Below are 72,089 nucleotides of genomic sequence, written 5' to 3' on the forward strand. Positions count from 1 at the left end.
GATGGTGTACAACATTTGTTCCACCCTCTCCCCTTCCGGGTGCCCCAGAAAATGACTTCTTAGAACTGGAAGAGCTTGAAGAGCCAGGATCTCGGATCTTTCCTGCTTTGATAAGACTCTCCGTTCTTTCTCCACAGATTATAACATCTGAAAAGCTACCAAACGGGCAACTTCCCATACGGTCCATGAACACACCCTGCAGGGTTCCAATGAACATATTGGTCAGCTCTCTCTCCAACATCGGAGGTTGCACTCTTGCAGCTAATTCACGCCACCTCTGGGCGTACTCTTTGAAGCTTTCACCAGATTTCTGACACAAACTCTACAGCTGAGTTCGGCTCGGAGCCATATCCATGTTGTGCTTATACTGCCTCAGAAAGGCTTCACCCAAATCCCTCCAGCTTCTAATGGATTCCCTCTTCAGGTCCATGTACCAATCCAAGGACGCTCCAGACAAGCTATCTTGGAAAAAGTATATCCACATCTTCTCGTCGTCAGTGTATGCGGAGATTTTTCTGTAGTAAGCCTGCACATGGGTGCGAGGACAAGAAGTGCCATTATGATTGTCAAAGGATGGCGCCTTGAATTTGTAAGGAATCCTCAGCCCATCAACCAATCCCATATTCGTAACATCAAACCCCAAAGAGTTCTGACATTCCATAGCACGGATTTTCTCAGCTAGGGCATCAACCTTCCTATCCCTCTCTTCAGTCCTTCCAACCTCATCATCATCACTGAGGAGAGTAAACATATCTTCCTGTTTGGCAACCAACGGAGCAGGCTGGCGAGCTGGAGCACGGGTCACTCTGGCATTAGCAGTCTCTGGAACAATAGGTTGTTCGTTGATCCTGATACCCCTCAATTCATCACCCACAACATAGTTATGGACGGGGATGGTGGCAGCAACATTGTCATTAACAGGGACTCCCTCTGGCGAAGCACGGTTAACAGGTGGAATCACAGCTTCCTGTCTCTAGGATAAGGCTCGCAACTCCTCTTGCCCTTGCACAACCCCTTGCATCATGCTCATGAATTGGGCCATGTTAGCTCTCATCTCTGCCAACTCAGCTTGAACTTGATCCATACTTCTCTGTTGATTCAGTCTTGTCGCATAGCGGTGCGGACGACGATCAGCAATCCTGCCTAAGTCAGGAACCAGAATGAGAAGTCTCCTCAAGAACACATGTAATGCAAGAATGATATGGGTATGATGCGTATGATGCGGATGCTGTTTTATCATGAATGATCCTGGAAAAGGATATGCGTATGCGGGTTAACTTTTTTCTTTTTTGCATTTTTCATCATTCATTTTTTCATTTTTTTTTGCGTTACTTTCTTTTGAAAATAAACATGCTATGATGCAAATGATGCAACTATGACTGGCTGGCTGTGCATCACAAGGCACAGGATCAAAACTTCGGCATGAATTCGGCACCAGAAACCACATATCAAAATCATCTGGAACCCATACTTCAGAACCAAGTCACCATCTGAGCAAGTACCCTCAAATTCAGCCCAGGGATCCGAAATAAACGGAACCCTCTGATAAATACCAAGGTCAAACCTCCGGCGTCCAGAAATAGAGACCCATAAATCCAACTGAACCATAGTCACCATCACAGAATCACTGACGGAACTTGTACTTGCAAGAATCAAACCCTCCCCTCACAGGTGAATTCTAATAAGGTCATCCTAAGGCGGATAATGGTCTCGACAATCGGACAAGATACTCAACGGGTTTGCCCTTTTGGGTGTGCCGTTGCAGCTCTCATAAGATTGTCTAACCCAAAGATCCGGGAAAGAACGGTCACCGAAGTCAACAGCTCAAAAGAGGTAATCCAACCTAAGCGGAATAACTCCACCCGGAAGGACTCTCTCAAATGAACCTCGTCCGACTGTGGTATGTCACGTCGCAACAACATGCTGATACAACAAGTGAGGAGACGTGAGACCACGCTAATCCTAGGTGTATACTCGGGCCTGGGTTTTAGCCCTACTCAGAACACCCACCCCAAATCAGAGGAACCAACCTGTACAGAATCCAGCACAATGATAATATGATGCATGCAAACACATATGCATATATATACAATCACAGCATAATAATGAATGCAATAAATAAGCAGTAAAAGCAACCACAACTAATCTAAAGAGCGCTAGGAACGACTCGCTTAGGGAAGATGGACCAACAAGAGGTCAACTTCTGCTATTTCCCCAGCAGAGTCGCCAGCTGTCGCATTACGCGAAAAACCGGCGGGAAAAGACACAGAGTTGCCACCGTGTGTTATTTATCCCAAAGGAGGGAAAGGAAACGCTCGAAGTAAACCTGGAAAGGAATGGTCTCACGACTAGAGATTGATAGGATCGGGAGTCGGTTATGCGAAGGGAAGGTATTAGCACCCCTACGCATCCGTCGTACTCGACGGGATCCATGCTCAGAAAGAATAGAAGAAAGGTTGCTAAATAACTGCTCAAGGACTACACAAAACTGGGATAGAAACACAGGAAAGATGGAAGAAGGTGACTCGGCAGGATGTCGCATCCTGGTCCTACGTAGTTTGTCTGAAACAAACATCAAAGTCAACGTAGTTCGGGGACAACGGGAAACGTGCTCGCTAGGATATCGCATCCTATGCATACGTATCTTCTCTAACCAGAGAAAAGAATCAGAGCACCCGTAGCTCGGCTAACGCACGCCAAACAGAACACAAACAGGAAATCGACTGCCAATCGCTGGACTTACGTCAGACTCCAGGCACACACATAACACGGGAAACCGACTGCCAATCGCTGGACTTATGTCAGACTCCGAACAAACAAACACACACAGGAAACCGACTGCCAATCGCTGGACTTACGTCAGACTCCAAACACACACAAGAGGGTTGACAAAGAAAAAGGGCGCCCGGAGAGATCTGCTCATCTCCTGCCTACGTACCTCATCTGGTATGAGGATCAGGGCGACGTAGTTCCCCTTAACAGGGAAAAAACTTCTATCCTAACCAGAGACTAGGGAGAAAATAAGCTACTAGGGAGACTACGACTCGAGCCTAGAAGTTGTCATGCATACGATCCCTATGTTGAGGTCTCTAGTCCTAACTCGCACAGGAAGCAAGCTAGCCTAAACATCAAATAAGCAAACACAAGCACAAGAGAGCAAGCACACACACTATATGCAAACAAGTGGCTCATACAAGGCTAGGCTTTAGTCAAGGGGTCAAATCAACCTCGACAAACAAGCCAACTGGAAAGGGGTGTTTTTAACTCTTAACCCTAACATTGAGAGTTAGGGTGAAGCAGATGAAATGGGAAATGAGGATCAGACCTCATAGCTCTTATCCCTGGCCTGGGAGAGCTTGAAACAATGAAAGTGTGGGAGTTCAGAATGAGGAACTCTACTCCACATGACTGACTCAATATACAATGATCTTGGGTGTTTATTCAAAATGCATCAGCACGTAGTGCGAGCAAGATGAATGACTCAACTGAATAGCAGGGGATGGATTGCACATCCCTTCTATCTGCCAATGCCTCTTCACTTAAGAGGTCTTTGAATGTACAAGGCACAAGGATAAACAAGCACAAACATTGCCTCTTAAGGAGGACTTCAGACAGGGGCCTGCCAAAGTAACATGACAGGTCTTCCAGACTACATGAAGTCAGAAGTCATTACCTGGGTGGTATGCCAACCACAAGCAAAGCAAAGTTCAAATAATGAACTTAAAGAAGCTAAGGTACCAGTGTGAACAACCAATCAATCAGTATGGTATTCAGACAAAACAATCAGAAAATCCAACAGTGAGACAACCAATCGTCAGACAACATCAATGCAAGGCATAAGATGCAAGCAAACTAAATTGATTTATCATCCATAAGACCTACAAAACAGCAAGGTTAGTCAACCAAAATGACTTGTATCTCAAGTGATGAGATCATATCAACCAATGTGGCTAATTGCTTGAAACCTGAAACACAAAGTCCAAAGGATGAGAACAAACCACTAGCTCAAAGGCTAGGGTCAAAGGTGGGGCAAAAAGTCAAAACAGAAGCTAAAACTCAACATGAATCACATTTACTCTATCATGAACATGTCCTAAAAAGGACCAAATCAAAAGCATTAAGCAAAATCATTTCATGAGCATGAGAAGGCAAAGGCAATTTCAAAGCACGCAATTGACCATTGAGAATCAAAATTCCATATTAAAACAGAAAAGACTCAAACAATTCTGGAAATTTTTATGAGCATTCAACACATCAAACACAATCATCATATCAAAAATCAGAATCATCAGAGTTCAATTGACATGGATACAAAAATTCACGAGCTAGACATCCAATTGTGTGACACAAATTGTCACACCTAAAGTACATGTGTCCCAAACAGTGAAGACAATAGCAAAAAATGCCAAATAAAATCACACAAATCCATCAACATGTTAAGAATCATCATGCAAAATTTCATGGCAATTGGATCATGTATGAGCATTTTATGATAGGGTGAATGAAGCAAGGTCACAAAAGCATACATGTTCAATCAATCTAACACAATTCAAATTCCAAAAATGATAAAATCCTCAAAACCACACCATAAAATTCTAGACATCTCAAGGATCATGTGGAAAAAAACCTGGCATTATTTGGATCATTATTCTATTTTTTATGGTTTTTTGAAGTAGCATGGAGAAAATGAAATAAAAATTGAAATATCATGAAAATAATGAAAATGAATGAAAATGGAATTGTCATCATCCAGATTCGAAGCGAGGTAGCGCCAAAACGACATCGTTTTGGGCGATAGTGATAAAAATGAAAAAAAAAAATGAAGCGCGCAGTGGTATCGAACACATGACTTCACCATTACCAGTGCATGCACAGTGCCAACGAAGCACTGAACCAGCCAAGCCCTAGTACTGTAGCAGCAAGGTGGAGGTACTGTTCCCAGCGGAGGAAAACACCGTCTTCCTCATGAAGACGGTGGTGAACAGTGATCATCACCATTTTTTTTCTTCAGATTTTGCGAAACCATATACCAAATGAAAGGTCTCGACGCGAGGAGTTCAAATCTAACATTATTTTGTCCTAATTCCCAAAGAATCATGCAAATCGAAGAGAATAAGATCTAACATCCAAACTTTAATCTCATGTAACTCACTCAATTCTTATCCGTTTTTCAAGAATTTTATATCAGTATAATCCGGAGAACAAGCACTACAAGACTAGGGCAATAGAAACAAGAATTATGAGGCGCGAAATTCTGACCTTCTTGAAGCTTCAACAATGGCAGTGGTAGATTCAAGGCTTGGCAAGCATCCAAATCCCTTCTATCAACCTTGTAATGACTTCTGAAGTTGAAATTGAAGCTTGAGATGGCTTGGATCTAGCTTAGATTTGAATCTCCATTATCATGTTCTTGATCTTCATGTGCTCAATTCTTCACCAAATTCTGCAATCAATGGCTTGATCTATACTGAATAATGATCCAAGAACACAAAAATGCAATAAAAATCAAGTGTCCTTTGAAGAATTTTTGAATTTGGAAGAAGAGAAATTTTGGAGGGAAATTTTGGATCTAGATCTAGAATTATGAATTGTGAAAATTCTGTTATGATTAGCTATTTATATGACATGTTAATCCATTTCCTAATCACAATTAATCATGGTTAATGAGATTTTAGTGAGAAAAGAGGTGTTATGCAAAATTTGGTTTTTTCACCCCATGCATGCAATCCCACGTGAACAGTAACAATGGCCATGCATTTTCACTTAAAATTATTCTCTTATGAACATGTTAGAATGGTTAAAAAGTCCATATGATGCACCAATTTTGAATTCATGATTTTCCCTCCAAAAATCACATGTATGCACAAATGACCATATGATAAAATTTCATGCAATGTGATGAATGATTTGGAAAGTTCATGTCATGAGAAGAATTTTGCAAAAAGGAGCACTCAATTTGGAGTTATGAATCAAAAGTTATGGCCTTTTGAAGTTCCATGCACACTTGGCAATGATTTGATCATATCTTCTCAACCATTCATTAGATGCTCATGATCTTGGACTTTTTGGAAATGGGAGAGAAAGATATTCAACTTTCATGTTGGACAAAATTTCATTTGAAGCTTCTTTGATGTTGGAAAGTCAAGTTGAAGTTGGTCCAAAAACTTGCCATTTTTGGAAACTTTAAATTACAGGTCACTTTCCATTTTGGGAAACTTTTGATCTGGCTTCACAACCTTCAAGGTAGATGTTGGACATGTTGAATAAACCTCTCTTGAACATGAATGAAGTGTCTCAAACCATTTCTCCACCTCCTAGCCCTCAGTTGACTTGCAGTTGACTTTTATGGGGCCTAGATGACCTGAAACTGCACTGATGACTTTTGAGTCTCTAGCACTTGGTACAATGGCTTCAAAATGAACCTTGGTTCACATAAGCTCTCTAAAACAACCATAGGGCCTTGATCTTATGGAAATGCTTTACTCCTTGGCACTGATGGATCCTCATGATACCAGTCTTGACTGATGAGATGCAATGTGCTATGCAATGCTAATGTAATGTCAATGACCTAAAAAATGAAATGAATGCATGAATGGGGGGTGCAAATTTGAGGTGCTACAGTCCTCCCTGGTTCATCTGGCCAACTCCATACTGATCAATCTCTTCTTGAATCTTTTTCAAATTATTCTCAGTCACACTACATTGTCTTTGCACCCCCACACAAGCAGGGAACGCTCTTTCTATGTTGGGTGTCCCCCATAAGCCTCCACAGGATTTAATCCACCATGAAACTCAGGAGGATTCATGCGAAAGAAACACCAGAAATCACCACCCGCAGCTTCTTGTGGAGTCACTTGAGGTTGTTGACCACCATACAACTGTTGCATCCTCTGCGACATGAATTGGTTCTGTGATTGCTGCATCGGTTGCACAAACTGAGGCCATTGAAAACCCTCACTACCACTTAGTGGTTCCGAATTTGAATTTTGAGTTCTGGGTCTACCGCGACCTCCGCGTCTTCCGGCCATGATCCATAATGTCATACAAATAGGATTAAGTTTATCAGGCTCAATACTATGAGTATAACATCAAGGACAATGATGACAACTCACATATGAGGCAGAAAGAAATGCTTATAATATTTCATGGCTAGGTCGAGGATACGACATGCTCTGATACCAACTGTAACACCCACATATAATATATGTCTAGAATACATATTATACATAGTGTAAAACTGGTACTAAAATACATAAGCGTCTAGCGGCACGGTGTACATATACATACATGTCCAAAAGAAATATAACATGGCACAAAATGTACACAAAAGTGCCCAAAATAAAACTACTAGGAGCTAGATCATTAATCAATGATCCCAAAAATATCTACATATAAGAAAAGCCATCAGGTAAGCAAGGCATCACTCTATCTTGCCATTACCTTTCACCTGCTCAGAACCACCTGAAAAATAATCAACAACATGGGGTGAGATAATAATCTTTGTGGGTTCCCTATCTTATGGGTTCACTCGGCTCTACAAGGTTTTCTAATCAATATTCAACTCAAGTCAACAAGGGAACGAAGACTTAAGCAATGGGGAACTAACTCGTAATGTACGGCAACATGCACCTGAGTTCTCACAACTCAACCATGATCATTATTCAGATCACGAAACATCAATTCCCGAATGGACTTACGTCTAAGCCAGGTCCGATTCATGCATGCTTGTATGATTCGACTTTCGCGGAGGATATCGGGTCCTCTATGAGGCTTAATCCCCAGTTCAAGTGACCGTTGTAGTGGTAAATTCATGACCATCACGTTATGGATAAGCTAGACATCAATTAAACCAGAGTCACCACCGCGCTTTTATTGTTTCCAAGGGAAAAGGGAAAAGTACGAACAAAACCCAAAGATAAGAAGTTTTCAAATCAAAACTAATAAAATGCCAGAGAATACAGGTAAGGGGGTTGGTTACACAAAGGGAAGGTGTTAGTACCCAAAGTGTCTTAGGTACTCCTAGGGAGCCCTTTCTTGTGTCCATGTGTTTTTGTACAAAATGATGTTTGCAATAAATAGAGTGGAGGGATGAGAAAATAATTCATTAATTATATTATTGTGTTTGACAAGACCTTCGGACTTGTGCCTACGTACCAACATAAAATGAGGGATCAAAACCTTGTAGTTCGTGGTAACAATTTCAAAGTGAATGTATTGCTTTTAACAAAAATTTAAGTTTAACAAAGGCACAAAAGGTCTAAAAAGGTTTGAATGAGTATTAGTTCTTTTTGTCTTTTTAAATTTTAAGTCAAGTATAGTTAGGTTCATTTACAAGTTTGATTAAGAAAAGAGTTTAAAAATGCAATGCCATAAGACCAAAGTTTCTAATTGGCAATATGGTATAAGTTTAGAAAACTCAAGCAAAGAAGGTTTTAAAAGGAGGGAAAGATTTGAAATTAAAGAAGTGGGGAAGAGATGAAGAGACTAATCCTAAGAAAAAATTAAAAGTTAAGAGTTGAAAAGATATGATCAATGGGCTGCAATCCAATAGACAAGAATGTCATATAGAAACCCAAATTTCCTTTGGACTTTAGAATCAAGCAATATCAATACACAAATAACAAGGTGAATAGCAAGGCATCAAATAAAGATAGCCACATCCCAAGCTTAGCAACTCCATGATCTTCTTCATAATTCCATGTATCAGATGAACTCAAAGATAGGCACTAGGCACAGGTTCAAAGTAATAACTTCAATAAGACCATGTAGCAATGAACTCAAATGGATCTTCAACACTTGCTTTAGGTGAAGTTTCAAATCACAAGTACTTGGTTTCATGAAATTTGGCATTGACCAAGTTCTTTTGCATAGGGAGTGTTGCCTAATTCTAAGTCCAATGTCTCATAGCAAATCCAACAGTCCACACAAAATGTCTTTTAGAGTTTTTATTGTTATTCTGTACATTTAATGTCAAAACACCACAAACACAATCAAGTATAGACAGACAATCACAAAATAATCACAAGATAAGGCTCAAATGAGCAAAGTGAAAATGACATTAAAGTAAACAAGTTAAATGGTATGAATAATTGAAAATGAATAAAGACTTCAAAATTAAAGTGCATAAAAGTAAATGACTTGGAATTAAATGTTAGTTGTTAGTTGGTTAGAAGTTAGTATTGTTTTTGCTTTTGTTTAAGTCATTCTTTGGAGAACACCCAACCCACTATTCACAAGCATAGATCCTTGAACCAAGACATCTTCCAAAGGAAGGAAAAAAAGGCCAAGTTTCCACACAATACCATGAAAGAGGGGAGACTTACAATCTCACTTACTAGAATGTTATGCGTTTGTGTCAACAATTTAGCGCTATGTTAAGCAATCGTAATTGGACTTATGTAGAAGTCATAACTATTTGAGGTCGAGCAATAGAAATTTTAGTGTTAATGCATGTTAGAGATAAGGTATTATGAACCATACTCCTAAAACATACCACACTTAAAAAGAATATGCAAAAGGGGTGGACCTAATATCATCCATACTTATGTTGATTTTGCAATCAACTAGCCTTAGGATATAGAGACATTATAGGTCCGTGAAATGAATGAGAAAAGAGTGGGATTGAGATGAAGAGGAAGGGGAAATGGAATCAACACAAATTGGTCAAAGGAGGACTTTTATCAAATTAAAATCATTCATTCCTTTTGGGAGATGAAATGTACATTTCATCAATCCCCTAAATCCAATGATTTTAACTCAACAAAGTCAAATCAACCTTGACCAAGGCCCAACAACATAAGTCAAACTCAACAAGTCAATATCAAAAGCTCAACACAATTTATTTTACATTTAAACAATTAAAATCAATTAAATAATGCATTAAATTAAATCATGGTTGGTCAAAATCCTAAAACCTCATCAAAACACCAAATAAATGACCATGAGATTTATCATAGGTCAAACAAGGTCAAAGGACCTTGGAGAAAAACTTTCATTAATTTTGGAAACTTAAAACTATTTTTAAACAATTAAAAATATTCACAAAAACAATTAAATCATAAAAAATATTAATAATGATCTAAAAAATAATTTTAATTCATAAAATGAAAGAGGAATTTATTTAAAATTTTGTGGTGAAACTCTCATATTTTTTGGATCAATATTAAAATTAATATGAATTAATGAAGATAAACCAAATAAAATGAAAAATCAGAAAATAGAAAAAACGTGGACCACTTGATCTCCCTCATTAATTGGGGTGGCAGATCAAGTGGCTGCTAGCGCGTGTTTCATGGTGGACACAAGTCAAAGTGCTGCAGGGATGGTATGCAAAACCAAGGCATGAGATTAAAACATTTGAAATGGATCATGTGGTTCAGATGAATGTCATCACACCACCGGAGCCAAAGCTCTGGTCTCCTTCTCCGGTGAGCTTCAACGGACTGGTTCACTCACAGCCATCACCAAAATTAAAAAGAAGGACATGAATTTAAAGTAAAAATGCTCAGGAGCTCGAATTTGGCCTCAATTTCTCCTAACTCCAAGTATATTGAAAGATACAGGGAGTTGAATTTTGACGTGTATGAAAAGTGGGTTGAGTGTTCTCCAAAGAATGTCTTGAAAAGCAAAAGCAAAGCAAAACTAATCTCTAACTTACTAACTATTAACTTTTAATTTCAAGCTTTTACTTTAATGCAATTTACTTTTAGCACTTTATTTCATTTGCCATTGTTCATATCATTCTAATTGTTTATGTTAATGCAATTTTCACTTTGTCCATTTTGACCATATTGTGTGATATATTTTGTTTGTGTACTTTGTTTGTTTGTGTGGTCTTTGACCATTAATGTACATAATAATAACAAGAACCCTAAAAAACTTTTGAGTGGACTGTTGGCTTGATCTTGGGCAAATGGACTTAGATTCTAGGCAACCTCCCTATACTAATGGACTTGGCCAACGCCAACTTGTTGAGAAACCAAGTGCTTGCAATTTGAAACTTAATTTGATACATCATTCAAGATCCTTCTGAGTTCATCTGCAACATGATCATTATGAAGCTGTTATTTTGAACCTGTGACTTGTGGAATTCATCTGTAATATGGGCTACTTTGAGGAAGATCATGGAAGAGATAAGCTTGGATGTGGCCATCTTTATTTGATGCCTTACTCTTCAAGATAATATAATTGTGCATTTGTATGTTGCTTGATTCTAAAAGTCCAAGGGAATTCTGGGTTTCTATTGACATACTTGTCTATTGGATTGCTACCCATTTAATCAGATCTTTTCAACTATAAACTTTTAATTTTGTACATAGGTTAGTCTCTTCATCTTCTCCCCATTTCTTTAATTTTAAAATCTCTCCCTCCCTTTTTCAAAACCTTCTTTGATTGAACTTATTTTGTTCTAAACTTTGACCACTTTATAAAAAAAAGATAGAAACTTTGGCCTTATGCCATTGTATTTTCAAACTTCTTTTCTTAAATCAAACTTGTAAATAAACTTAACTATACTGGACTTAAACTTTCAAAAAGCCAAAAAGAACTAACTCATTCAAACCATTTTTAGGCCTTTGTGCCTCTCAAACTTAATTTTTGTTAAAAGCAATGCATCTGTCGTACCTCAAGGAAACAATGGGGATACGACCTAAGCGAAGCGCAATCGCACGCTCGCAATGATGGACTGAACAGAGTCGCCACCGAACTTTATTTATTCCTAAAAAGGAAAGAGGAAATATCGATAAAACCCAAAAAAAGAAACGACAATGATATTGGTCGTCGCAACCAAATCGGGGTTCGGGAGTCGATTACGCGAGGGGAAGGTAATAGCACCCCTCACGTCCGTTGTACTCAACGGGAACCATTAGGTCAGTTGTGCGCGTTAATGTTAGTTTGAAATGTTAGGATTTTCAAGTTACTAGGTGGGAAAGAAAGAATAAAAGAGAGGAAAATGTTGTTTTGATTTTTGACGAAGGACTAAATCTAAGTTTTTTATTAGTGGGCTTGACAAGATTTACAAATCCTGCTCCTACGTATCTCAACAGAGAAATCAAGGCTTACGTAGTTCTGGGTAGAAAAATGTTTGTTTGTTGGTCGATTTTAGCGAAAGCTACTTTGTGTCAAATCGACAAAAACATTGTTGGACTACCCAAAACAGGTGGAAAAACATTGCCTTGCATTGTTTTGAAACAAAGTACCTTTCATTTGAGAAAAGGTTTAAGAGTCAATCGCACGACGACGATAAAAAGAAATTGATCGATTTGATGTGTTTTGAATGATGGCGAGAACTTGGATGAGCGAGATATCCATCTTGAATCCTAGTCTCAGGAGTTCGTGGTATCCACCATGTTCCATTTTCATCTTATTTGAAGAAATCGCATTGACAATTTTGGATGATGGCGAGAGTTAAGATAGGCGAGGCATCCACCTCGAATCTTAATCCCAGGAGTGCATGGTATCCACCATTATCCATTTCCATCTTTATTGAAAAAATGTTAAATAGGAGTTAAATGTTTTGGGTTTTATTATGAAAATGGCTCGATATTAGATCAAGCATTTGATGAGCGATTGAGAAAGATTTGAATGAAGGTTTGAGAGAAACAGAATGGATAAATTTGGATGATGGCGAGAGCTAAGATAGGCGAGGCATCCACCTCGAATCCTAGTCTCAGGAGTGCGCGGTATCCACCACGTTCCATTTCCATCTTTATTGAAAAGGTCTTAAATATGAATTAATATTTTGAGTTTTTGATTATGAAAAATGGCTTGACGTTGGATCAAGCATTTGATGAAGTTTTGAAAGAAACGGAATGGAATGGGAGGGAGAAATTGATTGATTTGTTTTATTGAGAAAATACTCGACGTTGGATTGAGTCTTATTTTTTGATATTTTTGGAAATAGTTGATTTTATTCTACAGTCAAACAAATAAAGAAATGAAAAGCAGTAAAATTATTACACATCGGGGGAGTGGGGTACATTTTATCAAATGGGGGATTCAAAGTACTGGAATAATTAAATCGGGCCCAAACAACAAACAATGCGATGTATGAGTGTAAGTGCAAGAGAATTGTCTCATTGTAAGAAGGCCCAAGAGTAAGCCATGTGAAGAAAATAACAAACATAAATTACATTTACAACACATTCAAAAATTAAATTGAAATAAATAAAATCGGGACGTGCACGGATTAAAATCGGAATGCGAGGATGCGAATCACAGTCACATAACACGAAATCGTGCAAGGGAAATGAAAATTGAGAAATAAACAAAATCCTACAAAATGTGCTCAAAGCCGGTTTGCACATGTTGACACAATCGAAATGTCATATGCGATTAATCAAAACGCGGCGAAATACTATCAATCTATCGATAAAAATAATCATGGATAAACAACATGAGAATTGTTGAATCCATAAATTAAAATCGATGTTCAACCATAAAGTAAATCAGGGACAAACGTTAAAGTTAGCGAGCGTCGGAGAAATGAGAACAAAATATAGAAAAGGAGATTTAAAAGCAATAAAATAAAAAGAAAATGAGTTGCAAAAACATCAATGGTAGGGATTGAACCCAGGGCCTTACGGTAGGTAAGGAGTGCCCCTACCACTCGACCATGGACAGTCATTCACATAAATGGCACGCCCAGTAATACATAATCCATAAAAAACACAATTTGTATCACATTCCAACAACATCAAGAATGGCAACGCATGAATGACAGCAAGGCATCCGAGGCGGCTCACTCACGGTATTTCTCCAAGAGTAAAAGATGTTTGTAGCCATTCAAGTGCTTAAGTGTACTCTATCAATAATAATGATAATGAAAAAAAGAAAAATGACAACAACAAGTGAACAGAGTAAAACACTTTTTTCTAAAAAAAATGACAAACATAAACGGAAATGACCACCCGAGATTCTTCATGAACTGCTGCCATGGTTCATCATCTCATGCGATGCGTACAGACAAACGAAACACAACCATATATAACAGACAAAAAAAAACTGAGCAACAACAAAATATGCGTGGCAAATTGAAGCTGATGTCGAACGTAAGAAACAAAACTTCCAACATCAATCAAAAATAAAAGCGATGGCCTGAAGTCTTACCTTCGTGAATCTTCGAAGGTGGAGGTGAGGATGCAACAATGATTGTTGGTTCGGCTTGTTTGTACAGCTGAAGCGTGGAGTATGGAGGGTTGTTTTTTGTCGTTTCGCCGTCAAAGGATTCTTAGGGGTTTTTCTTCTTGAACAGTAGCCGCCCCTTTTATAATCCCACTGCTAGGGTTTGGAATTGGTCACTGGGATCAAAAGAGTATTGGAATTGGAAGTGTTTTCTTGTGCTGCTATGTTGTCTACCCCATTTTGGTGCTTGCTCTGAAAAAGGTAACTTGTACCTTGTACCTTCTCCTTGGAAATATTTTGATTCCCTTTTGTTGCTTGTGAATTTTTACCGCCGGTAAAAAGCTATTTACCGCTGTGAATTTTGTGAATTTACCGGAATACTGGTTTGATGTATGCAGGGAGGAGGTGTGAATTGAGGTGCTGATGACGATAAGTCGTGCTGACCAGATGGAAATGAAAGGTATTGAGCGCTCCTAGGACAATCTTCAGATGAATTTTGCTGGAACTGATTTTAGTCTTCTCAGGTGACTTAGAGTCCAGACCAACTGGTAATGTTTCCATGATGGAAAAAGAATTTGAGAATATGTAGGTCTGAGAGTCAACACTCAGAAAGTCCCATAATTCAATTGACTTTAAAACTTTAGGTAACTGCATAAGTTTCTTCAAATATTTATCAAGCAATTCACACCAGTCTTGAATTACTGCTACATCTAAACCAGTTGACAGAAAATGTTTCGGTGGCAAATGGAGATTATACTCAGGGAACTCTTTCAGGTGCCGATGCAGCTCTTCAAAATGACGAAACCTTCTTTTAATTGACCAACTGTTATTATTTACATCTGTAACAAATATGGAGTAAACGGCAAATGTTCTTGAACCACTCTTCACAGTGTTTGCACCCAAGACCTGCAGTAGTGGATTAATTTACACTCACATCTCAACTTGTAAAAGGAATCTACGGAAGAAGAACTTAGCAGAGGATTAGCAGCCAAACTACAAGATTCTGGTTTAGATATAGAGGATGAAGAAGAGGCAGCTGCTCCACTATAAATTCTACCCAAACTTTCAAAATCGACCTCATCGGAGGACTCGTCAGAATTCACATGTGATTTTGAAGAGCCGAGTATGTCTTGACCATCAATTGAATTGGACTGCCCAACCTCTGCACCAAAATCACAATAAAACAAAACTTGCTTGACAATCCAACTACTAACAGCATACAACATCAGCAGCTCTCTGTCAACTCACCCAAACCTTTGTCCCAGACATAATCCATATGCTTACACAAGACACAATTGGACTGGACATGTAATGAATTTCATAGCAAAATAAACAACAAAAATTAGGCTGAGCCGGGGTTCTCTGGTTTATCAGTCTCCATTGGTTCACCACCAGAGGCTGCTGGGACTTGATTACCATTATCCTCTACATTCCCATTAGAATGGACATTAGCATCCTCCTGAGGTTGCTGTTTTGGTTGTTGCTGCATAACAGTTTCATGGATTATTTCCCCCGAATGAAGTTTTTTGCAGAAGAGATGAAAGTTATCGTGGTTGTTGATTCAAAACCTGAATTGGCCAATTTTCAGGTCCATTTGAAGGATCAAAAGAAGCATCAATGTGAAAAACATGAAGACTAGGATCGCAACTTCCCCAAGAATCTCATCCGACATACCATTAAAATTGTTGTCGAAAAAACAACAGTTCTTCATATTAGCATTATCCGGAACTGAACTGGAAGTTTAAACGGTGGTGGCGGTAGAGTGAATAATGAAGAGATGAGGAAGCACTTCCATTCTCCGAGTCTTTATCGTTATCTTGGAGGCGACCACCAATACTAGAATTGAAGAGAATGTCATCATTGACCATTTCTAAAGTGTGACTTTCACCTGTCTTGGAAATAGTTGGCATTGGATGAGGATAGCTCGATACTTTGCATTCTTCAAAGTCGTCTGCAGAGACCATTGTTTCCAATAAAGCCACAGCCTTATCAACATTATTATTAACAGCTGCCAATATATCACCAATCAAGCTATTTTCAGCCCAAGGATGCTGCTCTTTGAGCTTTTTAGAAGCTAAATTAACATCTTTCTGAGCAGTAGTTCCACGAGACTTTCCATCAGAATCATAACCAAACACCGCCCTTCGGCCATTCCCATCCTCTGAAAGTGAAGGGAAATTTTCATTAGGTAGGAGGACCGAAGAGAAAGGCTTCATAGGAACATGTTTCTTCTTGCCTAACTTATCACCATGTCGCATAAAACCAGATGAGCCAATAGGTGGGAAAGGATCCTTGTCAACTTCTGATTCAATATTGTTCTTGTTTTTCTACTTGATATCAAAAGCTGTCCAAACAGAAGGTTGTTTTCCCCTGGACCACGACATCTTAAGGGATGATCCGGCAGAAACGGTCATCGTGGTCCATACACCATAATTTGTGCAAAAATGACTTTATCACCCTGTCAGAAGACTTGTACAGCATGCACAGAACAAGAACTAAGGAAACCGCAATCTAAAGACCTTTTTTAAGAAAACAACAACAGGAGAAAGAAAGAGGGTAGCTTGAATACTACTTGTGAAGGCCAAAACGTAGAAAGGGAAAGCCAGGAATGGACCTATCCAACGGCTGAAAAAGCGAAGGATGTACAAAACCAGAAGCTTGTATGACACCACCCTTGTAACCATTGAGATCTACACTATTGGTGTAAGCTCCATGGCCACCCTTTGCACAATCAGCTGATGGCAGCGCATCAAGAAATCAGGGAAGCTTCTCTTTGAACTGTGTTGTAGATGGACAATCATTAACCAAATCCTAGTGGCGGAAACATGTTGTACAGTCTTTACAAACTCCACCAAACTCACAAGGTCCTTCATCTGGGAAACAGCAAGGTGGCTGATCACCAGGTGGACAATATGAGTCATTTGTGAATTTCCGACAGCAACTAAAAGCTTCAGGTGATATCCATACAAGGAAATCATCAAGCCATGAGGCAGCAGGTTTGGCAATGTAGCTTGACTTTGGTACCAATGATGCTCTAGATATCACTTCTTATAACACAAGATGAGCAGCTCATTTAAAAGAGAATTTGAATCACAGTTGATAATGGAGCATAGCTGGTTTGTATGTTCTACCATTTTCTAGAGAATTAACTCCGATCAAAGCATTTGTCCCATCAACAGAAATTTGCATGCAGCTGATACTGCAAAAGAAGGAGAATTGTGCTCTTGCAATTGGAGTACCGTTGAGAGTAAAGGTAATGAGAGTATGCTGCTAGTGTAAAATCATTCTAGAGAAGAAATTTCAGATTCGTTGTCATTTTCCAAACTCAAAGATGGAACCATGAGCATTCAGATGTTATGGGGTATGAATCTTTTCGGTGTTGACCCTCGTTGCAGTCCCGGATACCACTGTGTAATAGAGTAGTTTGTATTCTGTTAATATATTTTGTATTTCTGTTAGTCTAGCATTGCTGAGCTGTTAGGTTGTTATAACAGACTCAGTTAGTTAGCTAAGCAAGTCCATATATATATATATATATACAGAGCCCTTTGTATCAAGGGATAATGAATACAATTAGAAATTCTTTCATGGTTCCAATTCTCTAATTCTATCATGGTATCGTGAGCTTATCTTTTTCGATCCATGGAGCCTCTTTTTCCTTCTTCTCAGGTGAAGCTTTCTCACCTTATCTCTGTAAAGCTTGATGATAAAAATTTCAAACAATGGAAGCAACAGATTGACGGAGTCGTTCGCGGTCATCGTCTTCAACGGTTTGTTACAGTTCCGGTGATTCCGCCGTCGTCACCTTCCGATCCTGCATCTCACAGTGCGTTTCTTGAATGGGAGCAACAGGATGCCCTAATTTGCACCTGGCTCCTTTCCACCATCTCCGATTCGCTTCTTCCGAAGCTTGTTGAGTGTAAACACGCGTGGCAAGTTTGGACAGAAATCCACCGTTACTTCAACACTCTTCTCTCCACCAAAGCGCGCCAGTTACGATCGGAGCTCCGTCGTCTCACGAAGGGAACGTTGACGATAGAGGAGCTTATGGCTCGCACGCGTGAGATCAGTGAATCGCTGGTCTCGATTGGGGATCCGGTTCCTCTTCGTAACCTAATTGAGATTGTTCTGGATTCTCTTCCTGAGGAGTATGACTCCATCGTTGCCGCCGTCAACAGCAAGGATGAATTGAGTTCTTTAGATGAACTAGAGTCGTCTCTTCTGGCTCATAAATCGCGTCTGGAGAAACATCGCAAAGCCGTGGTTACGGAGCCGACGACGGTGAATCTCACTCAAGCAGCACCACCGCCTGCGCCGGTCGCCGCTGATCAATCTGTTACTGACACGTTTCCTCAAGGAACAAGTCACGTCACCGCTAATGCTGAGAATCACGCTTATGGCTCGCGTGGAGGTCGTTATGGCCGTGGAGGCGGTCGTTTTGGTCGTGGTGGAGGACGTTTTGGCAAAACGCCGTGTCAGATTTGTCACAAACCTGGTCATGATGCTTCAGTATGCTATTATCGTTATTCTAATTCCAATTCCAGTGGTGCTGGTTATCCACAGCATAAAGCTCCTTTCAATCCCTTCCTTGTGGCTCCACGTGCTGTGTATCCTGTTCAGTTTGCTTATGCTTCTCCTAGAGCTGCACCTCCCAGATCCTCTACACCACAAGCTTTCTATGCAGGCACTGAAGCTAGCTTCAATAATCAATGGTGGTATCCTGATTCAGGCGCCTCTCATCATGTTACTCCTGAGGCCTCTAATGTGTCTGACTCCATTTCTTTGCCTGGTACTGAGCAAGTCTTCATGGGAAATGGCCAAGGTTTGTCTATCAATTCTGTTGGTTCTATGTCCTTTCCTTTACCACACAAACCTAACCTATCTCTTACACTTAGCAATCTTTTACTTGTCCCTCACATTACCAAGAATCTGATGAGTGTGAGTAAATTTGCCCAAGATAACAGTGTGTTTTTTGAATTTCACCCTAAATTTTGTGTTGTCAAATCTCAGGCTTCCTCTGAAGTGTTACTCCGTGGCCTTGTTGGAGATGATGGCCTCTACAAGTTTCCTAATCCTGCTGCGTCTCAATTGTCCAAGTCCTGTCCCAGTCTTCATACTTGTAGTACTAGCTGTAGTTTACCTTGTTCCTCTATAATAAGTAGTTGTAATACTTCCAATTGTATGCCAAATCTTATGTCACGTTGTAATAATTCTTCCAATAATAATACTACAAGCAAAATTTTCAACTCTTCTCTTAATTCTGCCACTGTTAGCACTGAGTTACCTTCTCCACATTCTAATAGTTCATCGTCTATAGCCACTAATAAGTATGTTCTGTGGCATACCAGATTGGGACACCCCAATCATCATGCTCTCATTGAGATTTTCAAAATTTGTAACCTAGCTATCCCTCCCAAACCTCCCACAGAACTGTGTCATGCATGCTGCCTTGGCAAGTCACACAGATTACCCTCTTCATTATCCACTACGGTCTACACTCATCCTTTTGAATTAGTTGTGTGTGACCTCTGGGGGCCAACTCCTATGAAATCCTCTAGTGGATGTACTTATTTCCTCACTTGTGTAAATGCCTACTCTAGGTTTGTTTGGGTTTTTCCCTTGAAACTCAAATCTGACACCATGTTTCAGTTTCGTCAATTTAAGAAAATGGTTGAACTACAGTTTGGTTGTCCCATAAAGTGTGTCCAAACTGATGGGGGAGGAGAGTTTAGGCCTCTCACCAAGTATCTCACTGAGTTAGGTATTGTCCATCGGTTCACTTGTCCCCATACACACCACCAAAATGGTCTTGTTGAGCGTAAGCATAGGCACATTGTTGAGACTGGTTTAACTCTCCTAGCCCAATCCACCCTCCCTTTAAAGTTTTGGGATCATGCCTTTGTCACAGCAGCCTATCTCATCAACAGAATTCCCAGCCCTACACTTGACAATTATTCTCCTTACTATAAACTCCTTAACAAACCACCTGATTATTCTAACCTTAAAGTCTTTGGATGCTCTTGTTACCCATTCCTGCGTCCCTATAACGCTCATAAGCTAGCCTATAGGTCTAAAGAATGCATTTTTCTTGGATACTTCACAGCTCATAAGGGCTATAAATGTCTTGCCTCAGATGGACATATTTACATCTCTAAGGATGTTGTGTTCCATGAAGCTCTTTTTCCCTATTCCACATTATTTTCCACTCCCTCCAAATCTTCCTCTTCTTCCTCATTTCCTTCTCGTACCTGGTCTGTCCCTCCTCTCTCTATTTCCTCTGCTGCCAGTCAGTCTCATCTTCCCTCTCCTTCCTCTTCCTCCCTCAACTCTAATTCTAATCAAGCTGGTAGCCACATTACTACTCCCAGGTCTGCCCCTGCTTTCAATCCTGAGCAATCTGCTCCCTCTGATCAGTCATCCCCCACTTCTAGTTCACAGTCAGTTTCTCTTGTTCCCCAACCCATAACTGCCATCCCTATCTCCTCTTCTTCTGACTCTCCTGCCCTTATTCTTTCTGGTCCAGCTGAAGCCAGTACCATTTCACCTTCTTCCTCTCAACTGTAAGAACAAAAATTGTTCTACAACAGATTCCTTGATTTTGATGATAACAAAGGATGAAACCAAAAATGGCACTCTAACGAAAAGTTTCTAAGTGTGCAGGGTTCTAAGGAAAGAAGGAAGAAATCTGATGACGTCATCAGATACAGAACCAGATCAGATACAAAACAGCAAATGATCAGAAGCATCTGAAGTAGAAACACGTTCAAGAAAGTCTAACTCTGAGCAAAACAGCAAAGTATCAGAAGCATCTGAACATGAAGTAAGCTCTAGAAGTTCTGACTCTGATCAACGCTATCTCTAAACTCCAGAACTTATCAGCGCTATCTGAAGAATCCATCAGAACTCAAAAGAGATCAACATCAGAAGCAAGACTCCAAGACTCTCAGATACACGAAGACTCTGATCATAAAATTGCTAATTATGAAAGAGTAACGTTAAAGTCAAGTAAAGATTTGCAAATGGATTTCCTAATACAAAAAGAGACGTTAATTTCCAATTTCAATAAAGAAGATACTATATGTGGTAAGTAGTCATTTCAAGGAGAGAAAGTTATCCTGCAGAAGCTATTTATGTTATGGCGTAAATTCATCTTATTACTCATCAGTCAGTTTCAACTACTACCTCACTTATCTATATAAAGGATTGCAAATCAACATTCAGGATATACATACAAGGAAAAATTATACTGAAACATCAACGCTCAAGAAAAACACTCTTGCTCTCAAAATCTTCACGAAGCTTTTGCTTATAACGTGAATCACTTTGTTCTTACTATTGTAATATTAGCTTATCTTAGAAGCACTCTAGATTACATAAATCTTTCATCTATTGTTTGTTGATTTCCTCAAGTGACTCTGTGTAGTCTGTATACTTGAGAGGACTAAGAGATTTTTCTCTTAGACGTTGTTTGTAATCTTTCAAGATTAGTGGATTAAGTCCTTGTTGAAGGCGAAATCACCTCGGCCGGGTGGACTGGAGTAGCTTTGTGTTATAAGCGAACCAGTATAAAATCCTTGTGTGATTTTCATTTTGAAAAGCGCTTATTTTTCCAAACAATTCAAACCCCTCCTTTCTTGTTTTTCTCACCTTCAATTAGTATCAGAGCTCCGACTCTGTTATTGATTTTCTAATCAAACACTTAACAGTGTAGAGAGATCCAGTACGAGAAAAACTATGGCTCACACAAATGAAAAGGATAGTTACAACGCTAAGCCTCCTGTTTTTGATGGAGAGAAGTTTGACTACTGGAAAGATAGGATCGAAAGTTTCTTTCTGGGTTATGATGCTGACCTTTGGGACATTGTCACAGATGGATACACACCTCCAGTCTTAGAAAATGGAGCTGAAGTTCCCAGAAATAAGATGTCAGAAGATCATAAACGTGTCTTCAAAAATCATCACAAGGCCAGAACCATACTTCTCAATGCTATATCTTACAACGAATATGAGAAGATCACCAACAGAGAGACAGCCAAAGATATACTTGACTCTCTGAAGATGACTCATGAAGGAAACTCCCAAGTCAAAGAGACGAAGGCTCTGGCGCTTATCCAAAATATGAAGCCTTCAAAATGGAAGATGACGAAGCTATAGAGGCTATGTTTTCTAGATTCCAAACTCTTATTGCAGGTCTCAAGGTGCTAGACAAAGGATACACAACTGCAGATCATGTTAAGAAGATAGTCAGAAGTCTTCTAAAGAAATGGAGACCTATGGTTACTGCTCTGAAGCTGTCAAAGGATCTGAACAATATCAGCCTTGAAGAACTTGTCAGCTCTCTCAGAAGCCATGAGATAGAACTAGAGGAGGATGAGCCTCAGAAAAGGAACAAGTCTGTAGCATTAAAGTCCAGACCTGAAAGACGCAAACCTGACAGAACCAAAGCTCTCCAGGCAGAAACTGAAGATACTGACGACTCTGAACCAGAAGATTCTGATGATGAAGAAGAATTGTCCCTACTAACCAGAAGAGTTAAGCAACTCTGGAAAAAGAGGAACAACAACTTCAGAAGACCAAGACCCAGAGGGGATCGATCAGAATCAACTTCAAAAGGTAAAGCTAACAAAGATATTACCTGTTATGAATGTAAAGAAACAGGTCATTACAGAAATGAATGCCCCAAGCTAAAGAAGGACAACTCTAGAAAAGAAAGCTTCAAGAAAAATACCTTCAGGACAAAGAAAGGACTGATGGCTACCTGGGATGATAGTGAATCTGGATCATCAGAATCTGACTCTGATGAACAGGCCAACGTGGCACTTATGGCTACCACATCCAGGAGTAGCTCAGATGAAGAATCTGAAGAGGTATTTTCTGAACTTTCTCGATCTGATCTAGAATCATGTTTGTCAGAAACTCTTAGCTCATATCAGAAATTAAAACAAAAGTTTAAAAACATAAAAGGCTGTCTTAAAGCAAAATTTGAAGAATGTAGTGAACTTGAGATGACAATTCTAGCACAAGAAGATACAATCAGATTCTTAACATTAGAAAAAGATGGAGCAAAAAGAAAAAGCTTAGAATTAGAAGAAGTGTTGTCTCAAGTACCACAAACTTCAAATAAAATAATTTATAAATACGAAGAAGCCTTTCAAGAATTTCTGAAAAATGGGATAGATAGGAGTATTATGGCATCCATGATTTATGGAGTCAGTCAGAACAATAAAAAGGGAATTGGGTATGATCCTAAGGAAGATAAAACTTCTACCAGTAACCAACTTAAATCTCCCTTTTCATATCACTATACACACACACAAGAACAAAAATTTAAGAATGCTAGAAAACCCAAAGTTATAAGAAACTCTGGAAAAACTAATCTGAAAGGACCCAAGAGATTCTGGGTACCAAAAGATAAGATTATCTATGTTGCAGATATCCTATGCAGCAAAGTTCAGACACCAGTCATGGTACCTGGACTCTGGATGCTCGCGACACATGACGGGAAGAAAGTCTATGTTCCAAAGTCTGGAACTTAAAGACGTTGGATTTGTAGGCTTCGGAGGAGATCAGAAAGGAAGGATCAGAGGCTCCGGAACTATTGGTAATGGTACTCTTCCCTCTATATCTGATGCCCTTTATGTAGAAGGATTAATGCATAACTTGTTATCTATAAGTCAATTAAGTGATAACGGTTATGATGTAATCTTTAATCAAAAAACATGTAAAGCCATTAATCAGAACGATGGCTCTGTCCTTTTCACAGGCAAGAGGAAAAACAACATTTATAAAATTAATCTTTCTGATTTAAAAGAACAAAATGTTAAATGTCTGATGTCAGTTCACGAAGAGCAATGGGTATGGCATAGACGCTTGGGCCACATTAGCATGAGGAAACTTTCTCAGCTAAATAAACTCGAGTTAGTCAGAGGCCTACCTAAACTGAAGTTTTCTTCAGATGCTCTGTGTGAAGCATGTCAGAAAGGAAAATTTTCAAAAACATCCTTTAAAAAGAAAAATGTTGTTTCTACCTCTAAGCCTCTGGAACTTCTTCACATTGACTTATTTGGTCCTGTGAAAACAGCATCAGTCAATGGAAAGAAATATGGACTAGTAATTGTTGATGATTACAGCCGCTGGACATGGGTGAAATTCCTAAAGCACAAGAGTGAGTCTCACTCTGTATTCACCAGTTTCTGTTCCAAAGTGCAAAAAGAATTTGACTCTAAAATTGTTAGAGTCAGAAGTGATCATGGTGGGGAATTTGAAAACAAAGATTTTGAGGAATTATTTGACTCTAATGGAATATCCCATGATTTCTCCTGTCCTAGAACTCCACAACAAAATGGAGTTGTAGAGAGGAAGAATAAGACACTCCAAGAGATGGCTAGAACCATGATCAATGAAACTAATGTGGCAAAGCACTTTTGGGCAGAGGCTGTAAATACAGCGTGTTACATTCAGAATAGAATCTCTATAAGACCCATTCTGGAAAAGACTCCCTATGAACTGTGTAAAGGAAGAAAACCAAACATTTCATATTTTCATCCTTTTGGATGTTCTTGCTTTATCTTAAATACTAAAGAACATCTGAACAAGTTTGATTCCAAAGCACAGAAAGGTATTATGTTAGGATACTCAGAACGCTCTAAAGGCTACAGAGTATACAACACAGAAACCAAAATTGTGGAAGAATCAATTCATGTCAGATTTGATGATAAGCTTGACCCTGAAAAGTCAAAGCTAGTTGAAAAGTTTGCAGATTTAGAAATCACTCTTGTAGAATCTGATAAAACTCAAGAAGCAACTGTCACTCAGAACTCTGAAGAAATTAAATCTCCAGAAATCCCAAAGAAAGTTAAAAGTCGTATCAACGTTTTTGAAGATTTGATTCTGGGAAACAAGGACGAACCTGTCAGAACCAGATCTACCTTCAGGACCTCTGAAGATACTCCTTTGGGACTAGTGTCTCTGATTGAGCCTATGTCTTGTGATGAAGCACTTCAGGATAACGACTGGGTTTCAGCCATGCAAGAAGAATTAGATCAATTCTCAAAGAATGATGTCTGGGATCTCGTTCCTAAACCCAGAGGCACTCATGTCATTGGAACCAGATGGGTTTTCAGAAACAAGCTGAACGAGAAAGGAGAAGTTGTCAGAAACAAAGCTCGACTGGTAGCTCAAGGTTACAGTCAACAAGAAGGTATTGACTATAATGAAACCTTTGCTCCAGTCGCGAGGTTAGAATCTATTCGTCTTCTTGTATCTTTTGCTATTAATCACTCTATCAAATTATATCAAATGGATGTCAAGAGTGCATTCCTTAATGGTTATATTTCAGAAGAAGTGTATGTCAATCAACCTCCAGGATTTGAAAATTCAAACTTTCCAGAACATGTTTTTAAACTTAAAAAATCTTTATATGGACTTAAACAAGCTCCCAGAGCTTGGTATGAACGTTTAAGCAATTTTCTTCTGGAACAAAATTTTATCAGAGGGAAAGTTGATTCCACACTCTTCTGTAAGAACCTTAATAATGATCTCATGATATGCCAGATTTACGTTGATGATATTATTTTTGGTTCTGCTAATATCTCTGTTTGCCAAGAATTTTCTAAGTTAATGCAGGCAGAATTTGAAATGAGTTTAATGCAAGAACTAAAGTTCTTTCTGGGAATTCAAATTAATCAAACTTCAGAAGTCACGTACGTCCATCAAAGTAAATATATTAAAGATGTTCTCAAGAAGTTTGACATGACTGAATGCAACTCTGCAAAAACTCCCATGCACCCAACTTGCATTCTTGAAAAGGAAGAGGTAAGCAACAAGGTTTGTCAGAAGCTCTATCGAGGTATGATAGGCTCTCTTCTCTATCTGACTGCTACTCGTCCTGATATTCTCTTTAGTGTCTGTCTTTGTGCCAGATTCCAGTCAGATCCTAGAGAATCTCATTTAACAGCAGTTAAGAGAATTCTTAAGTATCTGAAAGGAACTCCTAACCTGGGCCTGATGTATAAGAAAACATCAGAGTATAGACTCTCGGGTTACTGTGATGCAGATTATGCAGGAGATAGAATAGAACGAAAAAGCACTTCTGGAAATTGCCAGCTTCTGGGAAATAATCTGATATCCTGGGCTAGCAAAAGACAGTCAACTATCGCTCTATCAACTGCAGAAGCAGAATACATCTCAGCGTCACTGTGCATAACTCAGATGCTCTGGATGAAACATCAGTTAGAAGATCTGCAAATCTTTGAGAGTAACATTCCTATCTTTTGTGATAATACTGCTGCTATTTGTTTAAGTAAGAATCCCATTCTACATTCCAGAGCCAAACACATTGAAATAAAACATCATTTTATCAGAGACTATGTTCAGAAAGGGATAGTAACATTGAAGTTCATTGATACAGAACATCAATGGGCAGATATCTTTACTAAGCCTCTAGCTGAAGATAGATTTCTTTTTATCTTAGAACATCTGAACATTAAAAATTGCCCTGAGTGAAGTATGGCTCTGAAAATGTAAAATGAGACTCTGATAAAAACAAATATACTTCTGCCTCTGACTCTGATACTTCTACCAGTTAAGAAGATATCTGAGTTAGAAATCTCCAGGAACCAATCTTTTGGTATTCCTGAAGATCAGATACATCAACACGTGGAGCACTGAGCGTCTAACCTTAGAACTTCTAGACAGCTGTCAAAAGAAATTCAAAGGACAGACGTTTGAAATCTCCTCGAGCAGTGTGTACTGTTGGGATTAGACATTCATTTATTAGCCTTAATCATTTCTCCCCCAAGCGTGCAAACTTGAGCTTTGTGCAAACGCATTTTGATGTGTCGTTTTGCATGTGTTTTACTTAGAGTATTTAAACACTTTTCTCACATTTCACACATTTATCACTCTCACTCACTCTAAAACCCTAAACCTCTCTGAAGCATTCTCTGAAAGCTCTTCATCTTCATCAATCTTCATCTTCTTCTTCACCATGGACGCTCAACAACAACAAGTTTTCAACTTTTCACAACAAATGGAATCAAGCTCTACTGCTCAAACTTCAAGCATTCCAACTCCAACGGTTACAGGCGTCTCCATCACCCCTGTTTACAAGGAACCCCATGTTCTTGACCGTGAACCCCATATTAACCTATCAACCCCTTTTGAAGGACTGGAAGTGTTGTGTGAAACGCTAGTAGATTTCGACAACTTGAGGAGAAATGGCGTTGATCTTACTGAAGAACTTCGTCAACAAGGGTGGGAAAACTACTTCCAAAGGCTTTATGGTCCTGTTTACCCACTTCTCATCAAGGAGTTCTGGAGATTTGCAGATGCTGATGACCATTTCATCGTCTCCTTTGTTTTGGGAGTAAAGATAGTAATTACTGAATAGTCAATTGCTTCTTTACTGAACATGGAGAGAGATGGAGGAAAAAGGATTTACAACATCCCTCCTAGGTCAAAGCGCATTACTGATGTAATCAATCCAACCATCTTCAAATCCAACACTGAAGGAAATCCTTCAAAGAACAAAGAGCTGCATCAGAACCTCAGAGTGTGGCTGAAGATCATTATGGGAACTATTCACCACCGCCCAGCATCAAACTCTTATGATTACATCAATGCAGATCAGAAATGCATTCTGTATTGCATTCAAAAGGGTGTGAAGATCTGCCTTCCTGCACTTCTCTTCAGATACCTCAGAGATTCTGTCAAGGAAACCAGAAATAACATGAAGCCCAGATCCTACATCCCTCTGGGAAGATTGCTATCTGATGTTTTCATCGAGAATGGACTGGTAGATCATCTGGAAAAGACCAAACTGATGGATGATCTGAAAATAGATACTGGGAAGCCTCTGAACGCCAGAAATCTCAAGAGTATGGGAATAATCAAGAAGATTCAAGTCAGACCCACTCTGGACACATCCTGGGATTCGTTGAAAGATCAGAGGAAGCTGCCTCATGGTCTTGCAAGGTTCTTCAAGGATGAACCCAGAGATGCGGTTGCTATCTATCTTCAGCGTCTGCTGGATGAAGGTGTTGACATATCTGACTTCAGTCTCGACGATTGTCTAGATTCAGAAGAAGACTTCGTCAGGTACAAGAGAGGTCTCTCTGAGAAGAAGATAGCATAACATGCAAAGAAGGCCAGACTTGGAGAATCTTCTGGAAGCAGATCTCCAGCTCCTCTGAAAATTTCTACTGGTACGTCTGTTCCTCCTATTTCCTCTGACCCTCTGATGGTTTCCTCTACCCCTTCCTCTAATCCTCTCCCAACACCACCTATTTTTAGAACCTCTGAAATAACTTCAACCACCAGAACCTCACCTTCACCAATTTTAAATATCGCCCGTACATTCATACCTCCTTCTGAACCTGAACAAATAAACCAAAGCACTTCCTCTTCATCTTCCACAGCCCCAGAATCACCACCATACTTCAACATTTCTTCTGACCCAGAACTCTCAGACCCTAACTCTCCAACCCTAGCCCAAATTTATGCTCAAAACCTCGCTTCACAACAACCAACAGAACCTGAAATAACTTCACCACCACAACAAACAACCACCATCCCTTCTGAAAACCAACCTTCTGAAAACCAACCTTCTGAAGACCAACCCTCTGACCTTCCCACCTCTGATATCAACCCACCAAACACCTCTGCTGCACCTGAATCAGAAACTGAAACTGAACCTTTAGACTTAAACCCTCTTTACGCTTCACCCCAAAGATCTGAACCTGAAGCAGAATCTGAACCTCTCACATTAAATCTCAGCCCTCCAACATCTTCACCTCAAACCTCTGAACCAAACCTTTCTGTACCTACCCTTGAGGAAGCCATCATGCTGGTAGCAGGGGCTTCAGTACAAAAGGTCAAGTCTCTGACCACCAACTCTGAAATCAGTGATGATCCTGATTCTGTAAGGACACACTGGAACAGAGTCATTGGCTGGATGACCTCTGAGGCTTTTAGACTGAAGAACATCTCTGAACAAGTCAGAAATGGCTACATCAGAGATGTTGAGGCAAGACTCCAGGAAAGACTTGCCAGAGAAGCTGCTGAAGAAGCCAGGAGGCTAGAGGAAGAGAGACTTGCGCGAGAAGCTGAAGAAGCCAGAAGGCTGGAAGAAGAAAAAGCTCGTCAAGCTAAAATCCTAAGGGAAAAGGAAGCTGAAGCTAAGGCTCTGGCAGATGCTGCTGCTGCTGCAGAAGCTGAAGCACAAGCCGCTGCTGAAGCACAGCAGGCTCTGACTCTGGGGGAGTCCTCTTCTGTCATCCCTATGGTTCTCCAGACGCTGAAAGAACTTAAGCAAGATCAGAATGAACTCCGGGCCAGAATGGACAAGCAAGATACTGTCAACGACAACATCCAGAACATGCTTGCTATGTTGCTTCAGAGAATGCCTCCGCCTCCGAACCCCTAGACACTTAGGATTTTTGTTTGCCTGTTGTTTTGTTTTTTTTGCTTTTTGATGTTTTTATGTTCTTGTTGCCTTTGTGCTTTTATCTGAATACATTGTTTTTCTCTTTATTTATTTATTTTTGCTATGTCTTTTTGATTCTGACAAAAAGGGGGAGAAGTCATTAATAGCTCTGATGAAAATATTGTCTAAATACCTTAAACACTCTGCAACATATTTTTTCTTAAAAATAAAATTATCTAACTTGGACTTAAGAAATTGCAGAAAGTTTCAGAAACCTTATTGCTTGGAAGCTCTGGTAAGAACTTCTGAACTCCCTAGCACTATCTCAGGGGGAGCTCTTATCTATCTGATCTGATATTATTCATGTTTCATCTGCTAATTAAAGTTTGTTTTGTCATCATCAAAAAGGGGGAGATTGTAAGAACAAAAATTGTTCTACAACGGATTCCTTGATTTTGATGATAACAAAGGATGAAACCAAAAATGGCACTCTAACGAAAAGTTTCTAAGTGTGCAGGGTTCTAAGGAAAGAAGGAAGAAATCTGATGACGTCATCAGATACAGAACCAGATCAGATACAAAATAGCAAATGATCAGAAGCATCTGAAGTAGAAACACGTTCAAGAAAGTCTAACTCTGAGCAAAACAGCAAAGTATCAGAAGCATCTGAACATGAAGTAAGCTCTAGAAGTTCTGACTCTGATCAACGCTATCTCTAAACTCCAGAACTTATCAGCGCTATCTGAAGAATCCATCAGAACTCAAAAGAGATCAACATCAGAAGCAAGACTCCAAGACTCTCAGATACACGAAGACTCTGATCATAAAATTGTTAATTATGAAAGAGTAACGTTAAAGTCAAGTAAAGATTTGCAAATGGATTTCCTAATACAAAAAGAGACGTTAATTTCCAATTTCAATAAAGAAGATACTATATGTGGTAAGTAGTCATTTCAAGGAGAGAAAGTTATCCTGCAGAAGCTATTTATGTTATGGCGTAAATTCATCTTATTACTCATCAGTCAGTTTCAACTACTACCTCACTTATCTATATAAAGGATTGCAAATCAACATTCAGGATATACATACAAGGAAAAATTATACTGAAACATCAACGCTCAAGAAAAACACTCTTGCTCTCAAAATCTTCACGAAGCTTTTGCTTATAACGTGAATCACTTTGTTCTTACTATTGTAATATTAGCTTATCTTAGAAGCACTCTAGATTACATAAATCTTTCATCTATTGTTTGTTGATTTCCTCAAGTGACTCTGTGTAGTCTGTATACTTGAGAGGACTAAGAGATTTTTCTCTTAGACGTTGTTTGTAATCTTTCAAGATTAGTGGATTAAGTCCTTGTTGAAGGCGAAATCACCTCGGCCGGGTGGACTGGAGTAGCTTTGTGTTATAAGCGAACCAGTATAAAATCCTTGTGTGATTTTCATTTTGAAAAGCGCTTATGTTTCCAAACAATTCAAACCCCCCCTTTCTTGTTTTTCTCACCTTCATCAACATCGCTCCTCTTCAGCTGGTCCCAGCCCTAGTCCCAACCCTCCCAATACCAATTTACCTTTCATTAATCCTCAAAATGTGCATCCTATGCAAACTAGAGCCAAAAGAGGTATCACTCTTCCCAAACGTCATCCTACCCTTCTTTTAGCCCACATGGAACAAACTTCTGTTGTTCAGGCCTTGGCTGCTCCCCATTGGTTTCAGGCAATGAAAGAAGAGTATCAGGCACTGATGAGAAATCAGACCTGGACATTGGTGAAAGCTACTGGTTGCAGGAAGCCCATTGGTTGTAAGTGGGTTTTTAGAACAAAGGAAGATCCTGATGGTTCCATAAACAGGTATAAGGCCAGATTAGTAGCTAAAGGGTTCCATCAAAAGGCTGGCTGTGATTTTCAAGAGACTTTCTCCCCAGTCATCAAACCAGTCACTGTCAGAATTGTTTTAACTATTGCTGTTAGTAATAAATGGACCATCCAACAAATTGATGTTAATAATGCCTTTCTAAATGGCACTCTTGAAGGGGAGGTTTTTATGCAGCAACCTCCTGGCTTTGAAGCAGCTGACAAGACACTGGTTTGCAAGTTGAATAGGGCTATCTATGGTTTAAAACAGGCTCCTAGGGCCTGGTTTGACAAACTCAAGGGTGCACTGATTCAGCTTGGTTTTCAGGCTAGCAGATGTGACCCTAGTCTTTTTCTGCTGCATCAAGGAAAGCTTCAGGTTCTGATTCTGGTGTATGTTGATGATGTTATCATCACAGGCAGTTCTGCTTCCTTTATTACCTCCTTAATCAAGCATCTCAATGACAAATTTTCCCTAAAGCAGTTGGGGCAGCTTGACTATTTTTTGGGCATTGAAGTATCTCATCTCCCTAATGGTTCTCTGATTCTTTCTCAAACCAAATACATTTCTGATTTGCTTTCCAAACTGAATATGCTCATTGCCAATGGCATGCCCACTCCCATGGTCTCTAGCAGCAAGTTATCTCACGTTGGTTCAGCTGCTGTTGATGATCCAACTCAGTTTAGATCAGTTGTTGGTGCCTTGCAATATGCTACATTAACTAGACCTGAGATCTCCTTTTCTGTCAACAAAGTTTGTCAATTCCTGTCCAACCCTTTAGAGGATCATTGGAAGGCAGTCAAGAGGATCTTGAGGTACTTAAGTGGCACTCTGCATCATGGCTTGCTCATCCAACCTTCTACTGTCCAGCAGCCTATGCAATTGTTAGGGTTCTGTGATGCAGACTGGGCATCAGACCCTGATGATAGGCGGTCAACTTCAGGGGCCTGTGTCTATCTTGGTCCTAATGTTGTTTCATGGTGGTCTAAGAAGCAGCAGCTGGTAGCCAGGTCTAGTGCTGAAGCAGAGTACCGCAGCATGGCTCAGTTGGCTGCTGAGCTTCTTTGGATCCAGTCTTTACTTAGGGAACTTCACTGCTCCACTCAGGTGCCTAGGATCTTGTGTGACAACTTGAGCACTGTCACACTTGCTCATAACCCTATTCTCCACAACAGAACCAAGCATATGGAACTTGATATCTTCTTTCTGCGTGAGAAAGTTCTCAGCAAAAGCCTATCTGTGGCACATGTCCCAGCTCATGATCAGTGGGCTGATATTCTGACTAAACCTCTGTCTGCTACCAAATTTGTACCTCTGCGTGCTAAGCTGCGTGTGTTGAACAAAACTGATTTGACAAGCCCACCAGCAGATTCTAAGGGGGACTAATAGAGTAGTTTGTATTCTGTTAGTATATTTTGTATTTCTGTTAGTCTAGCATTGTTGAGCTGTTAGGTTGTTATAACAGACTCAGTTAGTTAGCTAAGCAAGTCCATATATATATATATACACTGTTAGGTTGTTATAACAGACTCAGTTAGTTAGCTAAGCAAGTCCATATATATATATATATATATATACACAGAGCCCTTTGTATTAAGGGATAATGAATACAATGAGAAATTCTTTCATGGTTCCAATTCTCTAATTCTATCACTGTGACATAATTCAGCATGATACTGGTAATGTCTATGATAAAACTACTTTCGTGACCATTACGATTTTGAAGGTAACCAAGTGGAGAATAATAGGAGCATCGCACGAATTCTTCAAGAAGAGTTTTTACAGCTAGATTTTGCCGAGCATTCGGATTATTCATGGGCAGAGGAAGAACACTGTCATGCTTTGGAACCTTCATATGATTGGCAAAGCATACTGATAATGAACCATTGTTCAGAAACTCATAATTAGGAGTTGGAGATATAGAAACTCGTAGCTCATGTTGAGGCCCGACGTAAGGGAGATGCTCATTGGAGCCGGTTAACAACTGTCCATTGGATGGTGAAATAGATAGGATACTGAGTGAGATAACTCCCATTCACCAAACTGCCTGCATAGAAAACTAAAAAAAACAAAGAGCCTAGAAGGTCCAATACATAACTCGTACTCAACCGGCCACCGCAGTATGACACAACCCAGGAAATTCACTTCATAAAGAATCAGGGGCAAAACTTGAAGCAAGATGGAAATAAGTCCACGTCGCGGTTACTACACGTATTAAGACTTGCTTCGGTTCGAAGTATGTCCACCTTCGGTCCAGCTTTAGCCTAACTCCAGTTCAGCATCGAAACGGCGTGAATAGTGACGTACAAGCTAGCATACGTTACCGAGGCAAAATGCAAACAGGATAAGCACAGCGTAAGCATTACAGTGGCACTTATGCGGAATTTTATGAATGGAAGCAATATAATAGCAAGGCACCATAGTGAACATGGAAAAAATATAGAACCATAAGGAAATGTAGCAAATCATACACAAACACTTGGTATGTCTATCTTTCCATCTCTTATATGGCTATGGAAATGGAGCTTTGATTTGAGGGAATTTAAATTCTGTATAATTAGGATTCATGCATTTAATCTTTACATATCCACCAGGATCCATGCCTCCACCCCTACTTGTATCAGGCTTCAGAAACGTTGCAGCTTCCCAAGACAAAGTGGTAATTATATCCAACCAACTCTCTTTTCCATCGTCATCTTCATCTCTCTCTTGAAGTTCAGTATTTGGTGGTCGCTCCTGGAATGGGACACTCGGCGCATTTTGAAGCCTAGATAAATTCTCAAGAAGTTTTGATCTTATATCATCCAATAAAGGTCGAGAGTTCTTGTTTTCCATGTTACTGGGAGCAACGTGAAGAGCATAGTCAGGACAAAAATATTCATAATACTCATGTTGGGGCATCTAGTTCAATCCCAAGAGCAACAGCTGTCTCGTAACACCAACATCGTGCGACATTTCTTATAGTATACCCACCTCCACCGAGCAACAGAAGAGGAACATTAAAGGATCTCATATATTTGACACACTCTGCGTGGTCTTTGATTGAAAGATTGAAACAACCTAACCTGTTTCCAGATAAAGAGTTAACACCACATTGCAATACGACAGCACCTGGTCTAAAAATCTCCATCACCTTTCCCATGATGGGCGTAAACAAGGAATGGTAGGTGTCATCATCAATTCCATCATCCAAGGGAACATTGAGAGAATAATATTTGCCAGTACCATATCCAATATCACGAACATCTCCTGTTCCAGGAAAGTAATCCCCAAACTTATGAAATGAAACAGTCATGACCCTATCGGTGGCGTAAAAGGCCTCCTCAACACCATTACCGTGGTGGATATCAATGTCCACATATAGAACACGCTCGTGTATCTTGCGAAGTTCCAAAATAGCGAGCATAATGTCATTAACATAGCAAAAGCCAGAGGCCTCACATTTTTTTGCATGATGTAAGCCACCGGCCCAATTAATAGCAATATCAGAAACACCTTGGTTCAACTTGAGAGCCCCACCAACAGAACCACCGGCATAAGTCTGACAAAAAGAGTACAGGCCATCAAAGACAGGACAGTCTTCACCAACATTAAACCTCTTCAACTGTCTGAGCTGATCCTGCTGTGTTTCAGGGGTGGTACCCCTCAAAAACGCAACATAGTCGTCGGCATGGAACTAGCATAGATCCATGTCTTTAGCGGCGGTGGGTTTGATGACCTGCATATGTTGAAGCAGACCATAATGGGCTAAAAGAGCATGCGTCATTCGAATACGATGTGGTTTCACAGGATGACCCTGTCCGTAATAATAGTTACCAACTTCAGGATCGTAGAAATAAGAAATCTTTCGCTTGACACCATCTGAACCTGATGGAAAGGACTTCCCTCCAGTTTCCATTATATTATATGTAACCTGAGATGAGATGTGGAAGGAAGTAAGTAAGTCTCTTGTTCGATCTCTCGATGCTTCTTTGTGTTTGTGTTACAGATATAACACTTGTTGGTGAAGTAGTTGTTGATGGTGAATATCTTGCTGTTGTTGAAGCTCAAGCCGGCGTTGTTGAGCCTGCAGTTCGAAAAGACGTTCCAAATCTGACCCGGGAGTCTGCATCATTTGCTGGATGCCAGAGTTATTACTTTGAGATGGAGAGAAACCAGGAAATCTATCTAAATCTGACCCATTAAGATGTGAAGGGAAATGATTAGGTATATTAGTCTGCTGCTGAAGCCGTTCTGCTTGCTGCTGCTGATGATGAAGCCGCTCAGCCTGCTGCTGATGATGAAGTCGTTCAGCCTGCTTCTGGTGTTGCTTTTCATTCAATTCGGTGGTAAGATCTATAACCGTTTTCTCCAATTTTTCTCCGAAGATTTTTTATCATGCAACTGATTTTGCAGAGAACACAAGCTGTTTTTTTTCAAAAAATTAACCTCAGATGAAAACTGGGCAGATTCTTCTGCTTTGTCCTGTAAAGACAACTCCAAAGCTTTCTTCTCCTCTGTAAGATCATGTGATCTCTGACTTTTATTAAGATCATGATTTATGGAATTGAGTTGCTGAAGTTCAGCTTCCAAATGATCGAGACTGGAAAACGATTCATTGTGTTGCTGAGAGTGTATTTCTTCAAATTTAAGACCGGCACTGATCCTGTCAACAAATGCTTCAAAATCTAGCTCAAGTTTCTACAACTGGATACCAGACACGCTATTTTAGTTGCCACCTGCAGTAAATCACACTCATACTTCTGTTTCATGACTAGAGCATCTGATTCTCCTGTGTTTAAAGATGCTTGAACCATATGTAGAAGATCTGAAATTCTTGATTTCTCAAACTCTACATCTGTGACCAGTTGCTTGAGATGGACCAACTCCTGCCTGTTCATATCAGAATCCTGCACGTGGAGTTGGTATCTCACCTTGTTGTGTGGGGCGAGAGCATTCCATAGTTTGCAAATCGAGAACATGTAAATCATTGTAGCAAGTTGCATGTGAACCCCCTCCGAAGATGAGCAAGTATCGCTCCACATGTACAGCAGCAGCAGCATGATCATAGTTTCCAAGTCCAGAATATGCAGGTCATTCAAGAGAGTCCTTTTTGCATCTTAGAAACTTCATGTATTCATGTGATGAGTTGTTTTTTCTTATTATAAGTTATTCATATGCCATGTACATGGATGATTATGATTGAATGAATGAACGAAGTAATCGAACTATGAATGAGTATGTGGAAATTCTTGAATATGAATGGAATTTTTTTTCAATGTGAATGAAGAAAATATGAATGTAAATTTGGAATGTGAAAAACGTAAAAAATATGAAATAGTAAACATGAACATGAATGAAGGATATGAAGGTGAATGAAGAAAGAATGCAAACGAGTGATTGATGGGGAAAAATTTTCAGGGCCAAAATCGGGGTATGACAGCATCCACCTTAAAATTTGTATCACGAACTACGAGGTTTTAGTCCCTCATTTTTATGTTAGTACGTAGGCACAAGACCGAAGGTCTTGTCAAACACAAGAGTGTAATTAATGAATTCTTTTCTCATCCCCCCATTCTATTTGTTTGTAAACATCATTTTGTACAAAATACATATGCATACAAAAAGGGCTCCCTAGGAGTACCTAGGACACTTTGGGTGTTAATACCTTCCCTCTGTGTAACCAACCCCCTTACCTGTGATCTCTGACTTTTATTAGTTTTTATTTTAAAACTTCTTACTTATTGGGTTTTGTTCTTACTTTTCCCTTTTCCTTTGAAAATAATAAAAGCGCGGTGGCGACTCTTGTTAATTGATCTCTAGCTTGTCAATAGCTTGATGATCATGAATTTCCCGCTACATGTTGGTTCTAAGCTTTTTTTCTTCTTCTTCTTCTTCTTCTTCTTCTTCTTCTTCTTCTTCTTCTTCTTCTTCTTCTTCTTCTTCTCCACTAGCCTTGTTTTCTCTTCTTCTCTTGAGCTTTCCTCTTTCTCTCTATTCTTTCTGATACATAGAGCAAATGAGAATGGCACATGTGGGTAGTTGGTAAGAGATAATAACAATTGGTGGTGAGTGAGTGAAAGATCACAAGTAAGTGGCCAAGGGTATTATGTGGTTAGAAGGTGGGTAGAAACAAATATCTCAAGTGGTACTAACCATAATATTTGTTCTACCAGAGCTATTGATCCATTACCAGTGTTACCAAAATGTCCCAATAAAAGGTCAATCCCAATTAATATTAATTAAGTCAATCTGAACTCATATTTACTCTATTTATCCCAATTGACAACTTTTAGAGCACATAGGAACTTAATTGACCTCAATTAATAGGAATTTGGGTATTAAGGAAATACGGGGTATTGCAACTTGTGCAAAGTTTTGTTTTTAGTTTATGAGTTTTGTTTTAATTTCTTGTTAATCGTAGTGCTACTTAGGTATTTCATGTTTGTGTATGCGCAACTCAGGATCCGCGTTGCCAATGTTTGATCCAGAAATCGAAGAATCACATGTGATATCAAGAGAGAAGTTAGAGAGGAAACTCTAGAACAAAGGATCTTAGTACAAGATCAACCATAGATTTCTTTCGACACTGAGGAAGATATCAGTATGGCAGTCTACCACCACCCACTATGGGGGACTATTGCAAAAGGATCGATGAAGGACATGTTTTGAGAGGTTTTGTAACTGTAAACCCCGCTAACTTTGATATTAATAATTTGTGCTTTCAGGTTTATGACATAATTTATTCTAAAGGAACGGAATTAGAGACACTTGGGCACATCTTGCACGCGTCTACGAAATAGCTTCGATGTGCAAACCAACGGACATCACGAAAGACCAAGTCAAGCTAAGGTTGTTTGGGTTCTCGCTGATTAGAATGGCTAAATATTGGTTACTTTGCCTTCCCAATGGAACTATTTATACATGGAAAGAGTTAGAGGATAAATTCTTAGAGAGGTTCTTCACCAACACTCAGTTTTTTGAGCGAAGAGCAGAAATTGTTAATTTTGAGCATCAAGAAACTGAATCGCTATGTGACTCATGGGAAAGGTTCAAACTTTTATTGCGCAGATGTCCAAATCATAATATGAGCAACATGTAGCAAATGCAAAATTTTATCAAGGGTCTCTCAAGAGTCAACACACATATTATTAGATACTTCCTTGGGAGGCACAATCAGATCAATGACTAAACTGCAGGTGAAAGACCTGAGTGAAAAGACATGCTTGAATGAATATCGTTCAAAAAGTGAAAGGTCATTAAAAATTAAGACTGTCGACACACCCAAAGGGAAGTTAGATGTTGATACTCACATTGCCTTGTTAGGTGAAATTGAAATTTTAAATAAAAAGCTAGCTAAAAGCAGCTTAGGTAAAGCTAACGTGGGGCAGGTACAAGCACTTAGCTGTGATTTTTATGGAGGAGAACATGAAAACTGAAGGTCCTATTTATAAGGGTCAAGTGAAGAAGTCCAATTTACCAATTTCCAGAAGAAAAACCTTTATTCCAACACCTGTAATCCAGGATGGAAGGATCACTTGAATTTCCGTTGGAACAATAACTAGAACACCAGTGTTAACCCAGGTATGCAGCAAAACCAACAAGCTCTAGTGCAAAGGAAACCTTCACAGCTGGGATATACCTTTTAGAACTTCATTAAGGCCACTCAAAGTAGTTTTGATCAAGTGAATAAGAACCATGAGACAATGAGTAGAAACCATGATGCGCCTATCAAAAATTTGGATATGCAAATTGGTCAAGTATCTAAATAAGTAGTTGTTTTACCTAGCTCGAGTGGAGGATTTACATGTAACATTGTAGACAATCCTAAGAATGAATCATGCAAGGCTGTAGAGATGGGTTTTAAGGTGGCCACCAACAAGGGTGAAGATGAAATAGTTGAAAAGGCTTTGGTTGAAAAGGAAGAAGTGAGGATTGAAAAAGAGGAGAGTAATAATTAGGGTGACCAAGAGGAGAGAGGAGTCATCATTGATCAATTAATAGATAAAGACTCCATTGGGTAAAAACCAAGAAGCATATCCTAAATGAGCCCAATCCAAAACTATCTGATTAGATTAAACTGCCTTATCTTATAATTAAGAAGAAACATTTAAAAGAAGACGAGGTTGGGTTGTTTGCAAAGTTTAGAGAGATGTTGACTACACTTCAGGTAAGTATTTTGTTTCATGAGGTTTTAGAACTGTAGATGTTTGATTGACTGCATTTTATGGTAAAACACTAGCTGGACTCTAATGTCTTGACTGATGTCATGACATGCTGTGGAGATGTTTGTTTGACTGCATTGTGTGTTAGATCATCTAACTGTACTCTGATGTCTTGACTGATGTCATGACATACTTGAGTAGTATGCTGCAGGTTTAGCTAATACAGGATTTACTGAATGTCAACCTGGATGTTATGTCATTCATCCCTGTCAGTAGATACTGAGGAATAGAACAGTTGGTGTTGTGCTATAACTCAGTATTTATTTTCAGTCTGTTTATCAAGGAAATAACAGACCTGGCATAAGGCCTACTGTCTGAATGTCAAACTGGATGTTATGACATTCATCATTGACAGCAGATACTGAACAATATGCAGATTGGTTTTCTGCTACATATTTCAGTATGCAGCTAAGTCTGCTTATCAAGAGGATAATAGACCTGATGTAAGGTTCTATGTGTGAATGTCAAAATTGGATGTTTGACATTTATTAATGTACGCTGATACTGAAGTATGGACAGATTGGTCCTGTACAGTACAACAAATTTGTACAGTCTGTTTCCAGGAAAAACAGACTTAGCATATGGTCTATGTTTTGGACGTCAAACTGAATGTTTTGACATTCATTCCTAACAGCGTATGCTAAATTGTAGGTTGTTTAGTTTTTCTGTTTCAGCAGCTTTCTCAGGCTATTCTTCAGGAAGTCAACAACTGAGCTAAAATCCAGGAAACTAACAACTGAGCTAAAATTAATGAACCTAACAAATAGCCTATTTGTTAGCACCCTAATATGTGGAAATTAGGTTAACTTGATTAACCTTAATTTTAGGAAGACCTTGATTGTAGCACAAGTTATCTGCTGGCTTTGTAACAGCAAAGAAGAAGTTTGCTGCGATTTTTGAAGGCCCAAATCCAGTTGGGTGATTAGGTTATAAATAGCATATTGTAACCTAGTTTTTGTAAGCCTCTTAGAATGAAAATTTAGGGGTATGTGTGAGGTAAACCTCCCAACTTGTGGGAAGGTTACCAGGTGTATCTCAGTGCTAGAAAGCATGAGATTATGTTGTAACTCAAAGCCTGTAGGCAAGAGTTATTATGTTCTTGAACGAAGCTGTGAAGCAAGTTCAAGTTGTTTAGCATTACATTGTAATTGTAGTGATAGGAATGGAAACTGGAGGTTTCTATCTAGGAGTTCCTAGGTATAGATTGCATTGGGTAGGGATTAAGTGAAGAGTTGTAAACGGGGGAGTTTAACTCTGAATTAATACTGCTGATAGTGGATCTTCTTCCTGGCTTGGTATGCCCCCAGACGTAGGTGTGTGTGACACCGAACTGGGTTAACAATTGTAGCACCTCAAATTTGCACCTCCCATTTTGTACATTCATTTTCATTTTAGGTCATTAACATTAACATTGTCCACTGCATAGCATTGCATTGTCCATTGCCTAGTGCAAGTCATCAGTCAAGACTGGTTAGGAGATCCAGTTGTGCAAGCAAGCAAGTGCAATTCCAATTGAAGCAAAGTCCTAGTGTTGGTTCATTGAGTTCATATGACCAAGGGATCATTTTGAAGTGGTTTGGCCAAAGATTGGATGATCAAAGCTCAACAGTCAAGCTGAAATTCATCTGAAACCCTAGAAAGTCAACCAAAGTCAACTGTGCATTCAATCATGGATTTGAAGGTGGGAGGTGGTTAGAGAGGCCTCATTCATGTCCATACAAGTCTCATTTGACATTTCAAACATCAACAATGAAGAATTTGAGGTCAGATGAAAAGTTTCCAAAAATAGTAAGTGACCTGTAATTTGAAATTGCCAAAAATGGAAAGGTTTTCTCCTCAAGATTACATGTCCAAGCATTCTTCAAATGAAATTTTGTCCAACATGAAAGTTGAAGATCTTGTTCTCCCATTTTCAAAAAGTCTAAGAACATGAATTTCCCATATGTGGTTGGCAAGATATGGATCAATCATGGTCAATGAAATTTGAACTTCACAAGTGCATAACTTTTGAACCAAAAGTCCAATTGAAATGGTTCTTTTTGCAACAGTCTTGTTTTAACATGAGCTATCCAAAATATGCATCACATATCATGCATTTCCATTACAAAATTTTGGCATTTTTCATTTGAAATTTGGAGGGAAAATTACAATTTGAAAAATATGCATTGCTTTCACTTCCAATCACTTGCTTTGGCTCTTAAACAACATTTCAAGTGGATTTGGCACAAATTTCGTGTACTGTAGCATTCATTTTCATGCATGAGGGTGCATTGGACAATTTGCCATAACACTTGGATTTCACTAATCCTTTGCATTTTGCTTAATCATGATTAGGAAATGTGTTTAGCACATCATATAAAGGGTAAATCATAACAGAAATTGGATGAACTTGGCATAATTTCCAGATCTGAAACTTTTTCTTCATTGTGCTCTCAAACTTGTTCTTGAAGATTCATCAAAATTCTCCACAAACCTTGCTATTTCCTCGATTGAATCATCATCCACAATGATAACTGAGTTGGATTGAAGCTATAATTCATCATTTTCGAGCAGATTTTGGAACTGTTGCAAGTTGCATCATCAATGGCAGTTGAGGATTTGAGCACTATCAAGCACTATTGAGCAGCAATTCTTCATCCATTCATCTACCTAAGCCTTGAGGAACTTCTGTTTGCGCCTTACCAAGCTTGAAAACACTGATTTCAGTTCTGCATCTCTTTGAAGGTTAGGATTCGAATCTTGTAATTCTTGAAATCATGATATGCGTGTTGTAGATCTTGAAACACTGGTCACACTGAGCTTTGCATCGTGGATTTTCATCAAGAAATAAGAAAGTTATGTTGAATCTAAGATTGACATGTGAAATTTCTTTTGCTCGATCCAGACATGTTATTGAGAATTAGGTTGAATTGATCTTAGATTAGTGATGTACATTAGAAGAGGATTCCAATGGTATAAGTTTTGTCAATTTCTGTGCATGAATGTTCTTGAGTGTATGAATGTTGATGAACATGTATGAAGGTCTAGGGTTTTCGTTTCCAAAAAGTGGTTTGATCTCTTGAGCGCGTGATTGCATGCGTTTTGGTGTTTATGCTCATGTATTGGCTGCATGTTAACCAGCGTGGCTATTTGATTGGCCAGGATTCATTTGCATTGCCATGTAGACTTAAGTGAAACGCAGAGTTTCACTTAAGGGCGCCTGATTTGAATTGCAACGCGGTTCGAGTCTTGGCTGTAGCAATTTCCAAACCAGGCCTTTGCATTTTCACATGTTCACCATGCCATTCATCTATATGCTTTCATGTCATGTTTTTTTATTTTTCCAATCATTCAAAAATCCATATCTCCATGAATATTGATCCAATTGGCCTGGGATTTTTTGCATGATGTTCCTCATGATGTCTAGTATTTTATGATGATTTTTCCAGAAATTGTGCACGGTTGGAATTTAATTTTGCTTAGGGAATGTGTATACATGTGCTATCTTGTACCTTGCTTGCCATTTTCATTGTGAAATGATGAGATTTTATCCAATGACTTTGAAACTTTGCATGCTTAAACTAGACACCTTTAGGGATTTTTTTGTATAGAGTTTGCATTTTTCTCATTTCTAGTTGTGGAGATATGCTTTGGTTAAGGTAGGTGTGACAATGTGTGTCACACCATTGCTTGCTCAACTTGATGATTTTATTTGCCATGCCAATTAAATTCCAATTAATCTGATTTTTTTGTGTGATGATTCTTCTGGATGTTAGGATTGATCATGAATTTTGGTAGAATTTTTGAATGCATTTCCAATTTGTTTGAGATTTTCTTTGCTGATTGGTCATGTTTGGACTTTTTGAGAGTCATGAACTTAAATGATTTGTGAAATGGTGGATGTTTATCATATGAACCTGAAATTTTGCACATGTTTTCTAGACACTTTGAAGTTTGTCTTGGCTTTGGTTTGATGTCCATATCATGTTTGGATTCTGTTTTAGGCTTGTGTTAAGATGATGTATCAATTTGTGCCTCATTTGAGCTAGTTTGTGCTTGCCTTGCCTTATGGAATTTGTTTGCCTTGCCTAGACTTGTCCAAATGCCTTGAATTTTGGTGTGTAGATCATGTTGTGTATGCTGTTTAGCCATGATTTTTCTTGAGATTTATTGAATCATTTTTGAGTTGATGTGGATTGGTTCATTCTGTTTGCTTCAATGAGCTTTCAACTTGCATGCTTTGCCTTATGTGCTTTGTGAAATGAACTTGGTTGATGATATTGACATGAGACCACTTGGATATTGTTCTTAATTGATTAAGCTTGATTCTTGCCAATTTTCAGGTTCTGTTTTGAATTATTTATCCCTCTTTGACCCTAGGCCTTGTCCTAGTGGTTTGTGCTTATGTTTGAGCTTTGTTTTCAGGATAAGGAGCATATGGCCTTGAGGAATTGATTCATTGGTTTGAGTTGGATTATTTGAGCTTTGTTGACTAATGATGAATTGTTTTGTAGGTGGCTTTTAGCTCATTTGAGTTGAGCTTGTGCATTGTGCAATGTTGCTTTGCTTGTTTGCCTGAGTTGTCTGTTGACTGTTGACCATTAACTGTTTGACTTTTTGAGTTGTATACTGATTATGCTGGATTTTTTTCAGGTACCTTAGTTGCTATAGTTCCTTTGTGAACTTGCTTTTGCTTTGCTTGATAGCTTGAGCATTGAGGTATAATTCCACTAACTTCATGTAGTCTGGAAGACCTGTCCTATTACTTGGGCAGGCACCTGTCTGAAGTCCTCCTTAAGAGGCAATGCTTGTGTTTGTTTATCTTTGTGCCAAGCAGGAAAAGACCTTTGATAAGGCAATTTGCAGATAAAAGAGATGTGTAGTCCATCTCCTTCTAGTCAGTGTGTCATCCCTTTGCTCACATTACATGTTGATGCATTGTGGATATTAACCCAAGATCTATGTTGAGTCAGTCATAAGTGTAGAAGGGTTCCAACTTTCTGAACCCACACTTTCATCTGTCTAAAAGCTCTCCAAGGCCAGGGATAAGAGCTGTGAGGCACACCCCTCACTTCCCATTTCATCTGCTTCACCCTAACTCTCAATGTTAGGGTTAAGAGCTAACACCACCCGATTCCAGTTGGCTTGTGTTTCACAGCCTAACCTTGTGTGAGCCCACTTTGTTTGTATATAGTGTGTGCTATCTGTGTGATGATTGTTTTGCATGTGCTGCTTAGGTTTAGCTTGCTCCCTGTGCAAGTTAGCTAGAAACCTTGACCTAGGACCATGGTGAATGTGCATGATAACTATTAGGCTCGAGTTAGTCTCCCTTCTAGTATGTCATTTCCCAGTCTCTGGTTAGGCTAGTCCTTTGTCCCTGCGTAGGGGAACTACGTCGCCCTGATCCTCATACCAGATGAGGTACGTAGGCAGGAGATGAGCTGATCTCTCCGGGCGCCCTTTTGTTTTGTTTGTATGAGTTGTTTCTCCTGTTCTGGTTGGAGTCCGATGTAAGTCCAGCGATTGGCATTCGGTTTCCAGTTTCTTTGTTGGAGTCTGACATAAGTCCAGCGATTGGCAGTTGGTTTCCAGTGTGTGTGTGTTCGGTTCGGAGTTTGACATAAGTTCAGCGATTGGCAGTCGGTTTCCTGTGTGGTTTTGTTTGGCGTGCGTTAGCCGAGCTACGAGTGCTCTGATTCTTCTTTAGTCCGAGAAGATACGTATGCATAGGATGCGACATCCTAGCGAGCACGTTTCCCCTGTCCCGCACTACGTCGACTCTGATGTCTGTGCTTGACGGACTACGTAGGCCCAGGATGCGATATCCTGCCGAGTTAGTTTCTTTTGTCGTTTCTGTGTCTCTTTTCAGCCAGTGTGTTTGTTTGTGAGGAGTTTTTAGTAACCTTTATCCTTCCTTTTGTGCGTGGATCCCGTCGAGTACGACGGATGCGTAGGGGTGCTAATACCTTCCCTTCGCATAACCGACTCCCGATCCCATCTCTCTCTGGTCGCGAGACCATGTCTTTTCCAGGTTTACTTCGAGCGTTTCCTTTCCCTCTTTTGGGATAAATAACGCACGGTGGCGGCTCTGTTGTTTCGTTTCCCCGCCGGTTTTTCGTGTAATGCGACAGCTGGCGACTTTGCTGGGGAAAAGAGAAGTTGACCTCTTGCTGGTCCATCTTCCCTAAGCGAGTCTCTCCTAGCGCTCTCTAGGTTAGGATTTTGGTTGCTGTTTGCTGTTATTTATTGCATTCATTTATTCATTGTTTGCAGTTATTGTTTGCATTTATGTTTGCATTCATTCATATTCATCTGTGCTGGCTATGCTGTGTTGTCTCTCTGTTGGGGTGGGAGTTACTTGAGGTAAAAGGCCCAATACCCAGGCTATGAGTGAAATCTAGGAAACCTAGGAATAAAGTGATTCATGGGAAGCGGGTGGTATGCGCCACTTAGCGGAACATTGATATCACGAGAAGTTCAGACTCTGATGGGGTATTATCGGTGCATACATCGGGTGTGCACAGGATGATATTCTTGAAAGGGTTGTTTATCCTGCGTTTCTCTCAACCTTACCCTGGCCTAGATGACACCCGTGAGTGGGGAGGGAATGATCATCATTACAGGTACTGTTGCTGACTTGTTGGTGACTTGTTGGTGACTCTGAGTACTGATGGTGACTTTGGTTCAGATGAACTTGTGGGTACTTACTTCTGTCACGCCGGAATTCTGTCCGTGATATATATCAGCGGGTTCCGTTTATTTCGGATCCCCGGGTTGAATTTGAGAGTACTCGTTCAGAGGATCTGGTTGTCGTCCGTTCAGTGGATGTTCCGGTGATGATAGTGATATAATCTCCGGTTCCGTTTATTTCGGAACTCCCCAAGTTGGATTTATGGTGACTTAGTCCCTCAGATGACTGTGACTGGTTCAGAGACTTGATGGGTCTTCAGATGACTTGGTGGCACAGTGACCTGCATTCATGCATTTGCATCATTCCTATTCTGCACCCGTACTCGGGGTCCATTTTTGATTAAGATTCTGGTTGAGAGACAGCCAGATGTCAGAATGTTATTGATGAAAATTATCTGTCTCAGTGATGCTAGAATCAAAGGACAGAATATTCCTGGTACGGATAGACATTGCATGTGTGAGTCATACTAACCTGTTTTCTGTTTTGTAGGTGTCAGTATCCCACCGGTGCGCATAGCTCTTCCGGTCAGATATCTCAGACTAATGGATCTGCCCAACGCCGACATTCTCGAGTTGAAAGAGATGATGAGGGAGTTGTTCAGTATGGTGCAAGGGCTTGCCTTGGGGCAGAAAACAATTGCTGAGAGGTTGGAGAAGATTGAGAAATGGCTGATAGAGGAGAAAGTTCAAGGAAAGGCTCCGTCGTCCGAAGTAAACAAATCCTCTGGCACTGTGGTAAAGAAACCCTCTGGCAGTGGTCAACTCAAGAAGGAGGTTGAATCAAGTGGTGTGCCGGCAAGAAAGGAGCACGGTAAGGATTGTTATCACCCTTATGCTGCCACTGTAACCACTCCTGTTGGTAATCCACCTGTACAACCGCAACAACCGCCACCTCAACAGAAAGCACTGAAAGCTAAGAGCCAAGTAAAGAAGGGGAAGGTGGATCGCCAGTTCGATAAGCCACCTGTGACTTATACCCTTCTGTTCAGGAGGTTGAGGGATCTTGGGTTGGTTCGATCAAGGATATTGATTCCTGTAGAACCGCATCGGAGGCCTGCACATTACGATGAGAATGCCAAGTGCGAGTTCCATTCTGAGATACCCGGACACAGCATTGAGGGTTGTAGGGCTTTTAAACATGTCGTCCAGGACATGGTGGATTCCAAGGCCATCAGCTTGGCACAGATAATGAATGAGGATGTCAACCTCGTACCCAGGCAAGGTCCTATAAAAGTGAAGATGATGTCAAAGGACAAGAGAGGAACAGATGTGACTGAGGAGGATCAGTTAAAAATTCCAATGTATGTGGTCCCAGAACATCTGATGAAGGATGGAGCTTTCCCTAGTGTTGATAATTGTTGTGCGGCCGTCGCCACAAAGGGATGTGTAGTGATGAGAGACACGACCCAGAAGATGAAGGAAGTAGAAACGGACAGTGAAAAATTTGAAACACCAAGTCAAGCAATTGAAACCGTCAAGGTGGAGAATGCCCTTGTTGCTGAAAAAGAGAAGAAGCTGTCCATTTCTTCTTATAAACAAGCCCTGGAAGTGGTGAAGAACCGAGAAGCCCTAGGCTGGGGAAAGATCATAGACATTGTGGTGAAAGCAGACATGTTTGGGGTCGGCTATCAGCCAGATCAAGAGTCATCCAGACAAAACAGAGGACGTCGTCCACCGTACACCTTTGTCAGTGCAGGGATGCTGGATCCTAGCCACGCCTGTTCAGTGGGTGAAGAGATCGACAGTGACCGCGAGCTTGAGTTGTGGATAAAATCGTGCGTACCAGGGAATTGGAAGGCCTCAAAGATCGCCACTGTCACTCGTCCAGAAGAGTAGTATTTCTGTGTTTCAATTTTGTTTGCATGAAAGCCATACGTTTTGCCCGAAACGTAATGGTCCATTGTAAGGGCCATCTCATGTGTTTCATTGTGCAATATTTTGCATCAGTAATAAATGGATGTTTTTGGGATTAAAAGCGGTGTTCCCTGTTTTTCACTTATTTTTGCAGTTTTAAAAAATAAAAATGGCAATGTTTTTCATTCTCTTTCTTTTTGATTCATTTGGTTCTGACCTCAAAAGTGATTACCTTCCTGATCTCATTAATAACAATCCGGTTACACCTCTGTATAGCTTCGACAATCCGATCTATCATGCCGAAGAATAAGGCGAAGAAGATTGTGATCTGCTGGAATTAACCAGGTTGTTAAGACAAGAGGAGAAGGTGATTCAACCGCACGAGGAGCGATTCAAGATTGATACTCCAAGCACCGCAGAGGTCAGAAAGGAAGTGAAAATTGGGGCCGCTTCAGAGGCGAGTAGAAAGCAGGATGGTAGCCCTGTGGGAAGAGCATGTTGATATATGCGCCTGGTTGTATCAGGATGCACCAGGGGGAATCCCAATGTCGTCGTGCACAAGCTACCATGGAGAGAAGACTGTCCTCTAGAGAAGCAGAACGCCGGTGCCACGTATCAGAGTGACTTTGTTTCATGATATGACTCATCGTGGAATCAAATGCTATGTTGATGACATGATAGCAAAGTCCCAAACAGAAGAAGGGCATCTGGTGGATCCGGGGCAAGTTGTTTGACCAGTTGAGACAACTCAGACTGAGGTTGAGTCCAAACCAGTGCACTTGTGGAGTGCTGACCGGTAAACTGCTGAGGTTTATTGTGAACAAAAGAGGAATCGAGGTCGATCCTGCTAAAAAAAAAAAAAGAAAAACAAAGAAAAAAAAGAAAGACAAAGAAAAAAAAGAAAGAAAAGAAAAAAGGAAAAAGCAATACCAGAATTGCATGAACCGAAAAGAGATCAAATGGTCAGGTAGATAATAATTGCCAAGGGGCATTGAAAGATAAAAGAATAAGTTGCAGGAACCTCTGATTCTGATGCCTCCCGTGGAAGGAACAACTGTTAATCTGGTACTTGACAACCCTCGAGGGGTCTATGAGGTGCGTATTGTGTCAGCATGACGAGTCTTGTCGAAAAGAGCATGCAATTTACCTTGGCAAAAAGTTTGTCGACTGTGAAACAATACACTCACTGCTCGAAAAAACTTGATGTACTTTGGCATAGGCTGCTCGCCGACTGAGACAGTATATGCTGGTTCATACCACTTTGTGGATGTCCAAGATGGATCCGATCAAGTATACGGTTGAAAAGCTAGCATCGACCGGACGGGTTGCGAGATGGAAAATAATTCTGACTGATTCGTGATATACAGTAACCCATTGAGGATTGTCAACCAAGGACGTTTGAGTTCCCTGATGAGGACATCTCGAGGTGCTCAAATCGGAAGATTGTGAGGAACCGATCCCGGAGGAGGGGCCTGACCCTGAATCCGAACGGATTCTGATGTCTGATGGGGAGGTTAATGTGGATGAGTTAGTGTCGTTTTGGTTACGCCGAAAAGATCCCACGTTCCTTTTGTTGCCCGGATAACATTTGAACGCACCAACAATGGTGGCTGAGTACGAAACTTGTATCCTGGGTGTCGATCTTCGGTGCGTACGTCTACTGGGGCAACGCCTTCCTCGCAGGTGTATGAGACGGAATCGGTGCTACCATTTGAGGTCCTGATTGGAAAAGGTTGAGTGGATAAAGACTCGGTATGACGCGTTGAGCCTGACTAAGGAAAAGAGGTTGGCAGTTACTTGTCATGGGGCAGTTGTACCCAGTGAATGAAGCGTGTTGTTGACCGAAAAGTGCGACCTCGTGCGGGAGAGATGGTATGGAAAAGGATCCTTCTTCCTCAAGACGATCGTGGGACAAGTGGACATACAATCATGAATCCCCAGCATGGTCAAGAAGGCGTTCTTTGACAGAGCCTTGTTGCTGACGACCATGAGTGGTGAAGATTTTCCATCCCCTGTGAATGCGGACGCAGTTAAAAGATACTTCAAAAATTGACCCGCTGGACAAAAAGAATAAAAGGGTCCAGGCAAAAATGGGCATCCCGGCGAACCAAAAGAAAAAAGAAAAGGTTCGGGCAAAAGTTAGGGATAAAAAGAGAAAAAACTGTACACCCGGCAAGTCGAAAACCCCACAAGGGCGACTTGGGCAAAAAAGGGTATCCCGGTGGACTGAAGACCTGAAAGGACGGTCCAGGCAAAAGAGGGAATGAAACGAACAACTGCGTCTAGCACGATCGTTTGTACTTGAGAAATGACCTGGATAATCTCCGATAGAGATCGATCGGAAGCGTCTTGTTTAGAAGACGGAAAGTGCGGAAAGTCTTGAGGACATATGGGGTGTAACCGAGTTGGAACCCGATGAGATCACGGTTTCACATTGCCATTAGGATAGATTTTTTCGTTTATGCGCAATCACCTCCTTCCAGGGATTGTTTTCCTGTATGTTGCTCGGTTTTAAGCCACTTTTTTTTCCAGTCAATAAATGCATGTTCAGTCAAATAAATTTTGTTTTTTGTTTTCATTACCGCTTTGATTGCAAAAACATCTGTTTAGTTTGATAAAGAATATTTGCATTTTGAAACATAGAGGTCCCTTCCGATGCATGCTTATAAGATTGAAATTCGGAAATCTTATTCGGAAGTTTGAGTGGCCTAGGTGTTGAAGTGTTGGCACGCCTGGGGCACGCTTTTATCTAACGATCTCTTTGCAGGTGTTGTTGGTTCGTTTTCACTCACTGGCAGTCTGTGATATGAAGCCTTTTGACAAAAGATCCCTGCAGAGCCCGACCTGGGGCAAGGGATAGACGAATAGTGAAAAAACGGTGAAGGATTACGACGACGATCCTGGAAGAATAATCAAGAAGACTCTTCAAAGTCTGAGGACTGGAAAGTTTGTATGAATCCCAGGAGTTCGATCTCCGTGGAGTACGTAGGAGTCGTGAATACAAGGTGATGAATCAGAAAAGTCCAGACGAGTCTGAGAGTTCTCAAAAGTGGAAAGTTAACACTGTGACTGGATGGTGAACACCAGTGTTCGACGAGTCGATGGGCGTTCCATGTCAAATAGGCTGTATCTCCCCAGTGGGTTCGAGAGTGTTATCTCCCTAGCCGATTCGAGATCGGTGTCTCTTCAGCAAGCCCGAAGGTTGCCATATTCCCAGTGGAAGTGTCGATGGGTAGATTGTTCCTAAGGGTTGAGGATGTATCCCCCGCGTGGTCGTGAACGCTTGTCCCCGGCAAGGTTGTGGATGTCTATCTCCAGTGTGGCCTAGTATATTATTTCCTCAGCAGAGTGGTGTAGGCCTTTCCCCAACAGAGTTATGCATTTCCCCATCAGGGTGTGGAGCGTTTTCCCCTAGTGGATCTCCATAGCCGAGGGTTTGTGTTGATGGTTTTCCCCTAGCAAGGTCCCCAAGCGGATCAGGTCCGGTGAAATTATCCCCAGTAGAGATAAGCATTGGTGTTTTCCCCTATCAGGGTAATCCCCAAGCAACTCGGGTTCGGTGGAGATCATCCCTAGCAAGGGTCGTCTTTCCCCATCAGGGTGGAAATTGACGTGGTATTGAAATCTTCAGCATAGTTCCTAGAGCTCCCCGGTGTTGTCTCTGGAGGAGATGTGTTTTATGCATTCATCATTTAGATAAGCATAGCATATTGCATCATTGGTGCGTAGCATTTCCATGATCATGGGGCATTGCGCTAAAAATAAAAACTCATGCATCAGCATTGCAAACATATCCATTAGCCATAGGCCGTGGTGACCATCCGAGAATTGGGTTGTCGGAAAGAGTTTAGCATCGTGCCATTGGATTGACTTCAGAATTGGGTTCCCTAGCATGGTTGAGAGGTTGGCGTTTTCCCAACAAGTGACTCCTTAGTTGAGCGGGTATCCCCAGCAGTGTTACTCCCCAGAATTGGTAGCATCTTGCAAGCTTGGATCATTTCCCCTAGCAGATGTGGGTGTGTCTGATCTCTCCATATAGAGTCGACCCCTTAGGCAGAAAGTGTCTACCATTTCCTTCTGCGCTCCCCACTGAGTTATATCCTCGTGGATGACGGTTGTTTCCGTTCCCTCCCACACATAACAGGATGGGTTTTCCCTATTGGGTTCTTTCCTCATTAGGATGAGTCTTGATTCAGTCTGCCTTTTTGGATCGATCCTAAACAGGCTTCCTTGTGGCCGTGTCTTGTGGTTCCCTGTGGTATAAATGAATAGTTTCTCACTAATCGGCACTCATTCATTTTATCCTCAGCGGAATTTGTTGGCCTCTGCCTACTAACCGGTAGTTGTAAGTCCTATCTTTGTGGTCTTCTACCTACTAACCGGTAGATGTGAATCCTCTTTTCTCCCCGTTGTGGAGTCAACCCTTGTGCTCATCCTAGTCGATGACGGTTACTTTTCCGTGGTTTTCTACCGACTAACCGGTAGATGTAATCCCCTCTTTTGGTTATCATTATCCAGTTTTTGGTATTGATATTCCTCTTCCATTCACCGTTTGCCGGTAATGTTTGTTGTTTACCCTTGTGATCGGTCATCCTTTGCATACCTAGTCCTGGTATCCCGATGCCTTTCTTTTCGGTCGATTTATCCATTTAACAACCTACAACCCGGTTATGGATAACCTTCCATGCGAGTATATTATCTACATTTTGACGGCTATAGATGATATATCTCATGCGCTCCTTGGTCGAAGTTTTGTCCTTCCCAGTCGAGTAAGATTCGTATTCCTTGTGGAATCGAATGTCCATCCTTTAACAAGATTGCTTTTCTAGCCCTCTTCAGGATGATGAGTGTTTTGGAATACAAACCAATTCACGCTTTGGTTGGCCACCTGTTTTATGCCTACAACCCGGTATCCTTGGTGTTCCTTCCTGTCTGCTCTCTGTCGTGACCTTGATCCCCAGTGAGCTACCTCTCCGTTGGTTTCGATAAACGTTGAGTTTTTTCTAGTTGTCCGTTGACATCTAGTTGTCTTTCCCACAGGTCATCCGTTGATGTCTGTTCTCCTCTCCGTTGGTGTCGATAAACGTCGAGTTTTTCCTAGTTGTCCGTCGACATCTAGATGTATTGTTTTCACCCCCAACATCCGGTGATGTCTGTTTACCTCTCCGTTGGTTTCGATAAACGTTGAGCTTCTCCCTTTCGTCCATTGACGTCTGGTCGAGTCTTTCTCCTTCTCCGTTGGTGTCGATAAACGTCGAGTTTCTCCCTTTCGTCCGTTGACGTCTGGTTGCATCCCTTTCTTTCCAGTCATTCATTAATGTCTGGTTACCTCTCCGTTGGTTTCGATAAACGTTGAGTTTTTCCCATTCGTCCGTTGACGTCTGGTTGCATCCCTTTCTTTCCAGTCATTCATTAATGTCTGGTTACCTCTCCGTTGGTTTTGATAAACGTTGAGCTTCTCCCTTTCGTCTGTTGACGTCTGGTCGAGTCTTTCTCCTTCTCCGTTGGTGTCGATAAACGTCGAGCTTCTCCCTTTCGTCCGTTGACGTCTGGTCGAGTCTTCCCAGTTCATCCGTTGATGTCTGTTTACCTCTCCGTTGGTTTCGATAAACGTTGAGTTTTTCCCATTCGTCCGTTGACGTCTGGTTGCATCCCTTTCTTTCCAGACATTCATTAATGTCTGTTTACCTCTCCGTTGGTTTCGATAAACGTTGAGTTTTTCCCATTTGTCTGTTGACGTCTGGTTGCATCCCTTTCTTTCCAGTCATTCATTAATGTTTGGTTACCTCTCCGTTGGTTTCGATAAACGTCGAGTTTTTCCTAGTTATCCGTTGATATCTAGTTGTATCTCCTTTCCGGCTCATCTGTTGATGTCTGGTTACCTCCCCGTTGGTTTTGGTAAACGTCGAGTTTTTCCTAGTTGTCCGTTGACATCTAGATGTATTTTCCCCAGTCATCCGGTGATGTCTGTTACCTCTTCGTTGGTTTCGATAAACGTCGAGTTTTTCCTAGTTGTCCGTTGACATCTAGATGTATTTTCCCCAGTCATCCGGTGATGTTTGTTACCTCTCCGTTGGTTTCGATAAACGTCGAGTTTTTCCTGGTCGTCCGTTGACGTCTAGTTGTGATTTCTCTTCCCATTCATCGTCTTTCGATGTTTGGATGTGGTCGTACCTTTCAGAAGAAAACCAAAATCCCCAGTGATAAACATCAGATCCCAGTTGAAGTTGCTGTTGGATCCCCGCATTGTGCAAATTTCTACGGTTCTTCGGTATTCAATCCCTGTTTACCCTAAAAGTCTGACAGTCGTTGCTCTCATCCATTCGAGTTCCCAGTTGATTGAATAGGGGCAGCTGTAGCACCTCAAATTTGCACCTCCCATTTTGTACATTCATTTTCATTTTAGGTCATTAACGTTAACATTGTCCACTGCATAGCATTGCATTGTCCATTGCCTAGTGCAAGTCATCAGTCAAGACTGGTCAGGAGATCCAGTTGTGCAAGCAAGCAAGTGCAATTCCAATTGAAGCAAAGTCCTAGTGTTGGTTCATTGAGTTCATATGACCAAGGGATCATTTTGAAGTGGTTTGGCCAAAGATTGGATGATCAAAGCTCAACAGTCAAGCTGAAATTCATCTGAAACCCTAGAAAGTCAACCAAAGTCAACTGTGCATTCAATCATGGATTTGAAGGTGGGAGGTGGTTAGAGAGGCCTCATTCATGTCCATACAAGTCTCATTTGACATTTCAAACATCAACAATGAAGAATTTGAGGTCAGATGAAAAGTTTCCAAAAATAGTAAGTGACCTGTAATTTGAAATTGCCAAAAATGGAAAGGTTTTCTCCTCAAGATTACATGTCCAAGCATGCTTCAAATGAAATTTTGTCCAACATGAAAGTTGAAGATCTTGTTCTCCCAGTTTCAAAAAGTCCAAGAACATGAATTTCCCATGTGTGGTTGGCAAGATACGGATCAATCATGGTCAATGGAATTTGAACTTCACAAGTGCATAACTTTTGAACCAAAAGTCCAATTGAAATGGTTCTTTTTGCAACATTCTTGTTTTAACATGAGATATCCAAAATATGCATCACATATCATGCATTTCCATTACAAAATTTTGGCATTTTTCATTTGAAATTTGGAGGGAAAATTACAATTTGAAAAATATGCATTGCTTTCACTTCCAATCACTTGCTTTGGCTCTTAAACAACATTTCAAGTGGATTTGGCACAAATTTCGTGTACTGTAGCATTCATTTTCATGCATGAGGGTGCATTGGACAATTTGCCATAACACTTGGATTTCACTAATCCTTTGCATTTTGCTTAATCATGATTAGCAAATGTGTTTAGCACATCATATAAAGGGTAAATCATAACAGAAATTGGATGAACTTGGCATAATTTCCAGATCTGAAACTTTTTCTTCATTGTGCTCTCAAACTTGTTCTAGAAGATTCATCAAAATTCTCCACAAACCTTGCTATTTCCTCGATTGAATCATCATCCACAATGATAACTGAGTTGGATTGAAGCTAGAATTCATCATTTTCGAGCAGATTTTGGAACTGTTGCAAGTTGCATCATCAATGGCAGTTGAGGATTTGAGCACTATCAAGCACTATTGAGCAACAATTCTTCATCCATTCATCTACCTAAGCCTTGAGGAACTTCTGTTTGCGCCTTACCAAGCTTGAAAACACTGATTTCAGTTCTGCATCTCTTTGAAGGTTAGGATTCGAATCTTGTAATTCTTGAAATCATGATATGCGTGTTGTAGATCTTGAAACACTGGTCACACTGAGCTTTGCATCGTGGATTTTCATCAAGAAATAAGAAAGTTATGTTGAATCTAAGATTGACATGTGAAATTTCTTTTGCTCGATCCAGACATGTTATTGAGAATTAGGTTGAATTGATCTTAGATTAGTGATGTACATTAGAAGAGGATTCCAATGGTATAAGTTTTGTCAATTTCTGTGCATGAATGTTCTTGAGTGTATGAATGTTGATGAACATGTATGAAGGTCTAGGGTTTTCGTTTCCAAAAAGTGGTTTGATCTCTTGAGCGCGTGATTGCATGCGTTTTGGTGTTTATGCTCATGTATTGGCTGCATGTTAACCAGCGTGGCTATTTGATTGGCCAGGATTCATTTGCATTGCCATGTAGACTTAAGTGAAACGCAGAGTTTCACTTAAGGGCGCCTGATTTGAATTGCAACGCGGTTCGAGTCTTGGCTGTAGCAATTTCCAAACCAGGCCTTTGCATTTTCACATGTTCACCATGCCATTCATCTATATGCTTTCATGTCATGTTTTTTTATTTTTCCAATCATTCAAAAATCCATATCTCCATGAATATTGATCCAATTGGCCTGGGATTTTTTGCATGATGTTCCTCATGATGTCTAGTATTTTATGGTGATTTTTCCAGAAATTGTGCACGGTTGGAATTTAATTTTGCTTAGGGAATGTGTATACATGTGCTATCTTGTACCTTGCTTGCCATTTTGATTGTGAAATGATGAGATTTTATCCAATGACTTTGAAACTTTGCATGCTTAAACTAGACACCTTTAGGGATTTTTTTGTATAGAGTTTGCATTTTTCTCGTTTCTGGTTGTGGAGATATGCTTTGGTTAAGGTAGGTGTGACAATGTGTGTCACACCATTGCTTGCTCAACTTGATGATTTTATTTGCCATGCCAATTAAATTCCAATTAATCTGATTTTTTTGTGTGATGATTCTTCTGGATGTTAGGATTGATCATGAATTTTGGTAGAATTTTTGAATGCATTTCCAATTTGTTTGAGATTTTCTTTGCTGATTGGTCTTGTTTGGACGTTTTGAGAGTCATGAACTTAGATGATTTGTGAAATGGTGGATGTTTATCATATGAACCTGAAATTTTGCACATGTTTTCTAGACACTTTGAAGTTTGTCTTGGCTTTGGTTTGATGTCCATATCATGTTTGGATTCTGTTTTAGGCTTGTGTTAAGATGATGTATCAATTTGTGCCTCATTTGAGCTTGTTTGTGCTTGCCTTGCCTTATGGAATTTGTTTGCCTTGCCTAGACTTGTCCAAATGCCTTGAATTTTGGTGTGTATATCATGTTGTGTATGCTGTTTATCCATGATTTTTCTTGAGATTTATTGAATCATTTTTGAGTTGATGTGGATTGGTTCATTCTGTTTGCTTCAATGAGCTTTCAACTTGCATGCTTTGCCTTATGTGCTTTGTGAAATGAACTTGGTTGATGATATTGACATGAGACCACTTGGATATTGTTCTTAATTGATTAAGCTTGATTCTTGCCAATTTTCAGGTTCTGTTTTGAATTATTTATCCCTCTTTGACCCTAGGCCTTGTCCTAGTGGTTTGTGCTTATGTTTGAGCTTTGTTTTCAGGATAAGGAGCATATGGCCTTGAGGAATTGATTCATTGGTTTGAGTTGGATTATTTGAGCTTTGTTGACTAATGATGAATTGTTTTGTAGGTGGTTTTTAGCTCATTTGAGTTGAGCTTGTGCATTGTGCAATGTTGCTTTGCTTGTTTGTCTGAGTTGTCTGTTGACTGTTGACCATTAACTGTTTGACTTTTTGAGTTGTATACTGATTGTGCTGGATTTTTTTCAGGTACCTTAGTTGCTATAGTTCCTTTGTGAACTTGCTTTTGCTTTGCTTGATAGCTTGAGCATTGAGGTATAATTCCACTAACTTCATGTAGTCTGGAATACCTGTCCTGTTACTTGGGCAGGCACCTGTCTGAAGTCCTCCTTAAGAGGCAATGCTTGTGTTTGTTTATCTTTGTGCCAAGCAGGAAAAGACCTTTGATAAGGCAATTTGCAGATAAAAGAGATGTGTAGTCCATCTCCTGCTAGTCAGTGTGTCATCCCTTTGCTCACATTACATGTTGATGCATTGTGGATATTAACCCAAGATCTATGTTGAGTCAGTCATAAGTGTAGAAGGGTTCCAACTTTCTGAACCCACACTTTCATCTGTCTAAAAGCTCTCCCAGGCCAGGGATAAGAGCTGTGAGGCACACCCCTCACTTCCCATTTCATCTCCTTCACCCTAACTCTCAATGTTAGGGTTAAGAGCTAACACCACCCGATTCCAGTTGGCTTGTGTTTCACAGCCTAACCCTGTGTGAGCCCACTTTGTTTGTATATAGTGTGTGCTATCTGTGTGATGATTGTTTTGCATGTGCTGCTTAGGTTTAGCTTGCTCCCTGTGCAAGTTAGCTAGAAACCTTGACCTAGGACCATGGTGAATGTGCATGATAACTATTAGGCTCGAGTTAGTCTCCCTTCTAGTATGTCATTTCCCAGTCTCTGGTTAGGCTAGTCCTTTGTCCCTGCGTAGGGGAACTACGTCGCCCTGATCCTCATACCAGATGAGGTACGTAGGCAGGAGATGAGCTGATCTCTCCGGGCGCCCTTTTGTTTTGTTTGTATGAGTTGTTTCTCCTGTTCTGGTTGGAGTCCGATGTAAGTCCAACGATTGGCATTCGGTTTCCAGTTTCTTTGTTGGAGTCTGACATAAGTCCAGCGATTGGCAGTTGGTTTCCAGTGTGTGTGTGTTCGGTTCGGAGTCTGACATAAGTCCAGAGATTGGCAGTCGGTTTCCTGTGTGGTTTTGTTTGGCGTGTGTTAGCCGAGCTACGAGTGCTCTGATTCTTCTTTAGTCCGAGAAGATACGTATGCATAGGATGCGACATCCTAGCGAGCACGTTTCCCCTGTCCCGAACTACGTCGACTCTGATGTCTGTGCTTGACGGACTACGTAGGCCCAGGATGCGATATCCTGCTGAGTTAGTTTCTTTTGTCGTTTCTGTGTCTCTTTTCAGCCAGTGTGTTTGTTTGTGAGCAGTTTTTAGCAACCTTTATCCTTCCTTTTGTGCGTGGATCCCGTCGAGTACGACGGATGCGTAGGGGTGCTAATACCTTCCCTTCGCATAACCGACTCCCGATCCCATCTCTCTCTGGTCGCGAGACCATGTCTTTTCCAGGTTTACTTCGAGCGTTTCCTTTCCCTCTTTTGGGATAAATAACGCACGGTGGCGGCTCTGTTGTTTCGTTTTCCCGCCGGTTTTTCGCGTAATGCGACAACAATTACTTGTGTTTTTACCTTCTGCATTTTATAATTCTGTCCGTTATAAAATAAGGTTAACTGGTAATGCTGTATCAGGTGATGTTCAAATCAATGTTGAGACATCATGCTGATAACTGTGCAGGCTCAACAAAAGTAAGTGTTATGTTTGATCTCTGCTGTGTCTTTGTACCAGATGGACAGAACTGGGTGTTCTTCCATTCTATGGTGATATAGTAGCAGATGTTGTGACATCTGTGAATGTGTGCATATCAATACTAGGTTTTAATTTGTATAACTGTCTTGCTGTATTAGTAACAATGTTAGATCAGATGTCATTACTTGGAGTAGAACATCTAAACTCTGACTACACCAGAATTTCAATTGGTATCAGAGCAGGCATCCTGTTCTGTTTCTGGATGAGATCCATGGGTGATACTTTCTGGTATCTTGCAAGGAGTTATGCTAGTACTGATGTTGGAACCTGTGGAAGGTTCTGTGATTTACCTGAATGGTCCCTTGAAGTAGGTGGATGGACTATTCATGACAGGAACTGTGTGTACCTATCTCTGGAGGTTGGCAATTGGCCTTTGTGTGGGACACCAGTGCCAGTATTGAATCATATTCAAACTAGGTATGTTCTTGGAGGCTGATCCTGTGAAGTGTGTGTTCATAGGTTGAGTTGTATTATGATTTGCGCTGCATAATACCTGGCAAAACTCAAACTCTGATGTAGTTTCCCCTCATGTGGATGAAAGGCTGATGTATTCAAGATTTCATCATAATCTACTGAAGATGTCAAGGATACTTGAGTCTTCCCAAGTCCACTCATCATGGTAAGAATCACCTGATCACTGATTCTTTTACACTCTTGGGTAGTGTATATGAAGACCTTGAAGGCTTTCAAGGAGGGTTTGTTCCAAGGAGGTGGAACTAATGTTCTATGCGATGTTAGAACATATTGTTCAACAAGTATGCAGCTACTGGTTGAAGAGCAAATGTTTTTAGGTGTCAAACAAAGGGATACTTGTGTTTGGAACCTACTCCTGACCTGGAAGAGGAGACATCTGTGGGTGCTAAGTTGACAAGGGTAGGGTCAACTATGTGTATGCTCAAGAAGGTCACTCTTAGAAGTCTGATCTCTAGAAGTGGAGCTGGTTGAGATGTGACATTGTGCAACCTCATGCTGCCTGTCTTATTCCCATAGATTGATCAGGATTGGATAGTTGCTCCTGGATGTACTATGGTGTGTTGGAAGACAAGTCCCCTGGATGTTAGAAGTCAATAATGGGGTAACCTGATTGCTATATCATTTAAGAGGATTAGGACCATGAATCTTGTTATTCAAACACCACTCTCAGAAGTGGCAGTTCTTTCAAGGAGTGAGAATATGAAGATTCAGAGATTGGTTGAGGTAGTATGCTCTGGCAATGCATATCTACTATTGACTATTTTTTTCCTAGTACTTATGGTCAGCTGGAGTCTGATTGGTGTGATTGGAGTAAGTATAGGTATAACTCACAGAGTTAGTTGACACTGGTAGGGATGTTGTATGTCATGTTGAGACATTTGTGTACAATGCATGGATATTGGTGTGGAGTTTCCATGATTGTTAGTTTGAGGGGGAGTTTTGGTTAACCTCCTCACGTTTGGTCAGCCTAGGGTCTGGTTGGCTGTTGACCTGTGTCACATGGGTTCTGGTGGTTGTGTGACACACTTGCAAGGAAGAATTCATCTCTCTCATTCCTAAGGGTGAATTGAATCTGGGAAGAGTTTTCAAAACTGTTGAGGTGCTTGCAAGCAGAAGATGGTGACACTAGAAGAGTATTTTCAAAGTATTCTTATGGTAGAAGTATCTGAAAGGAATATTGGGAAAGGATTTAAGATCAATGTCTACTTGTGCCAAGTACAAGTATTTAATTGATTATCCTTGGAGCTCAAGATAAATGATGTTTTTAAAAGATGTTGGAACATCTCATCTTCAAGATCCTGTGCAGAATCACAGGAAGGATAGTACATTGGTTTATGATCTATCACTTTGGTGGCAGCAAAAGTATATGATCTCTGAAAAGGTTTCCTGGCAAGAAACATGTTCAGCCTTAGTGTATACAAGAAGAAGAAAACATCATAGTCCTGATGGCGGTTACTTGGATCAATTTTCTTCTGATCTAGGTAAGGAAGTGCATTAGCTAATGCACACTATAGAGTCAAGAACAAGTGGCAGCAGTCTTGACATCATGGAAACAGCTTTGTTGTAGGAAGTGAAATTCCTTGGTATAACTGAAGGGATAGTTTCTAACTGGTCCTTCTGAAGACTCATGCATCAGAGTGTCTGATGTCTTTGGAGAAGAAGCAGGGATTCTTCAAGGTGTGAGCTTGGATGACTTAACTGCAAACCTGCAGGATGGAGGTTGTTTACTCAAACTTGGTTCCACAATCAAGTCTATGAGAGCGTTGAACTCTTGTTCTGTGTAGGGAGGAAGTTCTTTCAAGTGGCAGAAGAAGGAGTTGAATTCAACAACTAGATGTTAAAACACAATGTTGTGACATTTGGTTCAACATCAGAATCTTAGTTGGTGAAGTGGCACATCAACTTAAGATAGAAGGGTCTACAGAGTTGTAGATTGGGTACTTCAAAAAGATCGTTCTCATTGCAGTTCTTTGGAGTTGCTGGATGGAGAGGATGTTACATGTTCATGTCTTAGAGAATCTAAGTTTTGTTCAACTTGTAGCTTGAAGTTCAAGTCTCACTTGGACGGTCATAATATCTTTGGGAGAAGTATGATAAACGTGGAGAGGTCAAAAAGTGGCATTTGACTTTTTCATATGAGGATTCATGAAGGAGGTAATCAACCAGTGGCATTTGGTCTATCTCAGAAGTGAGTTCGAAGAATCAAGATAATCAACATATGGCAGCTGATTATTCTTGAGGAAAGTCTGAGACAAATTACTTTTGAGCAGAAAAGTAGTAAGTTGAAGACAAAAGGAGGTGTTTTCTATTCATCTCTTGGAGCTTGTGGTAGGAGTTATGAGCTATCTATGGGAGATTATCTCTTGTAATGGGATGAGAATGTATATGTCCCAATGTGTGTCTGGTGTCTTGTGGATCAAGCTAATGACTCAGCGATATCTAAAGATTATCAGATGGTGTTATGTTGTGAAGGATGTCCTAACTCATGTTAGAACATTTTGTGAAGTGGTTTTCTGTTCTGGTTAGAAGAGAGAATGACACAGAGTATGGATGTGTTCAGCCAAGAGGATTGAACAGAGGGTGTGCTCTTGAAGACATGAAGATGCGTCTTATGTTTTCCATTCATCAAGTGGTCTGGGTTCTCATTGAATCAGGATGTTGGTAAAGGTCCAACTTTGGGGTGTTGGATATGTTCACATGTGATCTCCATGTTTCAAGAGGAGAGTTGGTTGTTCATGACAGGGGGAGTTCTGTCTTTGTGCTGCAAGTAATCATCAAGCTTGTGGTCTATGTGTTCTCAGATAACAAGGTATGACACCTTGTTAGTTATTGGGATGATGTGGTGTATCTCATTATGATGAGCCTCTATGTTACTTGCTGCAAGTGTGGTAACAAGATGTTAAGGGGATATCCTAACATGAGATAACCTATGTGCCTGCTGGACTTCAAGAAAGTGTTCATGCAGGAGTATGTCAAGATGTCAGACTCAACGTCATGGCATCTGATATGGGTGTACCTGCTGTGAAGCAAGAGTGTGTGACTACTTGATCAAAGCTGTGAAGCAAGATCAAGTGGGTGGTGTCTTGATCAAAGCTGTAAAGCAAGATTAAGAGGGGGTATTCTTGATTGAAACTATGAAGTAAAATCAAGATTGTGTTTCTGTCATTTGTGTAATTCTGTTTATGTTGGTCTGTAATTTAAAGTGTTGCTTTGGCAACATTTTTGACAAAAAGGGGGAGTAACACCTGTACCCCAGGACAACAGATTATTTGCTATGTGCTTGAACAAATATTGAAGATCCTCTAATCCAGAGGTTGTGCCGCTGTTAGAAGTTTTTAGTTAACTTATGTATGTGTGCTGAGTGTGCTGCTGTTCTGAGTGTATTAGCTATGGTATTACTCTGCTAGGATGTGTGGTTTCCGCTGCTGTGAACTCTGTTGTGATGTCAAGTTGTTTTAGCCAAAAATTTGCCAAAGGGGGAGTTTGTAGATGTTTGATTGGCTGCATTTTATGGTAAAACACTAGCTGGACTCTAATGTCTTGACTGATGTCATGACATGCTGTGGAGATGTTTGTTTGACTGCATTGTGTGTTAGATCATCTAACTGTACTCTGATGTCTTGACTGATGTCATGACATACTTGAGTAGTATGCTGCAGGTTTAACTAATACAGGATTTACTGAATGTCAACCTGGATGTTATGTCATTCATCCCTGTCAGCAGATACTGAGGAATAGAATAGTTGGTGTTCTGCTATAAATCAGTATTTATTTTTCAGTCTGTTTATCAAGGAAATAACAGACCTGGCATAAGGCCTACTGTCTGAATGTCAAACTGGATGTTATGACATTCATCATTGACAGCAGATACTGAACAATAGGCAGATTGGTTTTCTGCTACATATTTCAGTATGCAACTAAGTCTGCTTATCAAGAGGATAACATACCTGATGTAAGGCTCTATGTGTGAATGTCAAAATTGGATGTTTGACATTTATTAATGTACGCTGATACTGAAGTATGGACAGATTGGTTCTGTACAGTACAGTAAATTTGTACAGTCTGTTTCCAGGAAAAACAGACTTAGCATATGGTCTATGTTTTGGACGTCAAACTGAATGTTGTGACATTCATTCCTGACAGCGTATGCTAAATTGTAGGTTGTTTAGTTTTTCTGTTTCAGCAGCTTTCTCAGGCTATTCTTCAGGAAGTCAACAGCTGAGCTAAAATCCAGGAAACTAACAACTGAGCTACAATTAATGAACCTAACAAATAGCCTATTTGTTAGCACCCTAATATGTGGAAATTAGGTTAACTTTCTTAACCTTAATTTTAGGAAGACCTTGATTGTAGCACAAGTTATCTGCTGGCTTTGTAACAGCAAAGAAGAAGTTTGCTGCGATTTCTGAAGGCCCAAATCCAGTTGGGTGATTAGGTTATAAATAACATATTGTAACCTAGTTTTTGTAAGCCTCTTAGAATGAAAATTTAGGGGTATGTGTGAGGTAAACCTCCCAACTTGTGGGAAGGTTACCAGGTGTATCTCAGTGCTAGAAAGCATGAGATTATGTTGTAACTCAAAGCCTGTAGGCAAGAGTTATTATGTTCTTGAATGAAGCTGTGAAGCAAGTTCAAGTTGTTTAGCATTACATGGTAATTGTAGTGATAGGAATGGAAACTGGAGGTTTCTATCTAGGAGTTCCTAGGTATAGATTGCATTGGGTAGGGATTAAGTGAAGAGTTGTAAACGGGGGAGTTTAACTCTGAATTAATACTGCTGATAGTGGATCTTCTTCCTGGCTTGGTATGCCCCCAGAAGTAGGTGTGTGTGACACCGAACTGGGTTAACAATTACTTGTGTTTTTACCTTCTGCACTTTATAATTCTGTCCGTTATAAAATAAGGTTAACTGGTAATGCTGTATTAGGTGATGTTCAAATCAATGTTGAGACATCATGCTGATAACTGTGCAGGCTCAACAGAAGTAAGTGCTATGTTTGATCTCTGCTGTGTCTTTGTACCAGATGGACGGAACTGGGTGTTCTTCCATTCTATGGTGATATAGTAGCAGATGTCGTGACATCTGTGAATGTGTGCATATCAGTACTAGGTTTTAATTTGTATAACTGTCTTGCTGTATTAGTAACAATGTTAGATCAGATGTCATTACTTGGAGTAGAACATCTAAACTCTGACTACACCAGAATTTCAAGAACTAATTCCCAAATTTTAGAAATTTATGCAGACATTGTTAAAGGGTGAAAAGAATAAGTTGCTAAAAGAACATGTGAACATGACAGAGAAAGATGAGATGGCAGTGCCTGAAGCATTGCCACCCAAGATGAAGGATCCAAAAAAGTTCACCATCGCTTGTACCATTGGCGCGATGAAGATTCCACATGCTTTATGTGACTTAAGGTCTAGTATAAATATCATGTCACTGAATAAGTTTAAAGAATTGAAATTAGGGGAGATCATATCGAGTAATATGACTCTCATTTTAGCCTATTCATCTATTATTCATCCGCTTGGTATAATACAAGATGTGTTAGTGTATGTCGATGGTTTAACCTTCCCGTTATATTTTATAGTAATTAACATGAAATGAGATTCAGGATGGTCTGTTATTCTCGAACGCCCATTCTTGGCAACCGGGAAAATGTTAATAGATGTGGACACAGGTGAACTTGTTTTGAAGTTCAACAAGGAAAATGTGGTGTTCAATATGTATGAATGCACACCATATATGGATAATCTAGAGACATGCTACCAACTGGAAGAAAAAGGTAGTAAGGTTGACAAAGGAATGACAACAAGTGAATTGGCTTGCGTGAGGATATCCCTTGCGCCTGACATGCCTTAGGCATGGGGCGTCAAGCTAATGACAGAAAAGAAGCGGTGGATGGGAGGCAACCTATCGGTTATAACTGTTTTTTTTTGTAGAAGTTACATTATGTTATTTGAGACCTTCCATGGGAGGAAGTAGCTACTTGAGCATGCCCTTCCATTACTATTATGTTGTCTTTAAGGAATAAGTTTGTAGCTATTTTTTTTCTTCAGATTTAAAAGTTTATCACTTTAGCATTGAACAAATGAACCAAGAGAAACTTGATCTCCGGGAGGCAACTTACAACTTGAAGGAAGAGGATGAGAAAAGAATCAAATGACTTGTACTCGACCTTCATATACCTCAAATAGTAAGGTTTGAGCCAAATAAATTCCATTGTTCACTATTCTTTCTTATTGAGTGTATTCATGAATTATTGTCTTATCTGGTTTAAACTATTTATGATTAAATTTGTCTTGATTTATTAACACACATTGAGGTAGTTGTTTGTTTATAACCTTGAGTCTTTTTAAACCACAATGTTGAAGGAGAATAGCGATCCAAAACGCAACGGAAATTAAAAATTTCTCCTTTAGTGATCCTTACAAATGGGCATGATCAATGATAGAATCGTTACCTCTTGTGGAGATTGAAACCTTTGATGCATATCTAAGGAGTGATCACGAACGTGGAATGGTGACAACGCCTCTACTCAGTCCACACGAATGGATTCCTTCAGTCTCAGTGCTAGATGCTACGAATGAAGGCTTTGAGTGAAAGTGAGAGAGGGAGAGAGAGAGAGAGAGAGAGAAACGAAATTTCAACTGAACAAATGCTTCTGCACAAGGGTTCTATTTATAGAACCACTTATGTGGGCTGCAAGCTAAAAAGCCCACTTAAGTGTATGTGGCCCATATCTTATGATATGCCAAAATCACTTAAGCGTGTGGTACCTTACCATATTTTGTATTCTACTTAAGTATACAGTGTCTTATGATGTTCTATAATTCACTTAAGTGCGTCGTACTTTACTGTGTTCCTCATTTACTCTATCTCTCATCATTTCGTCCTTTTGTATGTGACCCTGTAGGTTTTCGCGACATTAGCAATTATATTAAATCACGTATTTAACATAATAAACAGTGAGCGGTATCTAGCAACACATCACTGCTACCCAAGACACGAAAATGTCATGTGATCTGACAAATCCTTTTGTGATAATACTTTACCTTTTTTCCCTTATGTCTATATTGAACACAAGGCATGGACCGTGTCATCCTTGTCCAGTTCAATATTGGGCCCGTAGACATTCATCCTATTACACAGGATGGGCAAATTCCATCTAGGTCACTCATGTCCCTCAGCATGCTTCGTGGAGTACCCATCAACTGTCTTTATGGTATCCAGTTACGGATAATGTTTGATCAATAATAAGGCACTCGACTCTACATCTAGGGTCCATGGTGGTTTCAGGTCGAAGGGTGGTATACACCATTATCACCATGAGAATAACTTATGACACTTTGCATAACATTCTATATAGTATTCTCATAGCGGGTCAATCCAGTATAAATATTACTCTTAATATTCATACCTATGTTTAAGACTTGATAACTCCTTATCCATGATCCATAAGATGTGATCATCAATCTATATACATAATAGTCTTAATGCTTTAATGTTATCCCACTTCACAATAAAGCTCGACTACGGATACTTTAAGAATAGTGTCTTTATGTTTAATGGGATCTCATGATTAAGTCACACTTGATACATTAAACGGACTAGCTATTCTAGGGACTTTATTAAACAAACATAATAAAGAAAAAGCCTTTTATTATTAATAAATAATTCGATACAAGTACCAAAAGTATTGGCCTCTAGGGCTTACACCAACAGATGTAGTAATAGGTATATTCATTGCTAACCACTTTGAGCTTGTTGATTGAGAGATTACCTTATCCATTGAGTGAGTCAAGGTGAGATGAGAGATAAGTTGAGTACTCGTCAAAGTTTGAGTAGGTTTTTCGAATTTTTTAGATAGGAGTTAGAAGCTAGAACGATGTCCAGGTAAAAAAATTATATGGTGATGTTCAACTATTATTGTGCGACTTGTTTTCTATTGGAATGTGCAGTTGCTGGTAAGTTACTAGAGGACAAGCAATAATTCAAGTTTTGGGTTGTGATGACAGTTTGCCATTACATGAATTTGGTCGAAGAAGAGGATCAAAACAAGTCAAAGAGGAGAAAAAATGAAGAAGAAAGACCAAAGAATGAGAAAAAAAATAGCTACGTGTGAAGAAATTGTACTTAGTGAAAAATCAGGTGAAAAATGGAGCAAAAGTATGCATCCACTAGAATAATCACGCGCAACATCGCGCATGCAATAGAGACATAAAGGTTGCATTGCGTGTGTGATGTAGGTAATCACGCACGCGATGGCTCTTTTTTCTGGCCTTTTCTGACGCGTTCTGGTCCATTCTGAAGACTATTAAAGGGGATTTTCTGCACTTTCTCTAGAATTATGAAAACTGGCAACAAAAGTATGATTTTTACAGCATCAAGGGTGATTTTGAGAGCATTTTAAGCCATTGGAGGTCAATCCTTCAAGGAGTCTCATATGCAATTCTTCTTAATCATTTTTGGTATTATATTTTGAATTGTGAGTAGCTAAACTCCTCTAGGTTAGGTTGTATTTTGATGAACCTATTTGAATATTGTTGGGCAATGTGTTGATTTGAATTTGCATGAATTCTTTGATCTATAATTATATTCAATTATTTCATTTTTGTAATGCTTTTTATGTGAGATACTCTTTTAATATGATTTTAGGCACATAGGGAATACTGACCAATAGTCTATGTGTTGGACCTAGGATAATTGGCATGCTTACGTTGATTAACTAGGGATAGGAAACCTCGAGTAGTGGATAGTGAATTAACATTTTGTTGCATTATCTAATCCTTCGTACACTAGTGGACTAGGAATAGGAAGCTCTTATTAGGGATTAGTTATCTATATCGCAAGGGATTGGTTATAGTGGTTCTGTTAATTCACCGTGGGATTATAGTTATGAGATTATTCATGCAAGGCATCAAACATCAACAATAGAAAAATAGGGGATTCTACACACAACCTGACCGCTTCCATAATTCTGTTTGAACTCTTTATTTAGTTTCACTTTGAAATTTGAACCCCCCCCCCCCCCCCCCCCCCCAATTTACTATTTTCTATGTATTGCACACTTTTTATCTTGTTAAAAATAAATCCTTTTGGATTCGATATTTTATTACTGTGACACTATCAATACACTTACCGAGAAGTCATCATATTTTTGGCGTTGTTACCAGGGATTGTTCATTTTTCAACAAGGTAAAGCTTGTGCAAAGTTTTGTTTTAATTTATTGTTAATCATAGTGCTACTAAGGTATTTCCTATTTGTGTATGTGCAACTCAGGATCGGTGTTGACACCGTTTAATCCAAAAATCGCAAGAATCACATGTGCTATCAAGAGAGCAGTTAGAGAGGTAACTCTAGCTCAAAGGATCTTCGTAGAAGATCAACCACTAATTTCTTCAGGCACTGAGTAATAAGTCACTATGGCAGCCGTATTACCACCCACTATGGGGGAATATTGCAAAAGGAACGATGAAGGACAATTTCGAGAGGGTTTGTACCTGTAAGTGTCATACCCCAATTTTGTCTGGGCAATTTAAAACCTTCATTAGCATTTTTAACTCGAAAGCAAGATGCACAAATTTAGGGCTTGAGGATCTTACCGGAGGAGGAAATCATGGTTTTTCATGTTATAACCCTAACCCGTGTTCCACAAAGCTCTGTAAACCCTAATTAGGTCTAGCATTCACTGTGTGGCCTCCTAACCTTAATTTCATTTAACTTTTCATCTTTCATTAAGCTTGATTTCATCTGTTTGGTCAAAAGTTCATTCAATATTCATTTGTTCATGACCCTTGGTTCTAATCTAAGTTCTTGATCCCCATGTTTTGTAAAGGTTGGACTCATAATGCTACAATAATATCGCATGATCCATAGTGCATCTGGTCCTCCAAAATACAAACGAGATTAGGTTCATTAAACCACATTTTCTTTCATTTTAACAAATATCCCATTTCCATTTTAAAAAAATAGTATATCTTCATTTTAATTCTTTTTTATTAGGTTTCCTTTATTTTTATCTCAATTTTCATTTACATCTCATCTTAAAAGGATAATACATCTTCATTTGAACTAGTAATTTCATTTTTTATTCTTCAACAACCATTTCTATCCTCCATTTTTATACATTATTTCTCTTGTCTAAATGCCTAATTTCCATTATAAACAACATTTCTCTTATATAAATATCTATTTTATGATAAACTTGCATTTAGGGATCGAAGATTTTAAACTTTGCATCATTAGAGTCTTTTTTAGTTAATTGTTCATATCAGTAGAAGGCATGGCCCATAACAAAAAAAACACAACAAAAAATTACACCAGTAAAAACCAATAGAATACATCAGTGAAAAGAGGAGGAAAAGTTACAGTGCATAAAAGGACAAAAGTACACAAAATGTTTGATGGAGGACCTTGAACGATTTCTCACGCACCGCATCTCCAATTCCACTTACTTGCACAAAATCAGGAATGAGGTGCCACCTTCTCTAACGGAATTATGATCCTCATTTTCTAGTCGGATCCTTCCCACTCGTGACTCTATCAATAAAGCTCATTCCTTCACTGAAGAAAAAAAGATAAGGTTATGCTGCTGGAATTCACCCGTATACCTTCACTAAAAGCTTAATCCAACTTCTCATAATTTCATATTGAAACTATGAGCAAGGAAGAGCTTAAATCCCACAGAAATTTTATCACAACAAAACGTGTAAATGAAAGGAGGATGGAGCAGGAAGAAGAATAGTCTCAAAGAATAAAACCTTAGCCAAATCGAAGAAAGAAACTTGAGCAATCTCCCTGTGGTTGGCGCTTCCTCTTGCATGATTTGTATTTATACTATGGCATCTTTGAATTTTTTAAATCTGCATAATATTTACCACTCACTATGATTCAAGCAAATATTGAAATATTTAATTTAAGATTGTTAGAGGAAAAGTTTTACCACCGCGTATTGATGTATGGATTCGTGTCATTTTTTGATGCGCTTGGTTGATGGTTTATGTTACCTGTTTGTCGTCGACCTTTTATGTTTTGAATGCTGCTATTCAGTTTGTTTCCACTGCTAGTTTTGATTTTGGGATCTAAAATTTTCGGTTAGCGTTTGAATGAGGTTTTCGTTTATGAATCCTCCGTTTCGGTTATGGGTAGTTTCAGATTTGAGGGAGGGATTTTCCTTTTGCTCCATTGACTGGCGTATCGGCTAAAGGGGTTTTTGATGGGGAGAGATTACATATCGAATTCCAGAATGGAGGTTTCTCCATTGTTGAGTGTAATGTGAATCCGGGTTGGAGGAAGATGATGAATATCGAAGGTGTTCGTCATGCACAAGAAATAATTAGCCTGATTAACTCCTTTTCGAAAAAGTATGTGTTTTTGGTTGTTACAAGGAGAGAGGTCGAAGTGATTGAGGGTAATGGAGATGGGAGCATAGTGAAGTAAGAGTAAGAAGTAATGGCAAAAGGCAGAAAGCTTGAGGAATCTGAAGTTTTAGTTGTTCAATTTTGGTTTAGGGTTTGGGTCAACCCTTTGGGCCCAACCCGGCTCAGCTCACCGCCTGGGATCACTAATTTTGTTTAGTGTTGTTGTTCCTCATCTAATGAACTATTAGGCCTATACATTTCATTTATATTCATTTTTTTCCTTCAGAAATCACTATTAGTCAATAAATCAAGTGGTAGTTAAATATAGTCTAAATATAGTTTCTCTTGTTTATTTATGTATTTTATTTACTTGGTTATTATAAATATGCATTAAGATTAAATAAATAAATCTAATTAGTAATGATTTTAGAAGGAGATGGTTTTCATCATTCTATTTGTTGTTGGATTAATTGATATTTCCTTATTTGCCTATTGTAAAGTTAGACTAATAAATATATGTTAGTATTGATTAAACGATAGAATAGTTAATTTTAACTTTATTCTAAATTTTGGCCTAATACTTAGCCATTTCCTCTAAACCCGATTAATTCCATATTGACTCAAATCTAACTTTTTTTTAATTAATATAACTTTTTAAACCTTTTCTAATTCTAAAACTTTGGATGAAAAAGAGAATGGGAGGCGTTCGCTTCACTATCTCTCGAATATTTGAATGATTGACGCTCACCATATTGCTCAAATTCTCGTCGTCCGATTAAAACACTTTAAATAAACTTGGATAAAG

The 72,089-nt window shown here is 39.8% G+C and overlaps 1 pseudogene; it reads right to left on the reverse strand.

The window, feature by feature from the left end:
* Positions 1-33,826: 33,826 nt before the first annotated feature.
* On the reverse strand, positions 33,827-35,652 carry LOC127128280 (histone deacetylase 19-like; annotated as a pseudogene).
* Positions 35,653-72,089: the final 36,437 nt, after the last annotated feature.

The sequence above is a fragment of the Lathyrus oleraceus genome, chromosome 3, assembly GCF_024323335.1.
Source record: "Lathyrus oleraceus cultivar Zhongwan6 chromosome 3, CAAS_Psat_ZW6_1.0, whole genome shotgun sequence".
Taxonomy (NCBI): Eukaryota; Viridiplantae; Streptophyta; class Magnoliopsida; order Fabales; family Fabaceae; genus Lathyrus; species Lathyrus oleraceus.